We start from the raw sequence: 60,948 nt of genomic DNA, 5'->3' as shown, positions 1-60,948 counted from the left end.
AGGGGGGAAGCTGGGGCTGCCTAGCTGGCTCAGGCAGTAAAGTATGCAATTCTTCTTTTTTTTTTTTAATCTTTACTTTTGAGAGAGAGACAGAGACAGAGAGAGAATGACAGTGTGAGAGAGGGGAGGAACAGAGAGAGAGAGGGAGACAGAATCCGAAGCAGGCTCCAGGCTCCGAGCTGTCAGCACAGAGCCTGACGTGGGGCTCGAACTCACAGACTGTGAGATCATGACCTGAGCCAAAGTCGGACACTTAACTGACGAAGCCACCTAGGCGCCCCTAGAGTGTACAACTCTTGATCTTGGGGTTGTGAATTTGAGCCCAACGTTGAACACAGAGTTTATTTAAAATACAAACTTTTCTAATTAAAAAAGGGGAAGCTTGGGCACAGACACACACACACAGGGAGAGGACCACGTGATGATGCAGACAGAGATCAGGGTGATGTTTCCACAAGGCGAGGACCCCCAAAGGTTGCCAGCAAACCCCCAGCAGCTGGGGAGAGGTCTGGACCAGATTCCCCTCACAGCCTCAGAGGGAAGCAGCCCTGCCCATACCTTGACCTCAGCCGTGCAAACTCCAGAAGGACAGACAAGACATTTCTGTTGTTTAAGCCGCTCGGTTCATGGTACAACCGTGGCATAAATGTTCTTTATGGACTTTTCAAAAAATCGAGGATTTAATCCTGGATCACATGTCGCATTTGGTCGTCCGGGCTCAATTTCCTTTAAGGAGGAGCAACTGGCCGCCTTGTTTTTGTTGCCTCCCTGATATTAACATTCTCTTAAGGGTCCAGGCCAGTTATTTTGTACGACGGCCTGTGATTTGCATCTGTCTGATGGTTCCCCCTGAAATTCATATTTAACTTTTTTGTCAAGAATATTACCTAGATGGGGCACCTGGGAGGCTCGGTCAGTTGAGTGTCCGACTATGGTTCGTGAGTTCGAGCCCCACGTCGGGCTCACTGCTGTCAGTGCAGAGCCCGCTTTGGAGCCTCTGTCCCCCTCGGTCTCTGCCCTCCCCCACCAATTCACGCTCTCTCTCTCTCAAAAATAAAGAATATTTTAAAAAAGAATATTACATAGCTGATGCTATTTTAAATCAATTTTAATTACAATACTTGTTTTTGTTTTGTTTTTTTTTTTTTGTAAATTAGAGGTGAGTTCCCTTTTGACTCTCTCCCTTCTCCCCATAAGGTTAGGTTATGGCGATGGGTGCCATATAGATCTGTACATATGTACTGGCAGACATCAAGAGGGACCACCCTCCGCCAGCCTCCTTGCTTCCATCGGTGGAAATCAAGTGAGCGCCTCGGGACCCTTCATGCCCTTGGCGGGAAGCTCTTGCCCTCTGTGCCCTCACGCTCACACCTGGCTCCCTGTCTCACTCCTGCCTCAGGACCATCAGAACACGTCCTGCAATTCCCTCCTCTTAAAGAACAACACCACAAAAGGACCTATTGGGACCTCGTCAAGATAAAAAGCTGCTGCACAGCAAGGGAAACAATCGACAAAACTGAAAGACAACCGACGAATGGGAGAGGATGTTTGCAAACGACATACGGGATAAAGCGTTCGTTGCAAAAAATCTGTAAAGAACTTAACCAAACCCCACCCCCGAAAACCATATAATCCAGTGAAGAAAGGGGCAGAAGACATGAACGGACACTTTTCCAAAGAAGACATCCGGATGGCCAACTGACACATGAAAAGATGCTCAACGTCACTCATCATCAGGGAAAGACAAATCAAAACCACACTGAGATACCACCTCACGCGGGTCAGAGTGGCTAAAATGAACCACTTAGGAAACAACAGACGCTGGCGAGGATGCGGAGAAACGGGAACCCTCTTGCACTGTCGGTGGGAATGCAAACTGGTGCGGCCGCTCTGGAAAACAGTGTGGAGGTCCCTCAAAAAATTAAAAATAGAACTACCCTATGACTCGGCAATTGCACTCCTAGGAATTTATCCAGAGGATACAGGAGTGCTGATTCGTAGGGGCACACGTACCCCAATGTTTATAGCAGCGCTTTCAACAATAGCCGACTTCTGGAAAGAGCCCAAATGTCCATCAACTGGTGAATGGGTAAAGATGTGGCATATATATAAAATGGAATACTACTCGGTGATGAAAAATGATGAAATCTTTCCATTTGCGACAACGTGATGGAACTGGAAGGTATCATGCTGAGTGAAGAAAGCCGGTCAGAAAAAAACAGATAACATATGTTTTCACTCATATGTGGAATTTGAGAAACTTAACAGAAGACCATAGGGGAAGGGAAGGAAAAATAAGTTACAAACAGGGAGGGAGGCAAACCATAAAAGGCTCTTAAAGACAGAGAACAGGGACACCTGGGTGGCTCAGTCAGTTAAGCAGCCGACTCTTGGTTTCGGCTCAGGTCATGATCTCACGGTCTTGGGGGTTTGAGCCCCGCGTCAGGCTCTGTGCTGACAGCACGGGGCCTGCTTAGGATTCTCTCTCTCTCCCTCTCTCTCTGCCCCTCCCCCCCCTCATGCTGTCTCTGTCTCTCTCAAAACAAATAAACTTTAAAAAAATATTTTAACAGAAAGAGAGAACACACTGAGGGTTGATGGGGGTGGGAGGGTGGGGAAAATGGTGATGGGCACTGAGGAGGGCACTTGTGGGGATGAGCGCTGGGTGTTGTACGTAAGTGATGAATCATGGGAATCCACTCCCGAAGCCAAGACTACACTGCCCACCCTGGATGTTAGCTAACTTGACAATAAGTTATTTAAAAAAAAAAAAAATACTGGTTACGTATAACAACGACAACGATGACACAACACCCTCCTTTGACCCCCTTCCCTCCCCACCCCCCCCGGCTGCCATCTTGTTTTTCTCCTGTCTGTGCCACAAAGCTCCCTGAAAGAGTTGAGGATTGGCACCGTCTCCAATTTCTTTCCTCTCGTTTTTCTTAAGCCCAGTAACTTCAGGCTTTTGCTCCCCAAACTGCTCTTCGTGTGGCCTTCAGGAGTTTGCCCTGAGCCAAATCCAGTCAGTCTTGGCAGGCTCAGCTTGCTGACCTACGAACGGCGTCTAACACTGTCAGTCCCCACCTCTGCCTCGGTGCACGGTCTTCTGCACGGCTGCTGGTCTGGTTCGCTTCCTACCTGTCTGGCCAATCTCCTCTGCTGGTTCCTCCTGGTCTCCTAATCTCCGTATGACGAAGTATCCCAGAACTCAGTCAGTGGTGACGTCATCCCCAGCCACTCTTGGCCCAGCTCCGCCTAATGTTAACCTCTGCCACAATCGAGACGCATCGATCAAACCTAACTGATAAAAACCATGAAGGAAGCTATAGACTTTATTTAAAATTTCACCAGTAGGGTTCCCGGGTGCCCCGTTTTGTGTGTGTGTGTGTTTTTTAAGTGTTTATTTTGAGAGAGAGAGAGTAGGGGAGGGGCAGAGAACAAGGGAGGGAAGAGAGACTCCCAAGCAGGCTCCAAGCTGTCAGCACAGAGCCCGACGCGGGGCTCGAACTCACAGACCGTGAGATCATGACCCGAGCCGAAGTGGGAAGCTCAACCGACTGAGCCACCCAGGTGCCCCGATGACTTTGACACTTTTGAAGAGTACTGGTCAGGTATTTTGTAGAATGTCCCTCAGTCTGGATTTGCCAGATGTTTTCTCACGATTAGGCTAAGCTTATGGATTCGGGGGGGAAATACCCACAGAGGTGAAGTCGGGCAGGAATTTGATCTGTTTTACTCACTGCTACATAGCCAGTGCCTAGGACTGAGTGCCTGGCCCACAGGCACCAAAAATCTGTTTGCTGAATGAATAAGAAAGATTCACGGATGACTCTGGAGGAATTAGTATTGTTTTGAAGTTTTAAAATGTTCTTTCTTTTTTTTTTTTTTTTAGTTTTAAAATGTTCTTAATACAAATATTATCTTATCATCCCTATTGTTCTGTAGTATTTTCCCTCAAGGATCTGCTCTGAAGATCTATTTTGGGATGCATCCAGCAACCTCACTCTTCTTTTGCCCTATGACAAATAACGATAATGGTGCTTTAGATGTTCTTCTTGGCAGATGTGTTACAGTTTCTCAAGAGCAGAACTGGGTGGCTCAGTCGGCTAAGTATCCGACTTCAGCTCAGGTCATGATCTCACAGTTCGTGGGTTCGAGCCCCGCATCGGGCTCTGTGCTGACAGTTAGGGGCCTGGAGCCTGCTTCATGTTGTGTGTCTCCCTCTGTCTCTGCTTCTCCCCCCACTCGTGCTCTGTCCGTCTCTCCCTCTCAAAGATAGATAAACATTTAAAAATAAAAAGTAAAGAGCAGAGCTAGGGAAGAATTGCTAGACATCGAGGACACACATTTTCGTGTTGATGCATACTGATAAAAATTCAACTAAAGTGGCTCGACACACAGGACTCCGTGTCAGTATTTCAAAGTACCGGTTTTCCTCGCATCTTGACGACACGTGACAACCTCAGCGCAGCGACCGCCTGCGGAACGCCTGGTCACGCCCCGGACTACATCTCCCAGAATGCACCGCGGTTCCACGGCCTACCTGGAGGGCGTGAAATGGAGTGACCAATCCCTGAGGATCTCAGGGGGGTGGCGCAGGCTCCACTCTTCACCTACCTCCGGGGAGCCCGGAGCGGCGGGACTACCACTCCCATAAACCACTGCGGACTGCCCGGCCCGGCCACCATTTCAAGACGCGGCGGGGCCGGGAGAGGGCCCGGGACTCCACTTCCCGGCAGGCCGTGCGGCCCAAGGGGCGGAACTCCATTTCCCAGCAGGCTCCAGGCGGCGGGCGCCGTGGTGCCTTGTGTGGGATGTAAGCGCGGAGGTGGGCGCGGGGGACCCAGGCCAGGACTCTTCTTGGCATTTGGGGGGCTTGGGCTAGGGGCGCCCTCCGGACGGACTCTGGGTGCCCGGGGGTACGGTCGTAGGGAGGGGGCGGGGCGGCCGTGGAGGGTGCTCAGCGGGGTTTTAGGGGCGCACACCCATCGGGGCCGCGGCTCCTGGGGTTGTGGGGGACGAGGAGGCCCTTCCAGCCTCAGCTGAGGGGGTCTCCGACGGAAGAGGGGAAACAAATGAGCGGAGGGCCAGGGGGGCGGGGAAGTAAGAGAGTGTACGAGGTGGGGGTGTGGAACCTTAGCCGAGCCTGGGAGGGGGCTCCCCGGTCGTGCCCGCCCGACCCTCCCTCCTCCTTCTCTCCCGCAGGCCGAGGCCCGCCGCCATGGGGCTGAAGGCCGCCCAGAAGACGCTGTTCCCGCTGCGCTCCATCGACGACGTGGTGCGCCTGTTCGCTGCCGAGCTGGGCCGAGAGGAACCGGACCTGGTGCTCCTGTCCTTGGTACTGGGCTTCGTGGAGCATTTCCTAGCTGTCAACCGCGTCATCCCCACCAATGTGCCCGAGCTCACCTTCCAGCCCAGCCCCGCGCCCGACCCTCCTGGCGGCCTTACCTACTTCCCCGTGGCCGACCTGTCCATCATCGCCGCGCTGTATGCCCGCTTCACCGCCCAGATCCGTGGCGCCGTCGACCTGTCTCTCTACCCGCGAGAGGGGGGTGTCTCCAGCCGAGAACTGGTGAAGAAGGTCTCCGATGTCATCTGGAACAGCCTCAGCCGCTCCTACTTCAAGGATCGGGCCCACATCCAGTCCCTCTTCAGCTTCATCACAGGTTGGAGCCCGACAGGTGGCAAAGGGCCAGGATCCCGTCTCACCTGGGAACCTTAGCCCACCTCTTCACGGCCCTGTATGGTTTGCAGAGCCCTTTAAGACCTGTAAGCCTTGGGAGGTGGGGCGGGTGTTATTACTACCCTGTGTGCAGCTAGGGAAACTAAAGCCCAGACAAGGGAAATGGCGTGCCACAGAACGGCAGGGCTGGGACTGGACCCCAGCCGCTTGCTCTCCAGGCATGAATCCACCCTCGGCCTCCTCAGCACCCCCACCCCTGCCATTGAGCAGCTGCACGAGTCCCTCGGCTCAGTGTGAGGCGCAAAGGGCAGCAGCGGATTTGGAGAGTGAGGAGCCTACATCTTGGTCCATCTGAGACGCTTAAGTGAAAGCGAACAGATGAGGGAGGGCCTTCACCTCAAGAAGCTTAACCCTCAGGGCTTGCAAAGAACTCTCGTCTTTGCTCCAGGCCCAGTTGACTGGCGGTCGGGTCCTGGAGTGCCATGTTGAGAAGGGACCGGTGGCTGCTTTTGAGCCAAGCAGGAAGAATACAGAGAGAGATTAGGAATATCTACCAGTGGGGGTGGGAAGAAAGAACATCGGCCAGAGGGTCTTGTTTTTGCTGTCCCTGTTTTAACCCAATAGGCACAATAAAACAAGGAAACCCCTGAATTATCATAACGGGTGCAGAGAAGGAGAAGGAACCAGCTCAAAGGCTGGGTGGAGCTATGTGAAAGCCAAGAAGCTCTCTTACTGGGGGATGTAAGGGGGGGCGAGGGGAAGGCTTCGAACACATAGGAGGAAAGGGATTGAGAATTGATGGGCAGAAGCATCTAAGATTTGTGCACAGGCTTGGAGGTGGGGGAGCGTGCATCACTGCGTGGCCCCTTCCCCCCGCCTCCCCTTCCCCCCCCCCCCCCCCCACCCCCACCGGGGCAGAGCTCAGAGGACCCTCTTTCATTACTTCCCCTTCCACAGGCACTAAACTGGACAGTTCTGGTGTGGCCTTTGCCGTGGTGGGGGCCTGCCAGGCTCTGGGTCTCCGGGATGTCCACCTCGCCCTGTCTGAGGACCACGCCTGGGTAGTGTTTGGGCCCAACGGAGAACAGACAGCTGAGGTCACCTGGCACGGCAAGGGCAACGAGGATCGCAGGGGCCAGACGGTCAACGCGGGTGTGGCCGAGCGGGTACTGTCCCCACCCCCTCCCCTTCACGCTCTCCTCGCCCAAGCCCCCCCGAGAGGCTCCGCTCTCTCGGGCCGTACTCCCCTCTCCCTGTCACCACCTGTGTATGCCACGAAGGGGAGCGCCCCATTTCTGGCCGTCGGTCCCGGGAGTAGGCACCGGTGAGCCATCACGAGACATCTGGTCTTGTCCTCTCCCAAGAGCTGGCTGTACCTGAAAGGATCGTACATGCGCTGCGACCGCAAGATGGAGGTGGCATTTATGGTGTGTGCCATCAACCCTTCCATTGACCTGCACACCGACTCCCTGGAACTGCTGCAGCTGCAGCAGGTGAGGGCGGCCCGTGGGGCCTCGGGCGGGGGCACCTGCCCTCCCCTTCCTCAGCTCCAGCTTCCCCTTTGGTGACACGGGTTGACACTTCCGGGCCTGGCCTTCCCCGGGGCTCTTGGGAGAGTAGAACGGAGACACGAAAGGGCTTCGGCCCCAAGAAGGGGCTGCCTCCCACCTGGTGGGAGGTCCCTGCTGGAAGTCACATCTGCCTGGTAGACTGAGGCCCTCCTCACCACCCCCCCCCAAGCTCACACCTCTCCTCTTCGGCCCTTAGAAGCTGCTCTGGCTGCTCTACGACCTGGGACATCTGGAAAGGTCAGTAGGGGAAAGTGGCCAGGCTGGGCCTCAGGGGGCTGGGAGGCAGCCTGGACTCATGACCCTTTCCCAGGTACCCCATGGCGCTGGGGAACCTGGCAGATCTGGAGGAACTGGAACCCACCCCTGGCCGACCAGACCCACTCACCCTCTACCACAAGGTGGGGATGTCTCAGGCGGGTACAGAAGGGAAGCCCAGCAGCGGCTGGGGTCCCCTTCTCCCTGGGGACTGGGAGGTGGTGGGTGAGGAGAGAGGAACTTTGTGTGTACTGGGAGCGGTCACCCATCCGTTCCCCATTTTGTGTTTATTACGTGCATATTCGGTGCAGTCAGGGCTCTCTGAGGGGTGTTCTGGGTTCCCGGCCTGGGGGTGATAGGGCCCGAGTTTCTTCCTTAAGCCCTGCTTTTTCTGCTGCCTCTCGTTGTCCTAGAGCGTAACAGAGGTCACATGTGGTGGGAGCACTGAGGAGGGGGTGTTAATTCTGTGGGGGCGGGGCACAGGACGGACGTTGGGCCGGGCTTAGAAGGCTTTGGTGTGTGTGTAGGAGTGTGTGGGAAGCCTGGGAAAATGGATGTGCCCGGAGCTTGGAGGGCGGGCCCCTCCCTTTTCCTAGGCCCAGTTCTGTGAGCGTCCCTGCCCACCACAGTGTGACCCAGGCCTCAGCAGGCAGTCCTGCAGACTCTAGGGAGGAGCGTCTGGTAGAGAGGATAGAAGGTGGTGGAAGGGAGATCGGAGGTGGAACTCTCTGGGATCTTCCTATTGTTCCTTCCGGGTGTGACCCAAAAGGATCTGTGCCATCCAGGGCAACTGGGGCTGCCTCTCTGAGATCCTTCTGCTCTGTCCCCAGGGCATTGCCTCGGCCAAGACCTACTACCGGGATGAGCACATCTACCCCTACATGTACCTGGCTGGCTACCACTGTCGCAACCGCAACGTGCGCGAAGCCCTGCAGGCCTGGGCTGACACGGCCACTGTCATCCAGGAGTGAGGATCCCCCGACAGGGCCTCAGCCCGGCCTTTCGTCCCCTTCTGCCTCATTTCCAACCCACCTCATTCAGGAGTGAGGCCTGGGTCCCAAGCCCTATCCGCTTTCCATCCGGTCCCCAGGCAGCCAAGGCCACCATCACCCGGGAGGCTGGGACCTCTGATGAGCACCTCACACCTTTCCCTGCCTCCCCTGTCCTCCCGATTTCCAACCACTGACATCCAGCAATAGAATCAGCACCCCCCCCCCCCCAGCCCGTGACCCCCCTCCTTCCTCTTCCTCTTGCTCTGGGCTGACACAGATACCACCATTTCCGGGTAAAGACCCCAACCGCTCACCAGGTCCCCGGGGGTCCCTGCCATGACCAAGACCCCACCGTGCCCTCCTGCTCTACAGCTACAACTACTGCCGCGAGGACGAGGAGATCTACAAGGAGTTCTTCGAAGTAGCTAATGATGTCATCCCCAACCTGCTGAAGGAGGCAGCTAGCCTGCTGGAGGCCGGCGAGGAGCGGCCGGGGGAGCAGACCCAGGTGAAGAGCTAAGAGCTCTGGCCTGTGTTCCCTTGGCCACCTGAGCAGGGCTGCCCGTCACAGGACCCGGGGACTGCTGCATGGGACGGGCCCGCGAGGGGGAGGTGGCCCAGCACGGGGAGCTACATTCTCTTCTGCAGTAGCTGAGGTCCTGGGCCCGGGTGTGAGGGAACTGGGGGTATTTTAGGGGTTTCTTCCCCTGTGGCTTCAGGTAAATGGGGTGGAAGCCCATCTCTTTCATGGCCAGTGCCCCTCATTCAATTGAGGGGGTGGGATATAGGGAAGGGATGTTTCTCCCCCCACACCCTGGCTAAGGACTGGTTTTATAAAAGGAAAGAGATTCTAAGAGTTCTTTTCCCCTATGCTCTCCTCGTTTGAAGCCAGGGCTCTTTGCCCAAGCAGGGGGCCCCGTCCATGCCCTGTGATAAGGGGTGATGAAGTGGGTCTGACCTGTGCCCTCCTTTCCCCGTGCCCAGGGTGCCCAGAGCCAGAGTTCCGCCCTCCAGGATCCAGAGTGCTTCGCCCACCTGCTGCGATTCTATGATGGCATCTGCAAATGGGAAGAGGGCAGCCCCACGCCCGTGCTGCACGTGGGCTGGGCCACCTTCCTCGTGCAGTCCCTAGGCCGATTTGAGGGGCAGGTGAGGGGGAGCTGCACGGGGATGCTGGGAGAGGTCAGGGGGGGACGGCAGCCACCGAGTCAGAACCTTTGAGGTCCTGAAGAGGGTTTGCTTGTCCCCTTTGGGTGCAGATGAGACTGAGGCCCGGTGACGCGATGGCCGAGGCTGGGCCTGGGGTTCCGGCCACTGGCCTGCAACCTCCCCTCCGCGTTCCTCCCTGCCCAGGTGCGGCAGAAGGTGCGCATAGTGAGCCGCGAGGCCGAGGCGGCCGAGGCGGAAGAGCTGTGGGGCGAGGAAGCCCGGGAAGGACGGCGGCGAGGCCCGCGGCGTGAGTCCAAGCCAGAGGAGCCGCCGCCGCCTAAGAAACCGGCGCTGGACAAGGGCCCGGGCTCCGGCCAGGGTGCGACGTCGGGACCCCCGCGGAAACCCCCAGGGACAGTCCCGGGCACTGCCCGCGGCCCAGAAGGAGGCAGCGCGGCTCCAGCCCCTGCGCCCGCAGCGTCGCCACCACCCGAGGGGCCGGTGCTCACTTTCCAGAGCGAGAAGATGAAGGGCATGAAGGAGCTGCTGGTGGCCACCAAGATCAACTCGAGCGCCATCAAGCTGCAGCTCACGGCGCAGTCGCAAGTGCAGATGAAGAAGCAGAAGGTGTCTACACCTAGCGACTACACTCTTTCCTTCCTCAAGCGCCAGCGCAAAGGCCTCTGAGCCACCCCAGACTCCCTGTCAACCCTTGTGGTGGGGGGAAGGGGGCGCTCAGTCCCGGAGGGAGGCCCCACACCAGACACCCCCCCCTCCCCGCCCCCTGAGCCCTGCCTCCGCGGGGGGGGGGGGGGGGGGGGCGCGAGGTGGCCTAAGCCGGTCCTCCGAGCCCCACCCCCACCCGGAACCCAGGCTGCAAGTTCTCGGAGTACAGACTACTCCAGGGCTCTGCCCGCCATTGGAATATAGATCCCATCCCCCAGAATCCCAGACGGCCAATGGGAACCTCACTTTGAGCTCCATCATTAATCCTTAAAGGTCCAAGCACTGGAAACAGGCCCCACCTCAGAACCGAGGCTCTAACCTTAGGCCAGACCAGGGTTGCTCCCGGTTGCTCCCAGCCCTACACCCAAGAAGCACAGGACCCGCCTCCAACCCGGAGACCTGGGACTCGGCTCAGCCTCTAGTAGTAGTACATTTCCGCGCTTCAGGATTCCATCCCTTGGGAACCCAACCCCCCCCCCCCCCCCCCCCCACACACACACCCAAAAGAACTTCAACTTTCAGAGTTTGGAAATTCTAGCTTCCTCCCCTCTATCCTGCGAGTCTGGGACACGAGACGCAGTCTCCGGCCTGTGAATCCTGAGCCCCGCCCCCTTCCTGACCAAACTGGCCGCAGATCAGAGCAGACCTCTTTCCGACCCTCTGGGAACCTCCCCGAGGTCCAGCCCGCCTCAAGGGACTCTGGAGGAAATCTGCAGGGGTTTGCGAGTGGGTGAGGGGAGCCTGATCTCTTCCTGTTTTGTACATAGATTTATTTTTCAGTTTCAAGGAAGATGAATACATTTTGTAAAAAAAAAAAAAGTACACGTCCGTGTTTCATCTGGGGAATTGCGGGCGGCGCGGGTGGGATGAGGAGTGCCCCCTCTCCCCACTGCCTTCTGGCCTTCGGGCTCCCCACCTGTAGGGAGCAGGGGAACCGGGCGGGGAGGGCGGGGGGGGGTGGCGGGAGGGGGGAAGGGAGGAGATGCCGCTGGCCTGATCCCTCGGCCCCGGTCGGCTCCGCCCGGCCTCGGGGCTTCCCCTCGCCTCGGAGTGCCTGTCCCGCGGGCGCCGCCTCCCGGTGGGGCGGCGGGGCATCCCCCTCTGGCCCCGCCCCGGGCCCCGGCCCCGCCTCCTCGGCCTCGGAGCCACCCGCGCCCGCCCCGGCGGTGCTGCCCCGCCCCACCCCGCCCCGCGCCGCCCCGCGCCGGCTCCGCGGCTCCGCAGCTCACGACCGCCCGCCCGCCGGCCCGCCCGGCGCCGGGCAATGGCGCTGCTGCGGGACGTGTCGCTGCAGGATCCGCGGGACCGCTTCGAGCTGCTGCAGCGCGTGGGGGCCGGGACCTATGGCGACGTCTACAAGGTGCGCCGGGCAACCGGACGGGCGGGAGAGCGGCGAGGAGGGTGCAGGCTCTGCGCACTACCGCGGGATCCAGCCCCCAGCCCCGCCCCCTCCTCATCCCGCTTCACCTCCTCCGCCCCTGCAGGCCCGAGACACGGTCACGTCCGAACTGGCCGCGGTCAAGATAGTCAAGGTAGACCCAGGTGAGGGCCTGGAGGCAGGGCCTCTGCGCTGGTGGGAGGGCATAGCGCCTGGTGGCGCTGAGAGTTGACCCCCTGAGAGACAGGCCCCAGGAGGTGCTGTCACTTGGGATCTGTCTGGCCCGGATATGCCCATTTTGCAGATGAGGGCACCGAGTTAGAGCAACCCCCATGCGCCCTCCCCCCATGATGCCCTGTGCTCCCCAGGGGACGACACCAGCTCCCTCCAGCAGGAAATCACCATCCTGCGTGAGTGCCGTCACCCCAATGTGGTGGCCTACATTGGCAGCTACCTCAGGTGAGGCTGTTTTATCCCCTTGCCTACCCTCAGGCAGCCCCCATGTGGCCTTGCCACGTGCTCACCCAGGTTCTGTGCCCTCGCAGGAATGACCGCTTGTGGATCTGCATGGAGTTCTGCGGAGGGGGGTCCCTGCAGGAGATATACCACGGTGAGGGCCAGGACTCCAGGCCCCAGAGGGCCACAAGCCTTTCCCCAACTCCCTCTTCCCCAACATGGGGCAGGAGAGGAGAGCTGGGGTCCTGGAGCTAGGCCCTTCTCCACTCCTAACTGGCTGTGTGACCTTGACAGAAATGGTGTCCTTTTCTGGGCTCTGAATCCCAGACTGTACAGGGAGGGGATAAGGACAACACCTCTTTCACCCAGCAGTGCCTGCTGCTTCCCCCACACAGGGTGGCCTGGCAAGGTCAGCATCTCCTCCAGACCTCCATGCCAGCCTTCACTCCTTCCATTTCAGCCACCGGGCCCCTGGAGGAACGACAGATTGCCTATGTCTGCCGGGAGGCACTGAAGGTAGCTGGGCCCATAAGGCTGTTCACGTTCCTAGTCCCCAGGAGTTACGGGCAGGGAGACTGGCTGCCCTGTGGGGGGTGGGGGGGAGTGCGGGGGTGGGTGGAGTACTTCAGGCAGGGCTGGCCCGAGGGGCTGTGGGTCCTGGGGGGAAAGGGGCCCCAGCCCTGTTGCCGGAAGCAGCACATTTCCCTCTTGGCTCAGCCACTTCCTGTTTGGGGAGAGGGGAGGAGGAAGCTGCTTGGGTGGGGGGCCCCAGTCCTGAGAGGGGGTTCAGGAGAGGTGGGATAGTGCTGGGTGGCTGCTCTCAGGAGCTCCTTTTTGTCCCCAGGGGCTACACCACTTGCATTCTCAGGGGAAGATCCACAGAGACATCAAGGTAGGGGTCTGGCCCAGGGCATCGTGGGAGGCAGGAGGAGGCTCTTGGGGGCACCAGACGGGATTCTCTCTCCTCCATTCCCACAGGGAGCCAATCTTCTCCTCACCCTCCAGGGAGATGTCAAGCTGGGTCAGTACCCCGGGGAAACAATCAGGGTGAGGGTTCTGTGGGAGCTCGTGGAGGCTTAGAGTCTGCGTTCAGGTGCTGGGTGTCCTTGAGCAAGTCACTTTACCACTTAACCCTCGGTTTCCCCGTTGAGACAGTAGACGAGCCCTCCTTCCCTGCCAGAAGTTGGATGTGGTTGGGTCTTTATGGATTCTAACCTGGGACCGCGCACTTGGTCAGGGATAGAAGGTGGTTGACCCCTCCCGGAGGGGGACCTGGCCTTGCCTGGGACCTGTGGCAGTTGTGGCTGAACCTGGGCCACCTGCTCTCTGAACCCTTCAGGTGCATTCCGAGCCTGAGCCCTGGAGGTGGGTGGGGAGTGGTAGCCAGTGGGCGGATGGGAGTAGCTCTCTCTCCCCGCAGCCGACTTTGGGGTGGCAGGCGAGCTGACAGCATCTGTGGCTAAGAGGAGATCTTTCATTGGGACTCCTTACTGGTGAGGCTGTGCCTTGGGCTGGGGGGGGTGGGGGAGGGGGGCGGGCGCCACAGGTGGGGCACCTGGCCATCCCATCTGTGACCCTGCCTCTAGGATGGCCCCGGAGGTGGCCGCCGTGGAACGCAAAGGAGGCTACAACGAGCTATGTGACGTCTGGGCCCTGGGCATCACCGCCATCGAGCTGGGCGAGCTGCAGCCCCCTCTTTTCCATCTGCACCCCATGAGGTCCGCTGAACACTTACTTGCCCCTCGCCTGACCTCGAGGGCCCTGCTGACCTCGTCCCCTGACCTCGTGCTCTCCACAGGGCCCTGATGCTCATGTCGAAGAGTAGCTTCCAGCCGCCCAGGCTGCGAGACAAGACTCGCTGGTGAGGGCCCACACCCCCTGCTGGGGCCTCCTTTCCAGCAGTCTCCATGGGGGCGGAGAGCCTTCTGCCAACTCCCAGGGCACAGCCTGCGGAGCCCCGCCCTCTCAGCCTTTGTGGACCATCTGCCGGAGGGGCTTGAGCCCTGCCTCTGGGTCGGGGGACCCAGCCTGGGTCGGGAGGAAGGGCAGACGGTTAATGATGGGGGGCGCTGCCGTGTCACGACGCAGCATTGCTTAGGCCAGCCGCCCTTGGCCTCGGGCCGGCTCCTTCCTAGAGCAGACTCCCTCCTCTGGAGCGGTGGCAGGGGGCAGCTGGCAGGATGCTGCACGTGAGGGCTAACCTGGGTCTGGGGGCGGGGGGGCTCTTGTGCCCACTAGGACCCAGAATTTCCACCACTTCCTCAAGCTAGCCTTGACCAAGAACCCCAAGAAGAGGCCAACGGCAGAGAAGCTTCTGCAGGTGGGAGGCAGGGGCAGGGCAGGAGCCTGGATGCTTGAAAGCAGGGCCCTGGAGGTCAGGAACCAACCTGTGCCCCCCTCAATCTTGCAGCACCCGTTCACAACCCAGCAGCTCCCTCGGGCTCTCCTCACACAGCTGCTGGACAAAGCCAATGACCCCCACCTCGGAACCCCTTCCCCTGAGGACTGTGATCTCGAGGTGAGTGAGCAGAGCTGGGGAATGGGTCCTGGCCTGGTCGGGTGGTAAGAAGTGTGGAGGCGGTATGAGTCAGGGCCCTTTAACTTAAATGTTGCCAGCACCGAGAACTTTCCTCCAGGCAAGCCCGCCCATTCGAAGTCTTCCCTGGGCCCATCTTGCCCCCACCCCCCCCCCATACCTCCCACCTGATAAATTCCCCACCCTTGGTTCAGGCTGACCTGACCCGTGTGATCTCTGGCCAGCCACTTGCCTGTCTGGGTCGGTTTTCTCATCTTTGAAAACGAGGGTGCCATTTAATCTTGGGATCGTCTCAGAGGGTTGTGAAAACAAAACCCATCCGTGTGCAGAGAGCGCTTCCAGGCTGGGTGTGTGTGTGTCGGCTGTTTGCGTTCTCTCTTAGGCTTATGACGTGTTCCCAGACACCATTCACTCCCGGGGTCAGCACGGCCCGGCCGAGAGGACCCCCTCAGAGATCCAGTGTGAGTCTGCTGGGAGGACTGTGTCTGTGGATTTGGTGGGGTGGGGGGCTGGGTGTGGGCATTTGGTGTGAGTGTTGGGGTCGGTCGGGAGCCCACCTTCCTAACTCGGGTACCCTGGGCCCCCCAGTTCACCAGGTGAAATTTGGTGCCCCGCGCAGGAAGGAAACGGACCCACTGAACGAGCCGGTGAGGGTCTGTTGCGGGGGGGGGGCGGGGGCATGGCAGGGGTGCAGGGGGGGGCGTCTCAGATTCCTGAAGCAGCAGCAGCCTGGTCCTCTGGCCGTGGAAAGCCCTGTGCAAGCAGGCTTGTCCCACCCAAGACAGCGAAGGCGGTGCAGGGGGAGGGGGACTGCTTCCCGGGCACAGGGACCATGCCTTTCTAACACGCGGGCCTGTCACAGACCCCGAGCCTCTCCTCCAGCTCTCTGCCGCGTCTGCATCCGAGCCTGGTCGTCCGACTCTACCTCTTGCCCTTGCGCCTCTCCGTCCCCTTCTCTGGCTGTCAGTCCTCCTCTTGCGTAGTTTCTCTGCCTCTCGCTGTCCCCCTCGCTCACAATTCTCTCGCCTATTTCCGTGTCATTTTCTGTCTGTGCGTCCTGTCCTTCCCACAGTCTCTCCATCACCCGCCCACATTGCCTCTCTTGTCTCTGACTCTCTTTTGGTCTTTCTGACTCGGTTTCCCCGCAGTGGGAGGAGGAGTGGACGCTGCTGGGAAAGGAGGAGCTGAGTGGGTGAGTGAGGGAGAGGGAGGCTACAGGGAAGGGGGAGGGGCAGCAGAAAAGGCTGGCCTCTGACCTCATCCCCTCCTGCCCAGGAGCCTGCTACAGTCAGTCGAGGAGGCCCTGGAGGAAAGGTGAGGGGCTGGGCTCGAAAGGGTGGGGGGGCAGCTGGACCCGGGGCCTGGTCACATCTCACGCCTTATGTCCCTCTGGTTCGTCCCCGACAGGAGCCTGACCATCCGACCAGCCTCAGAACTCCAGGTATGGAGTGGGGGAGGGCCAGAGAGGGTGCAGTGGGGGTGGGTTACCGGTGACCCCCTAGCAGCCAGGCTCGGTCCCCTGACTCTCCTGCCAGGAGCTGGACTCCCCAGACGATGCCATGGGAACCATCAAGCGGGCCCCCTTCTTGGGGCCACCCCCTGCTGAGCCTCCAGCTGAAGACCCTCTGTCCAGCCCCCTGGGTGAGTCCGAGCCTGGGGGACCAGGAGATAGGCTCAGGGCGGGGCTAGAGCTGGAATTCACAGCCCTTCTGTGCCTGCAGGAACCCCACCCCCACCTCTCCCAGGCCCTAACAGCCCCCCACTGCTCCCCACTGCCTGGGCCACCATGAAGCACAGGGACGATCCTGAGGTGAGGGGGTGCTCCAGACGGGCTGGGAGGCTGGGGCTGTCGCCTCGGCCCTGACTTCTTCCCTCCCTTCCAGAGATCATCCTGCCACGGGCTCCCCCCCACCCCCAAGGTGCATGTAAGTGTCGGTCCCGCGGCCCTGCCACCCTGAAGCCCCCCTGCCTGCTGCCCCCTCTCCCCCCATCTTCTTCACCAGCCTCCTGCCTTCTCCCCAGATGGGCGCCTGCTTCTCCAAGGTCTTCAATGGCTGCCCCCTGCGGATCCACGCTGCGGTCACCTGGATTCACCCTGTCACCCGCGGTAGGCTGGGGCAGGGAGGAAGCAGGAGCCTGGGACCCCGCAGCTTGGGCCAGGGGGCGTGACTGACCTCTGACCCTGTACCCAAACCCGCAGACCAGTTTCTGGTGGTGGGGGCCGAGGAAGGCATCTACACCCTCAACCTGCATGAACTGCACGAGGATACACTGGAGAAGGTGAGGCCCGGCTGGCTTTGGAGGGGAGAGGGCCTTGGGGGGGCTTGGGGGGCTGACTCCCCGTCCGTCTGTCCGTCTGTCCGCTCTGCGGCCCCTAGCTGATCTCACACCGCTGCACCTGGCTCTACTGCGTGAACAACGTGCTGCTGTCACTCTCAGGTACGGGGCGGGGCGGGGCGGGCAGGGCCCGGGGCCTGCACCCTGCCCGCCGACACTCTCTGAGCCCCTCTGTCCCTCCCCGGCAGGGAAATCCACGCACATCTGGGCGCACGACCTCCCCGGCCTGTTTGAGCAGCGACGACTACAGCAACAGGTTCCCCTCTCCATCCCCACCAACCGCCTCACGCAGCGCATCATCCCCAGGTCGGGGACCCGGGGGGGTGCAGCGGGGTGGGCAGCGGGGGGAGGCAGAGGGGCAGAGCCAGGGTCGAATAGGGCCCTGCACGGGACTGGTGACCTCAGGCGTGTCACTTTGCCTCTCTGAGCCCAGTTTCCTCGTCCATCAGCGTCGGTGCCTCCTTCCCTTGCTCTCAGGCCTGTTGGAAAGCAAGGGGACCACAGTGTGGCAGCCGTGCTTGTTAGGGTGGGGCGCACTTGCTGTGTGCCTGGTCGTAGGCAGGGCTTGGAGACAACAAACCAAATGCATCTTTGACAGTCAGCCCCTGGCCCCCCTCAGTGACCCAGAGGGAGAGCCAGGAGGGGCGCAGGGGCCTCTGAGGGGCCAGCCACACGAGGGCCTGCAGTCGGAAAGTGCCCAGTGGGTTTCCAGGCAGATGAATTAAAGAACCGCCTTCGGGGGGGGGGGGGGTTGGGGTGGGGGGAGAGAACGTGCCAATGCACGTGGGTGACCTGGGGGAGCAGCCCGAGAGGAAGCTGCATGGCTGGCAGAGCCCTGCCTTCGAGGCCAGGCCCAGGATCTGGGTTTGGTTCAACTGGCCGCGGCACCGCGAGCATTTTAGAAGGATCCCTCTGTATGTCGATCAGGACTCTTTCCGTAGCGGGCAAGGCAACTCACTGACTTAAGCACGGAAGGGCGGTTAGTGGTTCACGTGACTGAAAGTTCAGGAGAAGGGTTAGCTTCAGGTCCAGCTGGATCCAGGCTTCCATGGCCTCGCCAGAAATCTGCCCGCGTCTCTTGGCTCTGCTGTCCTCTGTCCCCTTCGTTCTCAGGTAGGCTTTCCTCTCCTCTGATGGATGCCCACGGTTCCAGGCCAGCGTTGCATTAGCTAACAGCCCTACGGTGCTAGAATCCCTGCTTCCAAGAAATTCCCACAAAGTCCGGGGACCAGTTCTCTTTGGTCTAGCTTAGGTTCATGCCCACTTATGAGCCTGTGGCTGTGGCCATGGGATGAGGAGCTCGGGGGGGGGGGGGGGGGGGGGGGGGCCAGGCCGGGGTCACGTGCTGTCTCCTAGTCCTAGGGGTCAAGAGAGAGGGGCCCGTCAGACCGATGAAGGCTAGAGCCATCTGCCGGCTGTGCCGACGGCGGCAACAATGGATTGGAGGGGGCGGCCGGCGAGAGGGCACTTGGAGAGGAGGGCTGCGCTGTGGCCTGAGGCAGTGGGGCTTAGGCTGCAGGGCGGACAGACTTGAACCCTCTTCAGAAAGTGGGGCTGACGGGATCTGGGGCCTGACTGGAGTGAGCAGGAGGGAGAAGGAGGGACCGGGAGACCTCAGGGGAGCGGCTGATGTCGTGTGTTTTATGAGGTGTCCAGGGGGACGTCTGAGACAGAGTCCCTTTTTAGTCATTCAGCGAGTATCCACTGAGTACCTAGTATGTGCCTGGGGGACTCTGTGAACTAGGGTTCTCTCCTCTTCCCCAGACTTTCTCGTCACGGGAGACCGACAGCAAACGACCGACGTAAGAAAGGTGCTCTGGGGTGCACAGAGGGGAAGGTAGTACATGCAGAAGAGCAGGGATAAGGAGGGCCAGGAGGGGTGGGGCCTGGATTGGGGTTTTAAACAGGGTGGTCAGGAAGGCCATGTGAGTAGAGGCTCAGAGCAAGCCTTGTTGTTACCTCTGGGGAAAGCATCTCAGGGTGGGGGTGGGGGCAGTGCAAAGGCCCTGGGGCAGGAACAGGCCTGGCCTGTTTGAGGAAGGCAAGGAGACTGGTGTAGCCAGATGGATGGAGCATGGGGAAGATGATCTGGGAGGGCCCGGTAGCCACGGTGAGGCTTTTGGTTTTGACTCAGAGCAGCCTGAGCGCCACTGCAGAAGAGTCACACGGACTGAGGTTTTCAGGCGATCCCTCTAGCCGCTGTGCTGAGGAAAGATTGAAGGGGTGAGGGGAAAGCAGGGAAGCCTGCCCGGAGGTTATTGTGATCATCAGGTGAGAGGTGACGGTGGTGGCGTGGGCCCGGGTAGAAGGGAAGGAGCTGAAAAGCGGCTAGGTTCGGATTTCATTTTGGAAGTTGAATCAGCAGGATTTCCCGACAGTTGGTGGATGGGAGAGAAAGAGGAGTCAGGGAGGAGTCCAGGGTTGTTGGCCTGGGTGAATAGAGCCGTCATCAGGCGTGGCTGGAGCAGGACTCAGTGTTGTCACGTGGCGTTTAAGGTGCGTAAGCGGGGCCTTCGTTGGCCGTGGGCTAGGTGAGACTGAATTCGAGGAGGGGTCTGGGCTGTGGGCTTAGACGTCCCCCTGCCCAGGTGGGTGGCGGGAGCCGGTAGGGACAGGCCAGTGGCTACGCCCAGCTGGGAAGCCCGGGGCGCCGGCCCTTCCTGGAGCAAGCTCACTCACACGGCATCTGGAGCCCTGTGGCCCTAGGGCTTCCTGAGCTCAGTCCCCCAGCAAACCTCTGCTTTGTCCCAGGACCTGCAGGAAACAGGCCTGTCAGCACACCAGCGAGTCCCTGGCAGCTTTGGGTGTGTGTCTGGGAAACTACAGAATCGCAGTGTCCACTTCGAACGTAAAGAGCAGAGAGCCAGAGTTGTCTGCAGAAAAGAAAACAAATACAAAAATATGCGCCTCTGTCCCATCCAAAGGCCGGTTGGGGAAGAGAGTAGAGTGAGGACAGAGGGACGGGGAGAGACGGGCACGGGCCGCCTCGGCGGGGTCCCCCTGCTGGCAGAGGGCCTAGACGGGCCGCTGGGAGAAGGTGGCAGGGCTGCGGACATGTAGCCCTGTCCCCCAGAGGAAGAAACAGGCTCAGAAGGTCCCCTGAGGGCTTGGGGGACAGCCGGTAAGCAGAGCAAAGACTCCACCTCTCCTCTGCCTCCAAGGCAGGCCCCCCCCTGCTGGTCCCTGTTGGTGTAGCTTCAGCTGAGGCAGTGGGGGGGGGGGGGGGGGAGGGAGGAGGGCAGGGCAGGGAGAGGGCAGGCCCAGCCGTTTGTTTGCGGTTTTCTTGCAAGTCTTAATCTCCCCGGGCCTCCCTGCCTTTCTGTGACACAGGACATGTGTAGCGGGGACTGCCGTGAGTGCTCTGGCAGCCTAGCAGGGCTGGAGTCTCCAGCAGCTCCCCACCCCTCCACGCTCTCGTTTCTCCATTCATTTCTTCATGTATACCTTGCTTTCACCTGAAAAGGATTTTCGATGACTGGAAATAGGAGGGAAAGTAAGAATTCAGAATGAAAGCCCTTTGTGAGAGTATTCTGAGTGCCAGGCTCTGCGGTAAACCCTTCTCCTGTATTCACTTGTTTTTTGTTTTTGTTTTTTAAATTAGAGAGAGAGTATGATGGAGGGAGAGGAGCAGAGGCAGGGGGGGGGGAGAGAGAGAGAGAGAGAGAGAGGGAGGGAGGGAGGGAGGCTCTATGCTCAGCGTGGAGCCTGACGCGGGGCTCGATCCCACAACCCTAGGAGCCAAAATCAAGAGTCGGACGCTCAACCGACTGAGCCATCCAGGTGCCCCTGTGTTAACTCATTTAATCCTTACTGTGACCCCCTGAGGTCGGTGCCACTGTTACCCGCCCCCCCCCCCACCATTCTACGGATGTGGAAGTTGAGGCAGGGGGGAGGTTACGCGACTTGCCCAAAGTTGCACAGTGAAAGGTACTTCTGTGATCCAAACCCGTGGACTGAACAGAGACACTGCAGGCTGTGGAGGTGGGTGCTAGAGCCACGGGGCCGGCTTCTGCTCCTGTGCCCTCCACAGCTGCGTCACCCAGGCACATTGCTCTGCCTCTCTGAGCTTCGGCTTCTCACCTCCAGGGGCAGGAAAGCGATAGTCCCCATTTCTCAGGGCTCCGTGGGGCCTCGGCCACGGATGGCACCCATGACGCGTGTCCTGGTTGTCGCCCCTGCAGGCGCTTTGCCCTGTCCACCAAGATCCCAGACACCAAAGGCTGCCTGCAGTGTCGTGTGGGTAAGAGCTGGGCCGGGTGGGGCCGGGGAGGGCTGGGGTCACGGGCACAGCCCGGGACCCACTGCCCGCCTCTCTCACAGTGCGGAACCCCTACACGGGCAGCACCTTCCTGCTGGCCGCCCTGCCCGCCAGCCTCCTCCTGCTGCAGTGGTACGAGCCGCTGCAGAAGTTCCTGCTGCTGAAGGTGTGGGGCGGGCGGGTGAGGCCGCGGGCTCCCCCCCGCCCCCGGGGTGGGGGTGGTGGGCCTGGGGCGAGACCTGAGCACCCCTGCCGCCCCCAGAACTTCTCCAGCCCCTTGCCCAGCCCGGCGGGGATGCTGGAGCCACTGGTACTGGACGGGAAGGAGCTGCCGCAGGTGTGTGTGGGGGCTGAGGGCCCCGAGGGGCCCGGCTGCCGAGTTCTGTTCCATGTCCTGCCCCTGGAGGCCGGTCTGACGCCTGACGTCCTCGTACCACCTGGTGAGCGGGAGGGCCCTTTGTGTGTATGTGTGTGTGTGTGTGTGTGTGTGTGTGTGTGTGTGTGTGGGACAGAGAGCTAGACAGTTGGCGAGAGAGAGAGATTGCGTGTCCCCTGCGGCGTATGGCTCCACGGAGACCAGCCTCCCTTCAGCTGGGCTTCTGTAAAAGATTGCATTAGACCAAAGGGCTCAGCAGCTAAGAAAACCCACCGCTGCAGGGGCCTCAGACACGAGCTGTGTCATTCTTAGGCCTCACGACGGCCCGCAAGGTAGGCATCGTCATGCCTGTGTTACAAATGAGGGAACTGAGGCTCAGAGATTTGTGGTCCCACAGTGATGGAGTCACACGGCGTGCTTCTCCTGACTCCGGACACCCTGCCCTCCTCCCCGCCCCCGCCCCCCCCCCCCCTCCGGCTCCCTGGGACTCACCCCTGCCTCTGTGCGCCTGCAGGCGGGCCACTTTGCTACTCTGAGCCTCAGTTCCCCAGCCGTGCCGTGCGGGAACCCAGTGGGGCTGCTGGGGGGTTGAAGTGTGGTTGTGGGGACAGCTGGCTCTAGCTGTCCGCCACGTCTTCCTCTTGGGGCCAGAGCGGGGCTGGTGGCTCAGCCAGGCCGTGTCTCCCTTGTCTGCCTGCAGAGGGGCTCCCGGGCACAGCCCAGCAGGTGATCCAGGTGGACAGGGACACAGTCCTAGTCTGCTTTGACCGTGAGTGCCCCTGAGGTCAGGGTTGGGGGCAGTGCAGGGGGTTAGGGGAGGCGAGGGAAGCCTTGTGAGTGGGGGTCTGCCCCCCCAGAAGGGAACCACCTGGTCCCCACCCACCACCAGCCCTCTCCCTGCGCAGGCTGCGTGAGGATTGTGAACCTTCTGGGTGAGCCCACGGCCACACTGGCGCCTGTGCTGACCTTTGACTTCCCCATTGAGACTGTGGGTGAGTGACAGATGACGACAGGGTGGGGGGGGCGGATATCCCCAGCCTGGAGCAGGTGGTGTGGCCCAGGGGCCTGGGGCTGGGGGTGGGACGAGGAGGCAGGTGCCACAGCCCCTCTCAAGGGCCACCGCGGTCTGTGAGGACCTCTGTGGCCCAGGTGTGGGCCCAGGGCGTGGCTGGGGGAGCCCCAGTGTCCTCAGGGCAGGTGCAGGGCTCATGGCAGCTGGATTCCCCCTAGTGTGCCTGCAGGACAGCGTGCTGGCCTTCTGGAGCCACGGTATGCAAGGCCGAAGCCTGGACACCAACGAGGTGAGCGGAACCCGGGAACCTGGCCTCCCCTGACCTATCTGTCCCCACCTCTTAGGAGAAGACCTGCTGGGGTGGCCTCAGAGTCCCTTTCCTTCCCAGGTGACTCAGGAGATCACAGACGAGACAAGGATCTTTCGAGTGCTCGGGGCCCACAGGTAAGACGGGGTGCCTCCCCTTTAGAGGCCCCTGAGGCCGTATGGACATGCGCACAGGCCTCAGGCCCCTGCCTTGCTCACCTCCGGTTCTGTCTCCCCTCCAGAGATATCATCCTTGAGAGCATTCCCACCGACAACCCCGGGGCTCACAGCAACCTCTACATCCTCACGGGCCATCAGAGCAGTTACTGAGAGGGTCAGGTCTGGCCGGTGGCATTCCGCCGTCCCGCCCCCAGGCCTTAGCGGCATTCCCCTTTAGGCAGTGGCGCCTCCCGGATCCGAGAGGCCCAGGCTCTGCTGGGCTGAAGGGCAGAAATAATTCTGAGAAGAGTTTCGGGGCTGTGGAGGGGAGGGGAGCCCACCCCGGGGCCCCTGCGATAACTGGACCAGAGGAAGCTGCTGTCCCCTCCCCTAGCCCCGTGGGCAACCCGGGCCCTGTGACAGGGGCCCCGGGCAGGGTGGGAGCAGGCCCGGGCGATCCATTCCATTTTGTTCCACGTTTCTTTTCCATTCTTCTTGCCAAGAGCCTGCCCCTGCCCCCTGTCCTGGGGAACACGGTATTTAAAAGAGAGACTATATTGGTATTAAAGCTCGTTTGATTTTACTCCACTGATCCCTCTTTGTCGGGGGTTGGGGGGGAGAGCTGAGGAGGAGGACTGGGGAGGCTTCCTCTCCCTCCTCCCGCCCTCCCTCCCTCCTTCCCTCCAGCACATCTTTCTGTGGCAGCAGGTGCTATGGGTGCCCCATGCAAGGGTGGGCCACCAGTGCTCTCTGGCGGTTCCCTTAGGGGGCAGCCAGGCAGAGGTGGTGGAGAGGCCAGTGGCCCCGAAAGGCCTCCTAGGGGCACTGTCTTCCAGGGCTCCCTGCTCAGGATGAGCCCTCAGCTTTGTAATATGAGGCCTCTTTTATGGCCGAGGAATATGCAGTTGGGGGAGGCAGGCTGAACAAAGGGACTCTCATCCCCGGGCACTCCTGCCCCCTCTGGGATCTCACCAGGCAGCCAGCACCCAGGGAGGGCCAGCCACTGGCAGCTCCACCCTGTGCCAGCGAGGCTTTGGTTTCTGGACACAGCCTGTCCTGATCTGGATCCCCTGCCCAGGCCCGGGGCTGCGTCCCTGCCTCCCACCTGCTGCTCAGGTGTGTTCCGTCAGACCAGGGCCGCTAAATATGGACTCCAGCGTCAGACTAGGCTCCGGGAAGATCAGCCTGTGTCCATTTAGCAAGTATTCCCAGTCAGCCTTCCCAGTGCTAGACCCCGGGCTCACAGAGGGGTCACTCCCAAGGTGTGGACCAGCCCCCAGGGAAGGGAGGGTATCTCGAGGGTATGTCTGTCTGCCCGTGGCTGACCTTGTGCTTTGCGCTTTGCCGTGTCACTCTCCCACTTTTCCCTCTTGGAGGGCTCCGTGCCCTCAGGCCAGGGAGCCCTCCCTTTGTCTCAGGCACTGACCAGGCTGCTTTTGACCAGAGCCTTTGGCCAGGTGAGGTCAAAGCGGTAGGACGGCAGCTGGCCTGGAAGGAGAGGACAGGTACGCACACAAGACCATGGGTGCATAGGGCGAGGAGGCCTTGGGTCTGGGGCCAGAGCTTGAGCAAAGGCCCAATTATTTTTCTTCTGGTAGACAAGGCAGCTGTTTGAATTAAGAACTTCTCTACCAGGTTGGGTTGCTGGTATTTGATAAACGGATACAAATGGGCGGCGGGGGGCGGGGGTAGATGGCACCTTATGTGAAGAGCTTGCAGCAGCCCAGTCCCTAGTGCCCCTGCCAGGAGCCCAGGGTGATCCCAGGTCGTCAGAGTGTCCCCTTGTCCACTCTCCCACAGAGCCCAGTCCTGGGGTTTCTTGGCTGAAATGGATTTGTCAGACAGGGAAGGACACGAGGCTTCTGTGCATTGGCACTCACACCTGTGCTCTCCCTGAGACCCAAAGGAGGGGGGCAGGCACCTCCCGAGTTCTGAAAGTCTACACCTGCCTGGCTGACATGTGATGGGCCAAATGGTGGAGTGGCGGGGATAGAATTCCTAACTTCCCAATCTCTCGATTTCTTGGTTTAGGTGTAGGATTAAGCTGAGGAGTGCCGGGGGTGGGGAGGCGAGCTCCCGCTCCGCGGAGGCCCCTGACCCTGACCCCAGGTGCCTGGGGAGGACAGACCTTCTACCCACCGAACCGCGGTCGGCAGAGAGCGCCACCTTGTGGCGGGCCTCCCCGGCCCTCCGCTGCCACCCACGCCTGAAAAGGGGGTTTTGGTGGGAGGAGTCAAGAGTGTTAATGTGCCAAAGTGGGAGATCAGGGAAAAGCAAGGGCTTCTGATAAAGTATTCACTGGCAGCACAGGCTGGCCACAAGCCAAAGAAAGCCCAGGAAGCTGGGAGTTTGCGCTGAAAGCCTAAGAGTGTTATATTATTTATGTATTTTTAAATAGGTAGGCCTTGTCCGTGGCACACTGTTTTTTAAAAATGCAAAATAGATACGATGAGAAGTCACCTACGAAGGTCTCCGTTACTTATGAACCCTTCGGGGAGGATTTATGCAGTTCAGTATGATATCTTCTCCTCCCTTTTTTTATACGTGTGCTAATATATTCCACATACCTTTCTGCTCTTACCCTTTTAAAATCCGACCTGGAGGGTTTTCCATTATCACTGACTCCCTCTTTGTTTGTTTGCTTGTTTTATAGCTAGTGGTGTTCCATCGTAGGGGCTTCCCACAATTCCTGTTCCTTAAAGTGGGTTAGATCCCTTTGGATGTAAATTTGTTTCTACTACTTTGATATTACAGATGACACTGCAATAAATATTCTTGTGCAATAAGTATTAGGCCAGTGCCACTGTACACATTCAGGTGTCCTATAGCATAAGTTCCTGGAAGCGGCATTGCTGGCTCAGAGCGGCCGTGTTTGTTCTTGCGACAGCGACTGTCAAAATTGCTTGCCCTTCTGGGCGGAAGTCTCTGAGATAGGTCAGCTCGGCCTCTTGAAGCCATTCTGTGGGTAAGTGGAGGAGGCACGGGTGCCCCAGGACGTTCAGGTAACTGGCTCGTAGCCGAGCGAGGGTCAGAGGTCAAGGCGACAACCGCAACGTTGCGCTCCGGAATGGCGAGGGACGGGCCACCTTTGTGTGGCGCGTCCAGCGCCTGGTCACTGCCTGGTGCAGAGGCGGCCCTCAGACACGCTTTCTGAGTGAAGGGATGGGGGTGACGGGGGTGAAGAGGGAGGTGCTGCCGTCAGCCCTCTTGACCGGACCAGCTCGCCGAGCTGGGTCTTCCGCAGATACAGCAGATCCCAAGTCTGCCTGCAGGGCTGCTTGGGGGGGGGGGGGGGGGGGGGGTTGAAAATACCGTAATAACAACACCACACAGATGCATCTCAGAGATAGAATGCCGAATTAAAACCACGAATCCCACAAAATGACACATAGCACGACAGCATTTTCCAAAGCTCAAGACCCAGCAAAACGAAACCACTTATGGTCCGCTGACACACGCACAGGTGATAAAACTGTCAGGTCCGGTGAGGAAAAAGTACCAAATTCAAGATGATGGTCTCCGAGAGGAGAGTGGCAGTGGGACGAGGAAGGACCCCAGGAATTTGCAAGGGTTTTGGTAAAATCTTGGTCCTCAGGTTGGGCGATGGGCTCCCAGGGCATTCAGTGTTTGTCGGTTCCTTTTGTACGTTTCAAACGCTGCGTACTAACGGGTTGAGTGTAAGCATAAGAATAACCACTCAAAAAATAAAGCCCGGTAACGACTTCAGAAAGAAAAACAAAAAGCCAAGATAATCCTTCCCTGCAGGACGAAATCAGTGTTGTGCGGAGAATTATGGGCCGATCCTCCCCCTCTCTCTAGTTTTCTCTATTGTTTGTTAAAACATCTTTATTGAGAGGCGCCTGGCTGGCTCAGTCAAAAGAGCCGCAACTCTTGATCTCAGGGTCATGAGTTCGAGCTCCATGTTGGGTATAGGGATTACTTAAATAAACTTAAAAAAAAAAAAACACAAACAGCTTTATTGAGGGATAAACTGGTATCTGATACACTGCATATATTGAAAATGTCCTATTTGATGATGACGTGGGAAACCGTCACCACAATCAAGATAACGTCCATCATCTCGCCAAGTTCCCTCTACCCCTTTGCGATCGTGCCGTCCTGCTCATAATACCCACGGAGCCGCTCTCCGTCACTATAGATGAATGTGCACTTTTCAGAATTGACATAAATAGAATCGTACAGTGTGCACGCCTCTTTACCTTTCACTGAGCAAATGGTTCTGTGATTCACCCATGTTGTTGCATGTACTGATAGTCGTTCTTTTTTATTGCCGAGTAATATTCCGTTTGATGGGCGTACCACAGTGTGCTTGGCTCGTCGCCTGTTGGACATGTGGGCTCTTTCCGGCTCTGGACTGTTACAAATAAAACTGCTATGAACATTCACGTATGTGTCTGCGTGTGGGCATCTACTTTCATTTCTCTTGGGTAAATACTTCGGCGTGGGAAGTGTTGTTGAACTTTGTAAGGAACTGCCCGAGCGTTTTCCAAAGTGGTTATTACCATTTTACATTCCGGCCAGCCAGGTAGGGGAATTCTAACCCCTTCGCTTCCGTGACGGCCCTTGGTATGGTCAGCCTTGTTTAATTTTCACCAAACAGACGTGTCGTGGAATCTCACGGTGGTTTTAATTTACTTTTTTTTTCACGACTGTACGACTTCTTGGGAAAAAGAGTCTGTTTTCTGGTGCCTGGCTGGCTCGGTCGGTAGAGCGCACGGCTCCCGATCTCGGGGTTGTCAGTGTGCGCCCCACGCTGGGTGCAGAGATTACTTTAAATTTTTAAAGAAAGAAAGAAAAGAGTCTGTTCAAATCTTTGGCTTTTAAAAAGTAGGGTTGTCCTCTCGTTGAGTTTTAGAGTCTGGGTACAAGTCCTTTATTGGATACATGATTTGCACGTACCTGTTATGCTATTTAACGTTTTATTTAGTTTTGAGAGAGACAGAGCATGAGCAGGGGAGGGGCAGAGAGAGAAGGAGACACAGAATCCAAAGCAGGCTCCGGGCTCTGAGCCATCAGCACAGAGCCCGATGCGGGACTTGAACTGACGAACTGCGAGATCATGCCCTGAGCCGAAGTCGACCGCTTAACCGACTGAGCCACTCAGGCAGGCGCCCAGTTATTTCTAATCTGTACCTAAAGTCACAAATTCCACTACCTGTCTCCCACTGGTTCAAATTAGCTTTAACAGAGAGTAGTAAGCAGGGGCTTCTGGGTGGCTCAGTTGGCTAAGTGTCCGACTTGGGCTCAGGGCATGCTCTCATGGTTTGTGGGTTCAAGCCCTGCATCGGGCTCTCTGCTGACAGCTCAAAGCCTGGAGCCTGCTTCAGATTCCGTGTCTCCCTCTCTTTCTGCCCCTTCCCGTTCATACTCTCTTTCAAAAATAAACATTAAAAATTGTTTTAAATAATAATTTAAATAATTTTTAGGCAGGCGCCCCTAAAAATTGTTTTAAATAAAAACACAAAAAATAGGGGGCGCCTGGGTGGCTCAGTCGGTTAAGCGGCCGACTTCGGCTCAGGTCACGATCTCGCGGTCCGGGAGTTCGAGCCCCATGTCGGGCTCTGGGCTGACGGCTCAGAGCCTGGAGCCTGCTTCCGATTCTGTGTCTCCCTCTCTCTCTCTGCCCCTCCCCCGTTCATGCTCTGTCTCTCTCTGTCTCAAAAATAAATAAACATTAAAAAAAAAACCCACAAAAAATAGGAAGTGGTAAATAAACATGATTTTGCAGGGAAAACAAAACATGAAAAGTTCTTGGTGCACAACGGGTGCTCACTCCATGGTAGATAGTGTTGTTCCTAATGCAGGTAATGGAATCACAGGTGGGCTCTCCAAACTGTGGACACAGAGGCAAACAACCATGGACTTGCTCCTCCTAAATGTCAGCTACCTACATGGTACTACCAATCAATCTTGCCAGGGGTTGGGGTTTCTGAACTATCAGATGTAGATTCAAAAGACCGAAAACGCCAAAGATGAGTGGGAAGGACTGAAGCTTTTTTTTTTTATGTTTGAAAAAGAGAGAAAGAGGGAGGGAGGGAGGGAGACAGAGAGAGAGAGAGAGAGCCCACAAGGTGGGGAGGGGCAGAGAGAGAGAAGGAGACACAAATCCAAAGCTGGCTCCAGGCTCCGCGCTGTCAGCACAGAGCCTGACGTGGGGCTCGAACTCACAAATTGTGAGATCGTGACCTGAGCCGCTTTACCGACTGAGCCACCCAGGCGTCCCTGAAACTTCTTATGTTGTACACTCCAACACCAGTTCTCTGCCACCCACCGATGTCTTACAAGTCCATCCGATTCCGACACGAACAACTCCGAGTTGGTGAAGACCCCACAGGTGAGGAATTCAGCCACAAGTCCTGGTTCTCCGGGCTAGCCACACCTCTGTCCAACCTGGCTGCAAGTTCAGGGTTCCCACAGACCCCTTTCAGGTTCAACAATTTGCCACAGTGACTCACAGAACTCAGGCAAGCACCACATTTATGATTACTGTTGTATTATAGAGGATACAAGTGAACAGCTACATGAAGAAACGTGGCAAGGTCTAGAATGGTCCTGAGCCCAGGAGCTTCCGTCCCTGTGGAGTCAGGGTATACACCACCCTTCTGTCACATCAGTAGGCTCACTGACTCAGAAGCTCTCCAAACCTCATTGTTCAGGGTTTTCAACTGAGGTTTCGTTACACAGGCACGATTGATGAAATCATCGGCCGTGTGACTGAATGCAGCCTCCAGTCCCTCTCTCTCCGCCAGAGGTGGGGCTGAAAGCGGAGTGGTTTTCCTGACCAGCCAGCATCCTGCAGCTAGCTCAGGGCTCTCAGAGCTGGCAATGAGTCCCCTGTGAGCTTCAACTCGGGTATGGTCCAAAGGGGCTTGTCATGAACAAGCAAAGACACTCGTATCACTCAAGAAATCCCAAAGGTTTCTGGAGCTCCGTGCCAGGATCTTGGGACAAAGGCAAGATAATGTATTTTTGGTGGTACTGCACCCTTGTATAAAATCAGGAGACATCTGTGTCTGGGGTCCGTGTAGAGTTCTTGGAGGTTCCTATTCAAACCAACAGTGCTCTCTGATCTTACTGGATCGGCACAGCATCCTGTAGGGGTAGCGTCAATGTCTGCCTCGTGCGGACAGAGAAACTGAGGCGTGGAGAGATTAAATTACTTCCCTAGTTGTCCGCCGGTGGATGGCTGGCCTGAGTCCGTTAAGACTCCAACCTGCCTCCAAACTGGGAAGAATCAGCCTGCGGGTCCTCAGCCAGAAAGTGCCAATTTATTTATTTTTTATTAAAAAAATTTTTTTTTTAACATTTACTTATTTTTTGAGAGGGAGAGAGACAGAGGGTGAGTGGGGGAGAGGCAGAGAGAGAGAGAGACACGGAATCTGTAGCAGGCTCCAGGCTCTGAGCTGTCAGCACAGAGCCCGACATGGGGCTCGAACTCACAAACCGTGAGACCATGGCCCGAGCCGAATTAGGATGCTTAACCAACTGAGCCACCCAGGCGCCCCAAGAGTAGGGATTTTAAAGGCCACGCTCTGCAAAAATAAAAAGTAATAAATTAACGTTATTAATAAATGAATAACATTGCAACTTGGAATTAAGGAAAGATACTCTCATGAAAGTCCTGGATAAAAGAAGAAATTCAACCAGAACAGCTGCAGAGCAGTGAGGGTGACGGGCCCATCACACAAAGCTGTAGCCTTTGCTGTCATCAGCATGGCAACGTCGCGATTGGTATTAACAGTCCATTTTCGGGTGTGCATTTGTCTCTTCCTTTACCAGACTATGATTTTCTGGAAGGCAGGGACTGAGTTTCGTTTACTTCTGCGATCCACCAAAGCTCTTTTGCACTCAGTAACTGCTCACACGCTGAGGGACTCTTTTCTCCTCCAGAGAGCCTTGTTGTACTAACTGGGAAAATTAACTTTCCCTTCATTTTCAAACAGATGACTTAAACACATAAAAGTTTTTTGAATGTTTATATTTGAGAGAGAGAGAGAGACAGACAGAGTGTGAGTAGGTAGGGTCGTAGAGAGAGACAGGGAGACACAGAATCCGAAGCAGGCTCCAGACTTCGAGCGGTCGGCACAGAGCCCGACACGGGGCTTGAACTTGTGAACTGAAAGATCATGACCTCTGAGCCAAAGTCGGACGCTTAACCAACTGGGCCACCCAGGTGCCCGATGACTTAAATATTTTATATTTTTTCCTTTCTTGTCCGTAATATTAGCTTCGCTTTTATTATACAAATAGTACTTGCTCAGTATAAAAAACTAAAGTAGAATATAGAACATAGAGAAATAGGAGGAAAAAATTAAAAATTACCTGAGATCCCACCACCATTAAAAATTTGCTGATTTTCCTGTCAGTGGACTTCGTTATGTTCAGTTATATAATGTTATGTCACGGGATCATCAGAAATTTTTAAAAAGTATGAAGCACATTTAAAAAATGTTTTGAGTGCTCAAAATGTATGGAATAACGTCCAAGTAATTGTTTCCCTCTCCAGTGCTTCACTAATAACATGACGTGTATTCTTCCATAGCTATGCTCAGCTAACCAAATAAAAACATGCACGAGCGCACACATATATGGGGCTTTACAAAAACGAGATCGTGAAATATGTATTTGTCTGCTTTTCTCATTTAATAACAGCACAGAAGTCCCTCTACATCAGTTGGTATCGATTAACTGATTTTCAAATCTGCCTAGTAATCTATGTTACGGACATTCAGTTTGTCGAATTCACTTATTAATAGAAACACACTTTGTTTCCAGATTTTCACCGTTACAGTGCTGCAGTAAATGCAGTATAAGACCATGAACACATTACATTATATCATCACACACTTTGCTTTGGGGCAGATTCCCAGGAGTGGGACTGATACGTTGAAAAGGCCCAACATGGGGCTAGATCTGACGAATGGTGAGATCATGGCCTGAGCTGCAAGCAAGAATCCCACACTTAACCTACTGAGTCACCCAAGCGCCCCTCTAATTAATTAAAAAAAAAAAATTAACATTTATTCATTAAAATTTTTTTAATACTTATTATTTTTGAGGGAGAGGCAGAGACAGAGAGCAAGCAGGAGGGGGACAGAGAAAGAGGAAGGCGCAGAATCAGAAGCAGGCTCCAGGCTCAGCTGTCAGCACAGAGCCCAACGGGGGACTCGAACTCACCAACCAGATCATGACCTGAGCTGAAGTCAGAAGCTTAACCAATTGAGCCACCCAGGTGCCCCCCCCCCCCCATTAACTTTGAAGACTTCTTTCCATATAAGCTCTTTATCATGTGTGGCAAACATATTTTCCTGATGTATTACTGTCTGCTTTTATCACACAGTTTTCATTTCTTTGGTGGTCATCTTTTATTAGTCTGAGTTTCTTGTCTTCCTAAAAGTCTCTATCTCTACATGACTCTGATAGTGTCCTACATCGTGTTCCGTGCTTGTTTTATTGTCTAATTTAGCACTCTATACCATTTATTAGCTCAATTTCTCTTTACGGAATCTACCTACATATGGGGGAATCTATTCCCAGTCTCTTCCTGTTGCCCTCATCGGTCTTTCCTACACTATCACATCGTTTCATGATGGTGTCTTTTATACTGTTTGTACCGTCTGAAATGCAAGTTCCTTCTCGACCTCGTTGACAAGTTTCCCCACTATTTTCATAATTCTATGATTATAAGATGATGTAATCACCCCAACCCAATTGAGATTCGCATGGAAACGCAATGTGTATGTAAATTAATTTTGGAATTGACTTTATATTGTTGTCGCCTCAGATTATGTGTTCTTCTGTCGGCTCAGATATTGCTTTTAACCTTTCAAAAGGGCTATTTTATAGCTTATTTTCTTTCTTCCTTTAAGAAAACAGGAAGTCCTTTTTTACCTGCGGCTAGTCAACGGATCCTGTTTACGGGCGCGCGCCGGCCCCTCCCCCCGTCCCCCAGTTCCGGGTTACCATGGGAATCGAGAATTGACGTCACTTAGGGCTTCCGCGCCGGACCCCAGGGTCGACTATGAAGCGAAGGGCGGAGAGGAGGCTTTGTCCCACCTGCGCATGCGCGCTCCTTCTCCACTCCTCCCCCACCGTAAATCTCGTTCAGCCGCGGCTTTACCGCCGCGACCTCTCGCTTAATCCCAGCGAAACTGCTCCCCGGGGGAGGGGAGTAGAAAAAGAATCGAACAAGCGACAGCCAATCCCATGAGACTACGACGCAACCAAGGTTGATCGACTCAATCAGTTTCAACCAATGAGAAAGCCCTTGGCTCTTACGTCACAGAGCTTGCCCCACCCTATCCCCTCCTTTCTGGACGCTGAGCTCAGTTCGCGCAGTAACAAATGAAGTGCGCGCTGCGACACCTCCTAGCTCGCCAGGCTCGTCCGCCATTTCTTCGCCGGGCCTAACGGTCCGGCCAATCCCAGCGTGCATCGAGAAGGGCTAAGGCTCCGCCAATCGGAGGCCGCCGATTCCGACCCCCTTGCCTCGGCTCGGCCCAATCCAGGCCTCGGACCCGTCGCCCCCGGCCCGCCCCCGCGGCGCCCTCTCTCCTCCCTCTTTGTGCGTCTCGCGCCGCCGCCGCCCGCCGCGTGAGAGGACGGGTTCCGCGCGCTCCGCGGCAGCGCAGTCGGGTCCCCTCCCCCCGGAAGGTTCGCGAAGAAGCCGCCGCCGCCGCCGCCACCTAAAAGGAGCCACCGGTGCCGGTTCCCGGGGGCACCATGGCGACCGGAGCGAACGCCACGCCGCTGGGTAAGCTGGGCCCCCCCGGCCTCCCCCCCCTTTCCGGGCCCAAAGGGGGCTTCGAGCCGGGGCCACCGCCTGCTCCCGGGCCTGGGGCGGGGCTGCTGGTGCCCGGGGCGCCGCCGCCCCCGCCCGTGGGCTCGGTGGGGGCCCTGACCGCGGCCTTCCCCTTCGCGGCGCTGCCGCCGCCGCCACCGCCGCCGCCCCCGCCTCCCCAGCAGCCGCCGCCGCCGCCGCCCTCCCCAGGCTCCTCGTACCCGCCGCCGCAGCCTCCCCCTCCGCCGCCGCTCTACCAGCGCGTGTCGCCGCCGCAGCTGCCGCCACCCCAGCCGCCGCGTCAGGACCAGCAGCCGGGCCCGGCCGGCGGCGGAGGAGGTGAGTCGGGCCGAGAGAGCGCGAGAGGCGTCGCGCGGACGGGCCCGGCCGCCTGAGGGGCGCGCGGCGGCGGCGACGGCGGCTGCACGCGGCAGGGGCGCGCGCGCGCACGGGGAGGCCCCGGGCGGAGGCGCCACGGGGCGCGCGGCCCGGTTCTTGGGCCCCGAGTGCGCACGCGCGCCGGAGGGAGCGGGGAGGGCGAAGGGCTGCTGTGCGCAGGCGCAGTGTGGTGGCCGGGCTCCGCGGCCCGACTAAAATCTGGCGGGGCGGGGCGCGGGGGGTGGTCTGTGCTGTATTCTAGCCCCTGGTGTAGGAGAAGGGCGTGGAGTGAGTTGATTTGGTGGACGGGGTGGTGGGTGTGCATGTCAGGAAAGCGTGAAAGGGTCAACTGATGACGTGGAGCGCCTCCTTCCTGGTTGTAGACCGGTCCCCAAAAAGCAGAAAAGTAGCAAGGAGAGCGGCTTTTTCTACAGCGAGGCAAGGTTTTCAGTACAGTGATAGAAAGTTTGGAAGTCCTCGGGGTGCGGGTGAGGCCTATGCTCCTTTTGGAGGGAGAGAAGTTTTTCCTAGTCTCGCTTCATTTACTGTAGAGAAGTCTGATAATGCTTCCCCTTAGTGTTGGGGCTTTGCCCCTGGGCCTGCCCCCCCTTGGGAAGTAGCACTGATCTGTGTGTATTAAAAGTGTAGGGAGTTCCCGCAGTTGTATCGGAGGAGGAGGACTTGGTGGCTGTCGTATAGCTTGCTCTTTGTTGAATTTTTGATACGTCAGATACTGAGTGTCTAATTGGCCAGGAAGGTTGCTTATCTTGGCTAAACTGATGAAGAAAAAACTAATCTTGTTGAAAAGTTGGGCTTTTTCACTTAGTAAATCATTGGTTTCGCTGAGTTCTGGCCAATTTGGAAAGGTGACTGGTGGGGAGGGGGACGTGGGAAGAAACAGCGGTTTCTTCAATATTATTGTACGAGCCTGATTATTCAGTATACTTTGGCTTCTGCGACATCCACGGTTGATGTAGGTCTGAAACTTTAGACGTAGAGATTTATTAGATTGTTTACGTACCTCACAGTTGCCCTGGATATACCATAAATGTGAAATGTTACTTTTTCGGACCCAGGTCCAGATACCCTTGTAGTGGCTATGTGTCTGATTTCCCGGGTTTGTTTTTATTTTTTGCCATTTATAAAATGTCTTAGGTCAAGTTCTCAGGCTCCCGGTCTGCGGAGGTTGTGTGCAGTGTCCTGATCTGCTTGTTTATAGTTAGCTGGTTTATATTTGCATTTGATGGACCTTGTCTGCCTGTAGACTTCCCAAGTAAGAAGCGGAAGAGGAGCCGATGGAACCAAGATACGATGGAACAGAAGACGGTGATTCCGGGAATGCCTACGGTTATCCCCCTGGACTTACTCGGGAACAAGAAAGAGCTTATATAGGTAAATACACGTTCTGCACCCAAATGCGTTTTCAGATTGTTACAGTTTATTCTGAGCGACATTTTGTGTGTTGTAAGTTTGAGACCTTAAAGTCTTGTTTTTTTAAGATGAGGTATCAGGTGTTCATTCTCGACTTTGACATAATCCATCAGTTTTTGCTGTGTTAAGTCCTGGGTTTGCAGCTCCTTGTTTTGGTCTGTCTGTAACAGCAGTGTTCTCCATGAGTGCCAGGAAGGTAGAGGGACCCACTTTAGGAGTGAGGGTAGCCCCCAGTCCAGCACCCCACCTGCCCTTTTCAGCTGCTGCTCGTTGCCAGTTGTGAGGTGAGTGTCTTCTGCCTCTCTGGACACGGCCCCAGTGGAGAACACTGCAGGTATTATAAACTAAGTACCTTTTTCACAGCATGGTTTTTCACCATAATTTCATATTCCTTCTCCCCTTCAAATGTGGTCTTTTACTTTTTTATAGGTACTTTCTGAAAAGAAAAAAACTTAATTTAATCAAAGACTGGCTCTGAAAGTGTTCACAGTGCACCCCTTTTTACCATTTTGTTGAATCTAACCTTTCCTTCAGCATCTTTTCTGGTTTGGTCTTTGGAGAGCTGTCTTAAAACGAGGGCTCTTTTACTATTTACTATCAAAGAACTCTGCTGGGAAAGGGATACAACTTGGATATGGAATGAGGTGATAGGATAAAAGATCTTAACTGATGGGAAATTTCAAGAATTAACAATGGCTGTCCACAATGTAAATGAAGTTAATCTTAAAATTACCTTTTTTCAAATACAAGGTTTTTAATGCAAGTTTCACTTTTATTCATGTATCTGCAGCTGTCTCTGAAAAGTTCACTTGGAAATATTTCTTACTAACCAGATAAACATCCCCTTTGGAGTAAATTAGGGCAAAGGCTGCCTAGGCCTATGAGTCTGGAGCCTTCAGAAGTAAAAGCTTCAAGGCTGGCATGTGTTATTCTTGAGGATCTGAATCTCGTTTTTTTAACTGCCGAGAGTTTTGAGGTGTTGGAATTGTTTATCTTGTTTTCACGTACTAATATTTCTTCTTTCCCCACTGTTCCAATCTACTGCCACCCACCCCTTCATCTCACACTGGATCGTTCTGGGTCTTTACAGCCTTGCGAAATGTTCCTAGTGGGATAATGTTCCCAAAACACAAGCAGTCTTAGAAAATGGGGAAAAGCAAACTTCTCTGCAGTTCTCCAGTTCTCTTCCTGTGCAGGGAGTTAATGCACTGAGCCCGAAGGGCTGTTTACAGCTATAATCCAAGTGGATAGAGTCAAAGCCGAGGCCAGTATAGATCTCAGCTCCAAGGAAGATCCCAAACTTTGGGTTTAATTTCCAGTTATTTCCTCAGGTCAGACCCCACATCCCTACCGTAGTTAGGAGGACTGCCTGCTCCCATGAAGGGGACTTTCACTTGAGTTCTTGAACTTAATACTTGACCGTCAAGTCAGCACTTTCCTGGCATAGAAGAGCTTTAGGGATCCACAGATCTCGTTCATCTTCTGTCTCTCATAGTACACGCTGCCTTGTACGACGCCCCCAAGTATCATCTCTTGATATGAGTGTGGATTTTCACTTCTCTGGAGTTGGAGTGGATATACGGTATAGCCTTGTGGGATGTATTTAAAATTAGAAGGATGTCTTGGGTTAGACCTGTATTAATCCTGTTTTTGGAGCCAACTCAACTTTAACCCAACCCAGTTAAGACTTGCCCTTACTAGAGATGGCTGCTCACAACTCTCAGATGCTACAAAGGTAAGACACGGGTGACTCTTCAGCACGCTGAAGAAAGTGATCTTGCTCTGCAGTTCCATTATCTTGAGAAATCAGCCGGGTAACGTTTCCCTGGAGTCATTGAACTTTTGTGAAACCCTCCTCTCTTTTTCACGTACAGCCTTATTTGTCAAGGTCTGAGGGCCACACACATTCTCCTTGACCCACACTTCTATTTTCTCCCCCCTTCCTTTTACACTCCTCATGAGGAGCGAGTCTGAAGACAGACTTGTTAACCTCTCACGGTTACTGGTTTATTAAGGTATATGAAGATTTGAACAAAAGCAACAGGTATTGGGAGATCCTTATTAGTACGGATCGGGTTGTACGGAAAGAGTATGTATAACGAACTGTTTATGAGGTATCGGATTGGTTATTAAATGTCTTACTTGTTTAAGGAATTTTGAATCTGGTATCAATGAAAATGATCTTTGCTCAACTGGTATTTTTCCTTGTCCCATGTTAATTGGATTTCATTTTGGGCTATGCTTAATACTTAATGACGAAAAGTAAACTCTCAAGAGTCTTGCCCTCAAAGTAATTTGGTTGGGAACAGGGTATTGGTGATAACGTACATGCTTTGTTTTGGGTGCCATTCGTATAGCAAGCCTTGAGGGGGGAGGGAGAAGTGAAACACCGAGTAATTGCTTTGACGTTAGCCTTAGTGAACAGTCTATACCGCTAACCCCTCTTCCAACAAACTGTTTGCTTCCTTAAGTGATAACCATTTTGAAGTGAAAAATACCTATAGATGTAAATGGACTCCTGCCGATAGGCGGTTGGGGGTTTTTGCCTCAGAGTGTTCACTGATCAGTCGTCCCTTTCAAAGTCTCCGAGTTCTTCATGCTTGTTGTTGAGATTTGAGATGTTTTTTGGTAACATTGTCTTTTTTCCATCCTTTTTTTTTCTTTCCTAACCTGGTTTCTTCCAGTGCAACTGCAGATAGAAGACCTGACTCGTAAACTGCGCACAGGAGACCTGGGCATCCCCCCTAACCCTGAGGACAGGTTGGGAAACAGTTTTAACCAGCTGACAGTAACGCTTTTACCTTTTTCTCAATACGTTTTACTGGTGGCAACATATTGTGTCAGTTCAAAGAAATCATAGTAAGACGACTGCTAATACTCTGACTCTTGGGCCTAGGGTTTAATTAGCAATCCGTATGGTTAGTCATCAGTTAGAAAATTGGAATGAAACTTAATTACTAGCAGAATAAAAAGTTAACGGGCAAATGGACAACTGGTTTCCAATTGGTAAGCATGTAGATTTTCACCTGATTTACCCACCCGTAGTAGGGACAGTGAGGTGGCCCGTTCACCAGCCTTTACAGTAACCGCTGTGGTGGAAAGCCGAGGGTATAGAGTTTTTCTCACAGGTACACGATGCAGGGATTAAGAATATTTTTGAGCATCACTGAGTTTGAGCAGACCAGAAACTCTTACCTGGTTAGCTCATTGCTGCAGTCCTCCTCATGGTTTTGAGATGGTTTTCAAATAGATGAGATTTCTAACCAGCTTCCTTCACTGCCAGTGAATTTTCAGCCTTGGCCATTGCCTGGGGGTATTGGGAGGGGCCAGAACATTTCTCAGCTATTTGGGGAAGGCTAGCAACCAACCCTAAATCACCTTGATTTTTTATAAGAGTGTGGTTTGCAAACAGCTGTGGTCATGTCATCTCTGTTTATCATTTCTCTCACCTTTGAAAAGTCAAAAGTCTGAGGGAAATGAACTTTTTAACCAGGAATTTTACTGACTGGTTGAACTTCAAACCGCTAAAGTCTAATCGAAGGGCAGTATGCCTCCCTCTCCGTGAAGTTTCTCTTAGTGCAGGCAGCATAGTTGAAAGCACTTGCCTTTAAAAGTTAGTGTTTTCGGCTTTTATTACCCAATTAATGGCTTGTTAAATCAGGAAGATGATGTAATGGTTTTAGAAGCCACTCACTCAATGCATCTTTCTGCTGCCATTTGCCAGGGAACAAATTAATTTCTCCATGTGTTCTCTCATTTTACGTGATTGAATTTGTTATTTTTTACCTGTAGGTTTTGGTTGGAAGGTTGTGTTTTATATTTTTTGGTGTTGTCCCCCCCCCCCCCCCCCCCAAGATTTGCATTGTAGGTTGTAGACCACAACTGTTGAGTGCCTTTTTTTTTTTTTTTTTTTTTTTTTTTTTTGGCCTTTTTCCCTTTAGTAATATGTCTAACAGGTTACCAGGCAATTCCTCAAAAGGTTGAATTTTTAACAAACCTTTGCTTCCTGGAGAACTGGGATTAGAGTTTAGTTCATCTATGTGATGCCTATTCGAAGTGAAGAAGTTGGGCCAATCTAACCTCTAGAATATTAGCTATTGCCTTTCACATCCACAATTTGGGAAGAGGTTAAACTGTGGGGAGGCTTTTAAATGACCAATTTGGTACTGGTAAAACTTGTTTTGTTGATTAGCTAGAAATGCTTACATTCTAGACAGCTGTGGGGTGAGAATTAGAAATGTCAAGCATGTTAGAAATAAAACCAGAGCAGAGTTTTCTTCTCCCTTGTATTCAGTTTGAAAGAGGGCCTAATGCCTGACTGGTTTTGCTTTTGAGCCCAGGTTGGAGGGAATTGCATGAGTTTCTTACCTTAATAAGGTTATTTCTTAAGAAGGTGTATTCTCAATATTAAGCCACTTTCTGCTATCTTGATGTTGCTTAAGTTGCACAGTTAAAAATGTTTTTAAGATCTCTTATAGACATAAATGTGTAAGCTGATAGTCTAATGAGCTGGGGTATGTTTGCTTTTGTTCACTATCATTGGATTGTGTCAACAGTTTATATAAATGCTAGAAACGGAGGTGTCATTTAGTCGTCATTAGCCATGAACAAACCTGACCTTTTATTCCATCGTGTGTGTAATGTGGTATGACATGGTTCCCTTTAGGCTGAAGACAGTGGGAGCAGCCGAGTTCAGTCCTTGCTCTCCAACTAGGCAAGGTTCTCTCAACTAAACCAAGGGTATAGGAGTCTTGACTACTTTCAGGATGTTTTTTTAATAACCTGATCCACATGATCTCTTCCCTTCTTGCAGCTGCTACTAAATTTTCATTCAGAATATCAAGCTATGGTCCTTTTTGTAATCTCAACTCAGAATTCTAGGAGCGTAACTTCTCTTTTTTTATTACCGCAAAATCCAGCTGTGGTAAACTGACCATTTTATCGTTACTATTTTTTTACTTGTAGCAACAGCATTTTACTCCTTAAAAAAATGAGAGAGAGAAAATCTGCTTTCTGGACTTGTAAACTCTGGTGGAGAATCCTAGGTTTTCCCCTTGCCGTTTGCAGGTCCAGACCCTAGACAAGTACTTGACCAAATCTGCACTTGCAGCCTCTAGCAGAAGCTGCGTTAGCACTTTAACGTTTTTCTCTACCCAGACTCCCCAACCTCGAACAGCCAGAAAACAGGTTGGCTCCTGGGCCTTGGACACAGCCAGCCAGGCCATTGAAGGAAAAGCAGAGACGAAGCCTTGAACCATCTCTCTCCATTGTGGGGCCAAGTAGCTGCAGCAGCCTTGAGTCCCAGTCGCATTGGGTTAAAGAGCTCGTACTTACTCTGCGGTAGGGGTGCAGACACTCTTCCTGCTAGGGCGCGAGCTCTGCAAGAGTCCACATTTTACCTAAACTTGGGGTTTCCGTGGTTCGTAGAGTTGTAATATCGTACAGCTTTTTTAAAAACGAAAGAAAAATCCATACTTGGCAAGAAGACTCCAGAAGATGATACTGTCCTTGCCATTTACAGTCCAAAGATTTCCCCCCAGAAGGACAGACTTTTTTCTTCTCAACAATTAGAAGCCAGACCGTTTTTTTTTCCTCTCTCACACACACCCCAGTCCCCCTATGCTAAGCCAGCTTTCATCTCCCCACTCCACACGATCTTGAATAGCACACGTTATGGTCGGTTCCTCCGAAGAGTGTTGTGTTAGGGTCTGAGAGGCAGAGGGGCTGGGGAAGACTAATTTTAGCCCGTGTGGGATGAGAAAAGTGAAGGCAGAGCAGTAACGGGGCTCTGTTTCCCACAGGTCCCCTTCCCCTGAGCCCATCTACAATAGCGAGGGGAAGCGGCTTAACACGCGCGAGTTCCGCACCCGCAAAAAGCTTGAAGAGGAGCGGCACAACCTCATCACGGAGATGGTTGCCCTCAACCCTGATTTCAAGCCGCCTGCAGATTACAAGTAAGCAGAGGGGCTGGCCGGTCCGGGACAAGGACGCGTGTGGGCCACGTGTGAGCTGGTGGTAGAACCGTTTTGGTACCTATGTCTCCTCTCTCGCCCCAAGTCACGTGTGATTAACACATGGTACCAAGCTCAGGTTTAGAAGAGCTGTGGCATGTCGGTGTCCTGTCTCCGAAACACGCGGAGTCCATGAGTCTATTCTTTCTTAGGCCTCCAGCAACACGGGTGAGCGATAAAGTAATGATTCCACAAGATGAGTACCCAGAAATCAACTTCGTGGGGCTGCTGATTGGGCCCAGGTGAGTAAGTGCTGTCCTATGGGACGGTGCGTCATTCCTGAGACCCCGTGGGATGGATCGATCTTAGGCCCCATTGGGTACAATTGATAGCTTGCCTTCCTGTTTTGGGTGGGAGGTCACGCCTTTCTGTGAGAAAATCTCTTTAACTTCGGCCTCTTACTGCAGAGAAGTCCGATCCTGGGGATCGTTTGCTATGGCTGGCCTTCACTTGGGGGTCCTGGAGCTTTTGGTGGGAAAATCCAACTCCATGCTGTCCCACTTTCTGCCAGTGTGGTCAGCCCGCTCTGTCTCTTCTGGCATGTGAACTTGCCTGGCGAATACAAAGACTCCGTTCTTTCTGCCTCTGATAGAGGGAACACCTTGAAGAACATAGAGAAGGAATGTAACGCCAAGATTATGATTCGGGGAAAAGGGTCTGTCAAAGAAGGGAAGGTCGGGCGCAAAGATGGCCAGATGTTGCCTGGAGAAGATGAACCACTTCATGCCCTGGTTACCGCCAACACCATGGAGAATGTGAAGAAAGCTGTGGAACAGGTGAGGCAGCCAGAAAGGAAGCCTATTGCTAGAAGCCATGCAGTGGCCCCGGTGCTTACGTGACTGACTGTTCCATCTCCGCTAGATAAGAAACATCCTGAAGCAGGGTATTGAGACCCCTGAGGACCAGAATGATCTACGGAAGATGCAGCTTCGGGAGTTGGCCCGTTTGAACGGGACCCTTCGAGAAGATGATAACAGGTGTGGCATCAGTTTTGAAGGGAGGGAGAGTCCACTCGGACCTAAAGAACCTGTGGGAGTAGGGAGCGTGACCGTGGCTCTTGAGATGACTTTGTCTTTTCTTGTGTGTTTGTTTTTTCTTCCTTGACAGGATCTTAAGACCTTGGCAGAGCTCAGAGACCCGCAGCATTACCAATACCACAGTGTGTACCAAGTGCGGAGGGGCTGGCCATATTGCTTCCGATTGTAAATTCCAAAGGTGAGCGGCTGGAGTTGGAGCTTCTTTGTAGCCTGCGGTGTACGGAACTTTTTTTTTTTTTTTAGCACGTTGTTGGTTGGTTCCTATTAACCTTTGGACCAGAGAGATGCTCCCTTTCTGTGAATGTGGTCTGTGACGGTGTGACGTTAAAGCCCAGGATGATGAGGAGCAGCTTGTGCAGAACACCTGTATTTTGTGGCTCGTCTTGAGTTCAGGAACACTGGAAATTTCCATTTTGGATATACTGTGCCTCGGTGTTAACTACCTTTTGCTGCTAAGCAGTCTGAATTCTTGACCGGTTTTGAACCAGCCCTTGATGGCAACAGTTTTCTCCTTTTTTTACTTTGGAAAACCTGGCAGGTGCTCTCGTCTTGCATATATTTTCCTTTCCTCAAACTGGGAATGTAGGATCTGATGCAAGTTTGTTTTTTGGAAGAGCCTATGCTTTCCTGGCTCCCGTGGCTGGCGTGGTCGTATGATCTCAGTCTTCTCTGTTGTGGCAGAGATCCGCGTGGTAATCTCAGACGCAGAGCTGGGCACAGAACTGAAAATTGGATGAGACTATTTTGAGGAAGGATCGTTGGATTCCTCAAAACTCTGTCAATTTCTCAGAACGTAAAACTTTTTTTTTAATAACGAAGGGGTTTTTTTTTTTCTCTTCTCTCTCTCCGTTCCCTATCCCACCTTCAGGCCTGGTGACCCCCAGTCAGCTCAGGATAAAGCACGGATGGATAAAGAGTATTTGTCCCTCATGGCTGAACTGGGCGAAGCCCCTGTGCCAGCGTCCGTGGGCTCCACCTCTGGGCCTGCCACCACGCCCCTGGCCAGTGCGCCTCGGCCTGCTGCTCCCGCCAACAACCCACCTCCCCCGGTGAGTTTCAGGGGCTGGTTTTTGTGGCCCGGTCCCCCGTTCTCTTCCTCGGAGACGGGGGCGCTGTGGCCAGGTGCTCTGGGTAGAGCAGGTTGGCGGACATGGCTGGCAACATTGTTCTTCCGGATGTCAGGATGTTTGGGGATCTCTCGCTTTGGGAAGATCCCGTCCTCCGGTTCTGGACCTCTTGACGGAGCCGAAAGAACAGTGTTGCCACCAGGGGGAGCAGGCAGGGACGTTGGCGGGAAATGCTCTCACATAGTCTCTCATGTCCACCACCCAGAGCCGCCCACCCTGGATGAATTCGGGCCCTTCAGAGAGTCGGCCCTACCACGGCATGCACGGAGGTGGTCCTGGTGGGCCCGGAGGTGGCCCCCACAGCTTCCCACACCCGTTACCCAGCCTGACAGGTGGGCACGGTGGACATCCCATGCAGCACAACCCTAACGGACCCCCACCCCCTTGGATGCAGCCGCCACCACCACCGATGAACCAGGGCCCCCACCCACCTGGGCATCATGGCCCTCCTCCAATGGGTAAGTAAGTGTCAGACCAGAAACCTTGGGGCTTTGGGATAAGCAAGGGTTACATCAGGTTGCTGCGAACCGGAAGCAGCCCTCGGAGTGGCTGGGTGTCGCACCAGGTCTCCTGCCAAGGCTCGGGCTCCAGAAGGAGCAGGACTTTGTTCTGGTTCAGGAAGTGTTTTCTGTGTGGGGTAGACACAGGCCTCCCTCTTCAAGGCAACAGTTCTAGAACTGTTCTTAGAACGGTAGCCATCACAGGCTGTGTGACCGAACGAGCTGTCGGTGGGGGCATCTTCTCTGGCTGGTTCCAATGTCCTGCTAAGTCCCTGCTCTTTCCTTCCATCAAGATCAGTACCTGGGAAGTACGCCTGTGGGCTCTGGGGTCTATCGCCTGCATCAAGGAAAAGGTAACACAGCCTGTCCCCTGCTCCCTTTGGGGTGTGCCCTGGGCGCGAGTGGGGTCTCCGGTCTCTCCTCCCCTGAGGCCTCACCCCTGCCTCCGCCTGCCCGCAGGTATGATGCCACCGCCGCCTATGGGCATGATGCCGCCGCCGCCGCCGCCTCCCAGTGGGCAGCCCCCGCCCCCTCCCTCTGGCCCTCTTCCCCCATGGCAGCAGCAGCAGCAGCAGCCTCCGCCACCCCCTCCGCCCAGCAGCAGTATGGCTTCCAGTACCCCCTTGCCATGGCAGCAAAGTGAGTGGAATATTTTGGGCTTGTGGGGGTGGGTGGGATGGGGAGGTGGGGCTGAGAGGGACGAGAGAACCTCGCAGCTCACGCGGGCAGGCGGACACCCTGGGAGGAGACTCTGGTCTCTGCTGGGGGTGTAAACAGAAAGGGCCTCCTGGCCCTCCTGGGGATCTTGGGGAAGAGAGCTGATGTTTGGCGTGGTTGTGTCTGGGGAGAGGTTTTGGGGGACCTGGAGGGAACCTGCCATCGTAGGTAGGGTGCCGGAAATCCAGGCTCTCGGTGGGCTGCGGGAGCTGCCAGCCGCTGGCTGGCCCGAGCCTGTGCGGAGGGCCAGGGTGGGGAGGGTGCTTGCATGCCGTGGAGAGGGATGTGATTGGGGCCTGAGAGACTGCAGGGATGGGACCGGGCTGTGGGGAGAGTAGCTGTGGCCTTGAGGTTGAATGTGCCGTTCGGTGGTGGCGGCGGATGGGCGGAGGGACGTCAGAGCCGGTTCTTGTGTCTGGTACCTTTCCCTCAGCCCTTCCACGGGCATTGGTGACAAAGGGCTTACTCTGTGAAGCCCAGAGACCTCGAGGCTGACCCCAGGGTAGTCCTGCCCACCCCTCCACTCCCCATCACCAGGACAGCCCCGCCCGCCCGCCCCCCACCACCGTACCGCATGCCAAGCAAGGAGCAGGCGCCCCTCGCCCCCCCATCCCAAGGCAGCAGCCGCAGAGAGCCGCGGTGTGCCCCCGCGCGTGTGACCTTGGGCTTCTTTACCACCCCAGATACGACGACTACCACCACGAGCGCTGGCACAGGGTCCATCCCGCCATGGCAACAGCAGCAGGCGGCTGCCGCAGCTTCTCCAGGAGCCCCTCAGATGCAAGGCAACCCCACTATGGTGCCCCTGCCCCCCGGGGTCCAGCCGCCTCTGCCGCCCGGGGCCCCTCCCCCTCCGCCGCCTCCGCCGCCTGGTTCCGCCGGCATGATGTATGCCCCGCCCCCTCCTCCTCCGCCTCCCATGGACCCTTCTAACTTTGTCACCATGATGGGCATGGGGGTGGCGGGCATGCCGCCCTTCGGGATGCCTCCAGCTCCCCCACCGCCTCCACCACAGAACTAGACTCGGTTTTTTTAAGAAAATATATATTATATAGAGAGAGAATTGGTCTCGTTTAAACACACGCCGAACCTCACCATATGGAGCCAGACATTGGGATGCACGCATGTGATTGGTGTGCACGCATGTGTGTGTGTGCACGCACCGGGCTGGGCCAAGCGACCGAGGACTCGCTTGGGAACGGGCAGGTGGTAGTAGGGGCGCCAGCTTGGGCTCTCCTGGCGCCCCGTAGCATCGAGTGTCTTCTTTGTCTTCTTTCTCTCCTCACCCAACTCCCTTTGCCTCTCCCCAAACCGGGCCGCCAGGATCCCTCCCCGCGGCGGCGATGGCCCGAGCCATGAGAGTGAGGACTTTCCGCGCCCATTGGTGACCCTTCCAGGCAGACAGCCTCAGCAGCGCCCCTGGTGGACGGGATGGTTCGGCAAAGCAGCCTGAGTTATTTTTGTGGACGGAATCGGAACACGCTGGCTCCATATCGTGAAATTTTTATTAATTTTTTTCTTTTTCCTTTGTTATTTCCTGATCTCTTCCTTTCTTCAGACTCCGTCCAAGGAGATGCTCTTCCCCGATCTTCTGCTGCAATTAGATTCCTTTCCTTTTTCTCCGTTCCTTGTTCTTCTCTTCCTAAGGAGAGGAGGGAGCAAATGGTTTTAGGCGCAAGCTTTAGCCATTGATGTCAGGCTAGTTGCGGGGGTGGGGCGGGGGGGGGTTCTTTGGTTCTAAAATTTTCAAGGTTGCCATGACCACCCCAGAGACTTTTTTTTTTTTTGTCCTTTCTGTAGTGTGAGATTTTTGTCTTTGCCACCTTTGTAGAGAAGTGGGTTCATTTCCAGGTTCTGGGTCGACACCTATCCCGGCACCCCTGCCTGCGTTAGGTGGGGCCACCCAAGCCACCTTGGGCTCGTCTGTCACCCTGGAGAGTCCTTTCCATGCTCCCTGAGCATCTAAGCTGCCTCAGATTCCATTTGTTCCTCTCCTTCCTGGAAGGTTTCCTTTTAAATTTTATTTTAATCCCAAACGTCTGAATGTTTTGCAGTGTCTAAGGGTTTGAGCCCCTCGTTTTTCGTTCTACTTCCTTTTTCCTCCCCTTCCCTCTTCATGGAGTGATTATGTTGACAATAATGTATAATGCGCGTTCTCTTCACTGGTTTATCTGCAGAAATTTCTCTGGGCTTTTTTTTCGGTGTATGATTCAACACTGCGTTAAAGGGGGGTGTTCCATTGAATAAAAGAGCAGTGTGGTTTTCTGGGTCTGTTTCTTCATTTTCTCTTCTTAGATCCCCTCCACCAGCACCAGAGTTACTTTTTTTACCTCCATTCAGCACCTGGCCCCAGCCGCCCCGGTCTCTTCTGGGGGACTGCTGCGACACTAATTAAGGAGCCTCCCACCTGTGTCCCCGTGTGTGGCTTTGCCGGTGGGAGCTTGAGTGTGTGGGTGGTCCCGCCATCTCTCCCTGGTTTACTAGCTGAGACCCGGGTTCTTCGCACCCCCCTCCTCGCCTCCATCACCCCTCATTCCCCTGGTCCCTGCTCTTTTGAAAGCCTTTCCCTGGGGCTTGGACAACCCCCCCCCCCCCCAACACGCACACGCGCACACACTCACCCACCCCTGATGAGCTCTGGTTGCGACTTCTGCCTGGAAGCCGCCACCTGACCAAGGCCCTGGGCCTAGGGAGGCATCAGCACTAAAGGTCAAGCCAACTAATCCTGCCTGTGAGGCACAGAGCAGCTAAAATTAAAACCGCCAAGTGGCTTTTTCTTTCTCTGCCCGTGACTTGCTTGCAGCCTGCTGCCGCTGCAGGCTTTGGGGGTTGGTGGGGGCGAGAAAAAGTGCCCCGTCTGCACTTTTCGTAAGCACTTCTTCGCAGGGGTCTCGAGCCGTTTTGTTCTTTCACGGGTGGGGCAGTGACAGTGCCTGTTGTGGCAGCAGAAAAAAAAACCCATGTCAGGGCTGCACGAGGCAGGGAGGTCCTCGCCCGACTGTTGCCGCCGCTGTGCCGCACCGCCCCTAGGGAGCCTGCGTGGAGCCTGCCTTTCCTGGCAGCCTCTCCTTCCTTTGGAGGAGGTTAAGGGACAGCACGCCCCTGCCGCCCCGGCACCTGGCCGGTGGGGGCAGCTCCAGCCTGGGCTGCTTTCCACCTTCAGGTTGGGCCCGCCCAGTGCCTTCTGTGTGGAGCACGGCCCGGTTTTGTGGGCCCCGTCCGGGGCGTCTGTATCTCTGCCGTAGGCCTGCGGGGTTCAGGAAACCCTCAGGAGGGAGGCAAGTTCAGTGGGTTTCCCTAACCAGGCCCTAAGACTACAGGTGACTAAAGGAAGAGAACAAGCTCTTTTCTCTTTGTCCTTAACTGGCGGAATGGGGGCAGGGCCTGGGGCCTAGCAACCCTCTTTGACCTTGGCTTCACCTCATTGCTTCCCCCACAAGCTCGGTTTCCCTGGTGGGCTCATTGGGCGGTTAATTAGCTCTTTGAAGCTCTGGAAGAGGCAAAGTGGCGCTATGTGGGTTTTAGAAATAAAATCAATAAATGACTTAACCACAGCCCCGCCATCTCCTCCGTCTCTCTCCCCTGGGGCCAGCTCCATTCCTGTGCTAGCTCCCTCCCTGCTCCCCCGCCGTCAGCTTTTGTTAAGGTTTTGGAGAGTAACAAAGTGGCTAGCTAAGGCACGTCTCTGGGCCTTTCTCCAAGGAGCTCCAGGCCCTGAAATGGGAGAGAGGCTTGGCCTTCAGAAGTGTAGGGAGCCACCTGCCTCTGAGGCAAGAGTGGGGAGAGAGGAGAAATGCTTTCCCACCCGCCTTAGGACCTGAAAGAGTGCAGGAAAAGCCCTTTGCTCAAGCCCGTCTGTCCTGTCACTTCGGCGCTGGCTTCCTGCCCCCTCAGCCTGGTTGGTGAAAGGAACACCGGCTGGGAAAGGTCAGTGTTCGGGCTCTGGAGAAACCCAAGATTGGTCCGGAGAAGGAGGCAGGATTTCTGGTTAGAAACCTAGTCAGACATAAACAACCTTGAGTTACTCGGGTTGGTCAAGTGCTTCCAGGGTTCAAGATTGATCTGCACACGCAGCACTGGATGGGGAATGAGGGATTGGAGAGCACATGGGGAGGCAAGTAGGTCAGCCTGAGCCTTCAAGGTTTCATCATGCTGGGCTGGGGCTTGCAAAATAAAAGGGGGGTTCCCTGGGGTGGCGTCACTCCAGTGGGGGCCACTGGAGACCCACAAGCGGGTAGTCAGAGAAGTCAAAAGTAATTCTGGGCGCCTGGCTGGTTTATTCCATAGAGTGTGAGACTCTTGATCTCAAGGTCGTGAGTTCAAGCCCATTGTGGGTGCGGAGCCTACTTTAGAATAAAACAAAGGTTTAAAAAAAAAAAAAAGGCGATTTCTCCTGGGGCGCCATCCTGACTCAGTTGGTAGAGTATGTGACCCTTAGTCTCAGGGTCGTGAGTTCAAGCCCCACATTGGGCACGGAGCCTACTTTTAAAAAGTAATTTCTGTTTCCTAGTAGAAATGGGACAAATCCCTGTTGAGCCAGTGCCTTGAGCACAGAAGGGCCAGCAAGGCGCTGGTACACCAGGAGGGGCGTCAGAGCCAGCCAGCCAGAAGAGGTTTGGATTCATCTGGGGAGCGGATGAGAATTTGGGAATGGTTGGGAGCAGGTCCCCAGCGGCAGGAAAATGAACTTGCAGGCCATTAGAGGTCAGGGCAGAGGTGTGTGTGGGCAGGGTCCCGTCACAACTTGGGTGCGAGGTGACTGCACAGGGAACGTGGGGCTTTCTCCAGGACTATTGTGCACCAAGGAGCTTCCTGAGCTCTACTCAGAGCAGCCAGCCTTTGGCGAGTGAGTCCAGCCCCCGCGGCCCAAGATGGCCCAAGATGCTAGCCGAGCCCGGAGACCCGACCCACCCAACTGGAGACAAGGGTTTGGAGGGTGGGTGACCCCCGCAGAGGCACAGCCCCGTGGGTGGGGCTGCAGATGGGAGCATTTAAGGAAGTTTTCTGTATTCCCACCATGCCCGTGTAGGCACATTTTGGTATTTTCCTGATCTTTTTTCTCACTATGAAGCATGGCGGCCTGGGGAGATCAACCCAGTAATGCTGTTTGGGGGCAGACGAGAGCAGCGCTTGGGAGTTGGAAGACTTGGAGTGTAGACCCCACACCACGCTCGTGATTCCAGGGCTGGGCCTGCTGTGGCTCAGGATGTCCTCGGAAACAACTCGGCCTTCCCCCAAGCCAGGCTCTCAGTAACGTCCTGCGGCCGTCCGGGCCTCTGACCTGCTTCCCTGGCCCTCAGACCAGAACGCCCAGTTCTCGCTCTCCACCAGCCCGCTGCCCGGGAGGCCCAGGCATCCTTTGAAATTGCACAAAGCCTTGGGCTCCTTTTGCTCAAAGAACAAAGCAGGATCCAAAAGGCGGCCTCCATAAGAGTAGGAGGCAGCAGCAGGCGGAGGCAGGAATTTATATTCTTATTTGAGAGTATAAATTGGATGAAGGAATTCAAGGCCCAGAATAGTAAAGCGTCCAGCCTCAGGTCACACAGCAAATCAGTGCCGGGGCCAGGGCGTGAGCGGTGGATCGGGGACAGCCAGAGCCTCCAAGGGAAGGTCCTGGAGCTGCCAGGCCATGAAGACGAGGAAGTGGTCTAAGGTTCCCGGTGCCGAGGCTCCCACTTTACAGGTGGGGTCACGGCCGTGAACCTTGGCCCACTGAGTCCCTGTCCAGTACTGTGGCCCCAGGTGGGAGGAATGAGCGGGAGAAGGTCTCCAATCACCTGGCAGCTGCATCACAGAGAGACCCAATACCACTGGCCAATGTTACGAGTGGGTGGGGGATGCTGGCTTCTCCTGCCCCTGTGGGCACAGGACTACAGTTCCCAGAGGCCCCTGCTCTGGGCTGGCAGCCCCTAGCCAGAGCCAGCCTGTAATCTGATTACCACCACTCTCGAAAGGTCACTTCAGAGCTCCTTGAAGGACAGCAACAGGGGGGATCTCGGAGTGGCTCAGCTTGGGTGGGGGTGGCGTGGGGGCAGTGGCCCTGCCTCAGGCGACCTTCACACAACCCCCTGGAACCCGGAGTCCCCCGGTCCCCCTTCTCCCAGACACCCAGCGTCCTCTGCTAGCTACATGTCTCCTGTTCGGGGCACCCTGACCCTTGGCCCCTTGCCCCTGTTGCCCCGATATATGACCTCGCTACCCGAGTGCAGACCCCTGCGCCCCCCACGTAAGGCCACCGTGGAAACTTGACCAGAGGTCATCCAGCCGGTGGTTTGCAGTCTTTGGGCAAATGTCTGAAAGAGAAACCAAGCTGCTTGGACGAAGGCGGGGTCTCCTGGCACCTGTTCCCCCCGCCCCCCCCCCCTCCGACAGCCTTCCTTGGCTTCTTCAAGGAGCCCTGACTGAGGCTGAAATCTGCACCCCCCCCCCCCGCCCCCAATCCATAACCCAGGAAAAGGACCCAGATCAGGGCAACCTCTTAGCCAAAGTCACAGCCCAACGGCTCCAGTCAAACGGCAGGCCTCTCAAGGCCACACTGCCTGCTGCATCTTGCCTCTGACCCTGTGAAAGGCAGAGACGGGCACCAAAGACCCCAGTGGGCGAGGCCTGGAACAAGTGGGTCAGCGCAGGGCTGCGAAGGAGCCAGGCTGGGCCTGGCCTGGCCCTTGCGGAGCTCCGCTCCGCTCTCCCTGCCCGTCTCCCTTCTCCTCCCCTGGCCCCCAAAATAGCTCCCTGAGCCGCGCGGCCAAGACCCTCCCATCGCAGGGGGAGGCGGGGCAAGCTCCCCAGAGCCAGGCTTTAAAACCCCAGGCAGCTGGGGATCTCCACTCCCTGGCTGGAGGCACTGCTGAGGCCACCCGTCAGTCCGGCCCGCCCTCCTGCAGCCATGTCCCGGCCCTTGTCAGACCAGGAGAAAAGGAAGCAAATCAGCGTGCGTGGCCTGGCCGGCGTGGAGAATGTGACCGAGCTGAAGAAGAACTTCAACCGGCACCTGCATTTCACACTTGTGAAAGACCGCAATGTGGCCACCCCGAGAGACTACTACTTTGCGCTGGCCCACACCGTCCGCGACCACCTCGTGGGCCGCTGGATCCGCACGCAGCAGCACTACTACGAGAAGGACCCCAAGGTGCCGCTTGGGGCATCCTGGGTGGGCAGTGGGCTGGGGGCCCCAGCCGGGGACCGGGAGAGCTCCACCAAGCGGCAGCCCTTCCAGGGGTCTGGCTTTTCTGCAGCAGCGGGTTCCTGACGTTGGAGGGTCGGGAACGGCGGGCGCCATTGCCAAGTGCGATGGGGTGCTGGGGCGATCCAGGCAGTGAGACCCGGGGCAGGGGCCAGGCCGGGTGGCGCGGGTCAGGCGGGCTGGGGGCAAAGGCCTAGCGCTCACTCAGAGAGGGGAGGGGCTTCCGGTGGTCAGGGAGACCCCTGCGGGGGGTCAGGGCCGACCTGAAATGGAAGGGTGGGTCATTACACGTGAGTGTGGTGGTGCTGGTGCGAGGCTGGGGCAGCTGGGGTGGTGGTGGCGGGATCAAGTGTCTTTGGGGTCATGGTAAATGTCAGCAACCTGATACTCCTGGGCAGGGGAGGGGGAGGGGCAGGCGAGTGGGGCAGGGAGGGGGCCCAGGAAACCGGGAGACCCAGCATCCTGGATTCTAGTGCCTCTCTGTCCCCCTTCCTGGGGCTGAGGCTTGAGGATCAAGGGGACCTGGGCCCTGCAAGGACGGAAGGGGGCCGACTCTAGCCGTGAGTCCGTGTGTGTGTGACCTTGAGTAAATGACTGGTTTCTCTAAGGCACCTTAGCCTTCCCCCCTCTTGGGGAGCACTTGGGGGGGGGGGCTTCTCTGCTCCCCGATTCCCCGCTGGGCTGTTGGGAGGCTTGTGGGCGCTGGAAGACCTGCCCTCGGCGCCTCAGTCCCTGAGGTAGATATGGCAGCCCCCTTTTCCAGATGAGGAAACGGAAGCTAAGAGAACAAAAGTGATGTGTCCAAAGTCAGAGGAAAGGCTGGACCGGAACCCTCCCGATGGGTCCTGAAGCCTGTGGTGGGGCGAAGAATAAACAGGGACAGGGCTGGCACGTGCCAGGCCCCCCGGAGTGGGACAGGAGGTGTGAGAGGCGCTGGCTAGACGCCGGAGGGCTGACCCCTCCCCGACCCATCTGTCTCTCCGGGCAGAGGATCTACTACCTGTCTCTGGAGTTCTACATGGGACGGACGCTACAGAACACCATGGTGAACCTGGCCTTGGAGAACGCCTGTGACGAAGCCACCTACCAGGTGTGCAGGGGGACGGGAGCGGGGTGAGCCTGAGATACTGGGGGACTCACCTGCTGGCCCTCGGCCTTGACCACTGCCACCCCTCCCCCCACCCCTCCAGCTGGGTCTGGACATGGAGGAGCTGGAGGAGATCGAGGAGGACGCGGGGCTGGGCAACGGGGGCCTGGGTCGGCTGGCCGGTGAGTGGGTAGGGTGGCAGGGGTGGGGCGGGCGGAAGGGTTCCTGTGTGCCGGGTCCCTGACACCCACCTCCCCGGAACCCCCTAGCATGCTTTCTGGACTCCATGGCAACGCTGGGCCTGGCTGCCTACGGCTACGGGATCCGCTATGAGTTTGGGATTTTTAACCAGAAGATCTGTGGGGGCTGGCAGGTGAGCAGCCTCGGGCCCTGGCCTTGCGGGGCCCCAGGCACGATGGAGCGGACCCCCCCCCCCTTGGGTCATCCACCTCCGGGTAGACCCAGAACCAGCCTCAGCCTTGAGAGAAGGCATCCTTGTCCCTTCCCCCTGGCCCCAAAGCCTGCTGGTCACTGCTGGAACAGGTGGCCCACACCTGTGGCACCTCTCAGACTCCCATGCACAAACCATGTCCCGTGGGATATGCCACCAGACCGGGGGTGGGCGCCACCCCAGGGCTCTTAGTTTACACTCCGTAGAGGGCCCAGCAGGGCCACTGCTCCTGCCCTACCCACTGCCTCCCGTGGTGTGAGCCTGGGTCTGACGCTGCCTTCCTTTCTCCCCTGACCTGCCTTGGACTCAGATGGAGGAGGCCGATGACTGGCTTCGCTACGGAAACCCCTGGGAGAAGGCCCGACCCGAGTTCACGCTGCCTGTGCACTTCTATGGCCGAGTGGAGCACACCAGCCAGGGGGCCAAGTGGGTGGACACACAGGTAAGGGTGAAGCCAGGGAGTGGGGGGAGCCCCCAGTGAGGGGGAAGCAGGGAGGAAGAGGCTCTGGAAGAAAACAGGGAGATACGGGGAGAGAGCCTGGAGACTACCGGACCCAGTGCTATTTACAATGAAGGGCACTGAGGCTCAGAGAGGTTAAGTGATTTACTCGAGGTCACACAGCTTGGGTCAGGAGAGGCTGGAGACAGGGTCACAGAAGAGCCAAGCCAAGCACAGGGCCCAGGGGGAGGAGAGAGGCTGCCGTGCTCCACCAGTGCCCTTCTCCCGACCTGGCTCCTTTCCACCCCACAAGACTCATCCCAGAATAATCACGGTGACTTGACTCCCCCCAGAAAGGGAGACAATTAAAACCTTGAGAGAGGAACTGACTTGTCCAAGGTCACACAACAAGTGAGAGGGAGCCTGAAGCCAAACCAGGTGTCTGAACCTCAGCTCAGTCAGCTCTCTTGCCGTGGCTGTAGGTCATAGGCCTCCAGACGGCTGCACAGAAACCTCTAGGCTTTCAGAATGGGCCATTTGTCGGGCTGTCATTTATGATAAGATTCAGTAGGGGCTCTGGCTGCCCCCTAGCTCTGTGCTCTCGGGCCAGTCCCTTCCCTCTCGGAGCTGCACCTTCCACTCTTTTCCAGTCAGGGGCTAAGCTGCTTCGGTGTTGGGGAGAAAGGGCGCCGGGCCTTGGAGAAGTGCTTATGCCCCCAGCCCCGTGGTAGCGGGCAGCTGTTGGCAGCAATGATCGCCATTTGCTAATTGTGGGAGGTGGGACCAGCATTAGTCACTGCTAATTAGCCCGGTGGTCAACCAGGCATATGCCCTTCGGATGGACTTGACATCTGTGTCCCCTTCAGCCAGGCCCCGGGGCCCCCCAGCCCTCTGATGAGTCCAGAGTATCTTCTAGATTGTGCTCGGGCCAGACGGGCCCGCTCATCCCCATCACTGTAGAGTGGCCCCCAACGGAGCCCCGCCTTGGGCTCCAGACTCATCACTGCCCCCTGTAATCCTCTCAGGCAGCCGGGCAAGGTGGGGTGGGGGGTGGGTGGGGAGACCCTGGGGGGCCCTCTCTCTATGGATGAGGCCCAGAGAGGTTGAGAGGTTCGCTCACGGTTACCCAGAGTGGGCAGTAGAACCTGGAGCTGGGGGGTTGGTGCAGGGTAGAGACAAAGGCAGGAGTTGTGGCTCTCGGGGGCCCCCCAAGTCACGTGGCAGATACCCAGCTCCTGCCACCACGTCTGACACGCCTGCAGGTGGTATTGGCCATGCCTTACGACACTCCTGTGCCTGGCTACCGTAACAACATTGTCAACACCATGCGCCTGTGGTCGGCCAAGGCCCCCAATGACTTCAACCTCAAGGACTGTGAGTTCAGCCGCCTGCCCGCACCCCTGCCTGCCCCGGCCTGTGCTCAGCCTGGGCCCGACACTGTCCCCGCTTTCACCCCTCAGTCAACGTCGGTGGCTACATCCAGGCTGTGCTGGACCGAAACCTGGCGGAGAACATCTCTCGCGTCCTGTACCCCAACGACAACGTATGTCACCTCCTGGGCTGGGGGCGGGAAACCTGAAAGCCTAGGAGAGGGCAGAAAACGGGGAGGGACAGCCTCTGGCGCCCTAGTGACACCCAGGACATATCCTTTGTTTTTTTAAGTTTATTTATTTATTTTTTAGTAATCTCTACACCCCCAACGTGGGGCTCGGACTCACGACCCTGAGATCAAGGGTCACATCTCTTCTAACTGAGTCAGCCGGGTGCTCCGCAGCACCCAGGACGTATTGTTGGCTCCTGTCGTGTCCTATTCCCCACCCCCGCCCCCCAAGTACTTTTGGTTCTTTAAGAGGACACCTAAGTCCTAGGGGCAGCGAGTTGGGGCAGGGCACTTTGGGGGACCTGTTCCCTGGCGATGCCGACAATACTCCGGGTCCTCGAATGCCCCCGTCCTCACACCATCCCCTCCACTACCTGGTGGGTGAAAATCCCCTGAGTCATGGAGGCGGGGGCTGTTCAGGGCGCAAGGGGCTTGGTGTGGGCAGGAGTCTCCCGGCCACGCTGTGGCACCGTCAGAACCCCCCACCCCCCACCCCCTTGACTCAGCCCTGCCTTGAACTGTCCCCAGTTCTTTGAGGGGAAGGAGCTGCGGTTGAAGCAGGAGTACTTTGTGGTGGCCGCCACCCTCCAGGACATCATCCGCCGCTTCAAGTCCTCCAAGTTCGGCTGCCGTGACCCCGTGCGCACGAGCTTCGACGCCTTTCCGGATAAGGTGCCAGGCCCCAGGGAGGGCCCCCCTCTACACCTCCCGTGATGCATGCCATCGCCTCTCCCCTCCAGCCTCAGCCTGCCCCCTCACGTTGTAGATGAGGAAGTGGGGGCTGGGGGTGTGTGTGAGGGTGGCCTGTTCGGGATCCTCAATCGACGGGCACCTAACCTGGGAACTTCCCTCCCCCTCCTGCCCACCGCTGCCCCCACGAGGGCCGCCACACCCAGCTCCAGCCTGGAACCACGTGGAGGGGGCTCTGAAGGGGCAAAGGACGGCGACCATAGCCTTGGTTTGGATCCCAGCCTGACTCCCAACCCCCTCCCCACAGGTGGCCATCCAGCTGAATGATACCCATCCTTCCTTGGCCATCCCCGAGCTCATGAGGATACTGGTGGATCTGGAGAGGCTGGACTGGGACAAGGTGGGCTCCGGGACCCTCCACCCCTGCCTGAGCCTCTCTGTCTCAGGGCTGCCTTTCCCGCGGGGTCTGGGAAGTAGAAATCCGTGAGGGCAGCCCGCACAGAGCAGACAGCAGCGTAAGGCCCCGAGGACGAGTGTCCTAGAACCTGTCCCCCAGTGACAGGGCCCAGGCTCCTGGCCGCACTCTGTGTGTGGGGAGCCATAGGGCTCAGGCCCCGGGGTCCCTGACGGCCCCCCCTCCTGTTCATCAGGCCTGGGACGTGACGGTCAGGACCTGTGCCTACACCAACCACACGGTACTGCCCGAGGCCCTGGAACGCTGGCCCGTGCATCTGATTGAGACGCTGCTGCCTCGACATCTCCAGATCATCTACGAGATCAATCAGCGCTTCCTTAATGTGAGTGGAGGAGGCCTGGGCTGGAGGGTGCAGGGCTGTGGGTAGAGTGCTGGGGGTACGGGGCTGGGGACCTCGGCTCTGGAGGCCCCGGCGTCTGAGCTCTGGGCTCTCCCTGCTCAGCGGGTGGCAGCCGTCTTCCCCGGGGACGTGGACCGGCTGCGGCGCATGTCGCTTGTGGAGGAGGGCGCAGTGAAACGCATCAACATGGCCCATCTCTGCATCGCCGGGTCGCATGCCGTCAATGGCGTGGCCCGCATCCACTCGGAGATCCTCAAGAAGACCATGTGAGACCCGCTCCCCAGGCCCCGCCCCCCTCTGGCCGCGCCCATCCCACCCCCCCTCACCACCTGACCCCAGCTGGCCCTTTCCACAGGTAGCACAGCTTTTTTTAATTTTTTCTTTTAACGTTTTATTTATTTATTTATTTTTTTTTTTTTTTTTAAATTTTTTTTTTCTTTTCAATGTTTTTTATTTATTTTTGGGACAGAGAGAGACAGAGCATGAACGGGGGAGGGGCAGAGAGAGAGGGAGACACAGAATCGGAAACAGGCTCCAGGCTCCGAGCCATCAGCCCAGAGCCCGACGCGGGGCTCGAACTCACGGACCGCGAGATCGTGACCTGGCTGAAATCGGAGGCTTAACCGACTGCGCCACCCAGGCGCCCCTAACGTTTTATTTATTTTTGAGACAGAGAGAGACAGAGCATGAATGGGGGAGGGTCAGAGAGAGGGAGACACAGAATCTGAAACAGGCTCTGGGCTCTGAGCTGTCAGCACAGGGGCCCGATGCGGGGCTCGAACTCACGGACCGCGAGATCGTGACCTGAGCCGAAGTCGGCGCTCAACCGACTGAGCCACCCAGGCGCCCCTTATGAGCATTATGGCCCTGATGTCCAGTACAGTCCCGTCCCCAAATGATCTCCTCTCACATACAGCCACCCCCTCATCCCCAGGACCCTCTCAGCAAGAAACCAGGGTAGGGCCCCCAGGAGGAGACCTTCGTCCCGCAGGGGTGGGTAGTGACCCTCCAACCCCATCCTGCAGCTTCAAGGACTTCTACGAGCTGGAGCCACATAAATTCCAGAATAAGACCAATGGCATCACCCCTCGTCGCTGGCTAGTCCTGTGTAACCCTGGGCTGGCAGAGGTCATTGCTGAGGTGAGAGGTCACTGTGTGGCCAGTAGGGGTGAACACGGGTCGCTACAGGGACCAGCTGTGCATGGACACGTAGGTGGGCCACTGCAGGGGGCCCGGTGGAGGGCCGAAATCCATCCTGCGCTGCGTTCCCCTAGCTTTGCATGTGCCTGGAGGAGGGGGACCGTTTTCTTGTTTGCATGAGGATGCTCTGTGGGCTAATGGAGGCCTGGCTATGGAGGTCAGCCTCGGAGAGGGTCAGGACAGGTCACATCTGAAGTGAGACTGACAGGAGCAGAGATTGTGAGCAGGGCGTCAAGGTCACTGTCAGAGGAAAAGGCCAGGAGAAAGGCCTGCTGGGGTCCCGTGAGGTCAGCCATCAGAGCCCGAGGTCCAGCGGGAAGATGGTGGTGCCCACACCACGCCCCAGCGGGGAGGCTGGCGAAGGAGGGGTTGTCTGCAGGGGGCGAGGCCTGGCTGACGCCAGAAAGGGACCTTTCTGTGCGGGAGGCTGGAGGAGGGGTGTAGGCCTGACCGACAGCCACCGCCCCACAGCGCATCGGGGAGGACTACATCTCCGACCTGGACCAGCTGCGCAAGCTGCTCTCGTACGTGGACGATGAAGCCTTTATCCGGGATGTGGCCAAAGTGAAGCAGGTACGGAGTGTGGCGACCTGGAGCACTGGTGCCAGGGCGGGAGGGAGCACGCTGGAGGCGCCAGCCCCCGGGCCCGGCTCGGGGATGGCCCGCGGGGCCTGTCTCCCCCGCAGCCTCGGGCCTGGTAGACGTTGCCTGGAGTCCAAGGTGACAGGGCATCAGCTGACCGCACTGGAAGAGTGCTGGCATTGATTAGCGATGTCTGCCCTGGCGCACGCGGGGATAAAGGTGGCGAGCGAGCCTTCTGTCCGCTCCCTTTCTGGGAAAGAAATGACACTGTGGGATCTCGTGAGGCTGAGGCCCGTTGGTGAAGCTCTCCCCCCGTCCTCCCTGCCTTCAGGAAAACAAGTTAAAGTTCGCCGCGTACCTGGAGAGGGAGTACAAAGTCCATATCAACCCCAACTCGCTCTTCGACGTCCAGGTGAAGCGAATTCATGAATATAAACGCCAGCTCCTCAACTGCCTCCACGTCATCACCCTGTACAACCGTGAGTGGCAGGGGTGCCCTCTGTCTCTTGGCGCTCCCCTCTGCGTACACCCCCCCCCCCGCCCCCCCGCCGCCGTGCACCACGCACCACGTATCTCCTAGTCAACGTCTCCTTTGGCCTCGGGACAGCTCTTGGGGCATGGACTTACCCCCATTTCATAGACAGGCAAACTGAGGCTCGGAGAGGGGAAAGTGACAGACCGGAAGTCACATAGCAAGCGGTTGCCCAAATCAGGCCTACTGTCTAGGGCCCTGGTGGATAGGTGTCGTCAGGAGGCCAAACCTGGCCCGCTGATCTCTGTTTCTCCACAGGCATCAAGCAGGAACCCAATAGGTTCGTTGTGCCCCGAACTGTGATGATTGGAGGGAAGGTGAGGAGCCAGGCCGCAGACCGCGGCCCTGATCCTTTGACAGCCGGGTTGAGGTCAGCCTGGCTGGGTTGCAGGATAAGGGTAGGGGGCCAGGCTGTGGAGCTGACCCCAGACTGTGCTCCCACAGGCTGCCCCTGGATACCACATGGCTAAGATGATCATCAAACTCATCACAGCCATTGGGGATGTGGTTAACCACGACCCAGTGGTAGGAGACCGCCTCCGTGTGATCTTCCTGGAGAACTACCGAGTCTCGCTGGCCGAGAAAGGTGGGGTGCCGCCAGAGGGACGCTTTGATTAGTTCAGTTCCAGGAAGGGGTGTTGGTCACCTGTTCCTGGGGTACTTGCATTTGGAAGAAGAATCTGGACAGGACAATGCTCAGATCATGAGGATGTCCCCCCACCCCCACCCCGATGGCGGTGGGGGCTTCGGGCAGTACAGGGTGAAATTATAGGGAAGATTTGCCCTTCGAATCGTGCACACAGTGGGGCAGGGGTGGGGAGAGAGTGCAGTCCAGGTTTAGACCTCAGATGGTCAACGACCACCAAGCAGTGGGGTGGAGTGGGGTGGAGGGGCTGGCGGTGGGAGGGAGATTCAGCTGGTGACTGTGGGAGGGTTGGGGTGGAGGGGGGCTCTGACTCTGGCTATACCTCGGGCCAGCCTAACTCCACAGTCCCCAGCTGGGGTGGGACCTTCCCTGGAGCTGAGTGTGTCCCCTGCTGCCGCCCCACAGTGATCCCAGCTGCTGACCTCTCCGAGCAGATCTCCACTGCAGGCACTGAGGCCTCAGGCACCGGCAACATGAAGTTCATGCTCAATGGGGCTCTGACCATTGGCACCATGGACGGGGCCAAC

The 60,948-nt window shown here is 56.5% G+C and overlaps 4 protein-coding genes across 6 annotated transcripts in view; all 4 read left to right on the top strand.

The window, feature by feature from the left end:
* Positions 1-4,626: 4,626 nt before the first annotated feature.
* MEN1 (menin 1) lies at positions 4,627-11,205 on the top strand. 2 transcript variants are annotated; one of them, XM_042906262.1, is made up of 10 exons: positions 4,627-4,816; positions 5,206-5,666; positions 6,641-6,849; positions 7,048-7,176; positions 7,451-7,491; positions 7,565-7,652; positions 8,340-8,476; positions 8,874-9,009; positions 9,486-9,650; positions 9,855-11,205. In XM_042906262.1, coding segments are annotated over exons 1-10 (1,851 nt in total). In that variant the 5' UTR covers positions 4,627-4,814; the 3' UTR covers positions 10,338-11,205. The 2 variants fall into 2 exon arrangements, with proteins under 2 accessions (XP_042762196.1, XP_042762197.1); XM_042906263.1 differs by having other exon boundaries at positions 4,628-4,828.
* A 396-nt stretch (positions 11,206-11,601) lies between these two features.
* On the top strand, positions 11,602-23,777 carry MAP4K2 (mitogen-activated protein kinase kinase kinase kinase 2). 2 transcript variants are annotated; one of them, XM_042905209.1, is made up of 32 exons: positions 11,602-11,736; positions 11,861-11,918; positions 12,123-12,213; positions 12,300-12,364; positions 12,671-12,726; positions 13,055-13,102; positions 13,189-13,231; positions 13,631-13,703; positions 13,797-13,928; positions 14,009-14,071; positions 14,449-14,530; positions 14,621-14,728; positions 15,129-15,207; positions 15,335-15,393; positions 15,895-15,938; positions 16,022-16,060; positions 16,154-16,187; positions 16,282-16,387; positions 16,468-16,556; positions 16,630-16,671; positions 16,769-16,853; positions 16,947-17,026; positions 17,125-17,185; positions 17,272-17,389; positions 21,265-21,323; positions 21,404-21,507; positions 21,604-21,781; positions 22,418-22,486; positions 22,623-22,709; positions 22,948-23,018; positions 23,118-23,173; positions 23,278-23,777. In XM_042905209.1, exons 1-32 carry the CDS (start codon positions 11,641-11,643, stop codon positions 23,363-23,365), a joined length of 2,463 nt encoding a protein of 820 aa, XP_042761143.1. In that variant the 5' UTR covers positions 11,602-11,640; the 3' UTR covers positions 23,366-23,777. The 2 variants fall into 2 exon arrangements, with proteins under 2 accessions (XP_042761143.1, XP_042761144.1); XM_042905210.1 differs by lacking the exons at positions 22,418-22,486; positions 22,623-22,709; positions 22,948-23,018; positions 23,118-23,173; positions 23,278-23,777 and adding an exon at positions 21,900-22,195.
* A 9,714-nt stretch (positions 23,778-33,491) lies between these two features.
* SF1 (splicing factor 1) lies at positions 33,492-47,461 on the top strand. Its single transcript, XM_042904364.1, is given in 15 exon segments — positions 33,492-34,334; positions 35,638-35,721; positions 35,724-35,765; positions 38,489-38,564; positions 41,606-41,758; positions 41,968-42,057; positions 42,408-42,591; positions 42,677-42,792; positions 42,923-43,030; positions 43,721-43,901; positions 44,164-44,437; positions 44,773-44,832; positions 44,939-45,118; positions 45,880-46,084; positions 46,520-47,461. Coding segments are annotated over 15 exon segments (2,280 nt in total). The 5' UTR covers positions 33,492-33,937; the 3' UTR covers positions 46,650-47,461.
* A 4,200-nt stretch (positions 47,462-51,661) lies between these two features.
* PYGM (glycogen phosphorylase, muscle associated) overlaps positions 51,662-60,948 on the top strand; it is a 12,866-nt gene continuing 3,579 nt past the window's right edge. The window contains exons 1-17 of the mRNA XM_042904554.1: positions 51,662-52,325; positions 53,368-53,469; positions 53,570-53,648; positions 53,736-53,839; positions 54,228-54,359; positions 55,619-55,730; positions 55,817-55,899; positions 56,485-56,628; positions 56,954-57,046; positions 57,297-57,443; positions 57,564-57,727; positions 58,487-58,601; positions 59,133-59,234; positions 59,575-59,722; positions 60,034-60,092; positions 60,220-60,361; positions 60,827-60,948. The exon at positions 60,827-60,948 is cut by the window's right edge and continues 86 nt beyond it. Coding sequence (XP_042760488.1) covers positions 52,083-52,325; positions 53,368-53,469; positions 53,570-53,648; positions 53,736-53,839; positions 54,228-54,359; positions 55,619-55,730; positions 55,817-55,899; positions 56,485-56,628; positions 56,954-57,046; positions 57,297-57,443; positions 57,564-57,727; positions 58,487-58,601; positions 59,133-59,234; positions 59,575-59,722; positions 60,034-60,092; positions 60,220-60,361; positions 60,827-60,948 — 2,091 coding nt within the window. The 5' untranslated portion in view covers positions 51,662-52,082. The remainder of the gene's footprint in view (positions 52,326-53,367; positions 53,470-53,569; positions 53,649-53,735; positions 53,840-54,227; positions 54,360-55,618; positions 55,731-55,816; positions 55,900-56,484; positions 56,629-56,953; positions 57,047-57,296; positions 57,444-57,563; positions 57,728-58,486; positions 58,602-59,132; positions 59,235-59,574; positions 59,723-60,033; positions 60,093-60,219; positions 60,362-60,826) is intronic.

Source organism: Panthera leo, chromosome D1 (assembly GCF_018350215.1).
Source record: "Panthera leo isolate Ple1 chromosome D1, P.leo_Ple1_pat1.1, whole genome shotgun sequence".
NCBI classification, from domain to species: Eukaryota; Metazoa; Chordata; class Mammalia; order Carnivora; family Felidae; genus Panthera; species Panthera leo.
Note: the sequence above shows the minus strand (reverse complement) of the source record. Positions and strands in the feature narration are given on the sequence as shown.

Bases quoted from the DNA above. Each gene is read 5' to 3' on its own strand.
- MAP4K2 (XM_042905209.1), top strand. From the start codon at position 11,641: ATGGCGCTGCTGCGGGACGTGTCGCTGCAGGATCCGCGGGACCGCTTC. The intron at 13,704-13,796 runs GTGAGGCTGTGC...CCCTGCCTCTAG, and splicing joins TTCATTGGGACTCCTTACTG to GATGGCCCCGGAGGTGGCCG. The intron at 22,487-22,622 runs GTGAGTGCCCCT...CTCCCTGCGCAG, and splicing joins AGTCCTAGTCTGCTTTGACC to GCTGCGTGAGGATTGTGAAC.
- MEN1 (XM_042906262.1), top strand. The intron at 7,492-7,564 runs GTCAGTAGGGGA...ACCCTTTCCCAG, and splicing joins GACCTGGGACATCTGGAAAG to GTACCCCATGGCGCTGGGGA. The intron at 7,653-8,339 runs GTGGGGATGTCT...CTCTGTCCCCAG, and splicing joins CACTCACCCTCTACCACAAG to GGCATTGCCTCGGCCAAGAC.